At 31.2% G+C, this 72,089-nt stretch overlaps 4 protein-coding genes across 6 annotated transcripts; 1 reads left to right on the forward strand and 3 right to left on the reverse strand.

Annotated features, from left to right (window-relative positions):
• Nucleotides 1–1,136: 1,136 nt before the first annotated feature.
• Nucleotides 1,137–3,697, reverse strand: LOC25495007 (probable E3 ubiquitin-protein ligase EDA40). The gene is made up of 2 exons (XM_013598236.3): nucleotides 3,063–3,697; nucleotides 1,137–2,952 (listed from the first exon to the last, which is right to left on the reverse strand). Exons 1-2 carry the CDS (start codon nucleotides 3,432–3,434, stop codon nucleotides 1,249–1,251), a joined length of 2,076 nt encoding a protein of 691 aa, XP_013453690.1. The 5' UTR covers nucleotides 3,435–3,697; the 3' UTR covers nucleotides 1,137–1,248.
• An 18,317-nt stretch (nucleotides 3,698–22,014) lies between these two features.
• LOC11409351 (auxin-responsive protein IAA8) lies at nucleotides 22,015–27,496 on the reverse strand. Of its 2 annotated transcripts, none has more exons than XM_024783800.2 (7): nucleotides 27,336–27,496; nucleotides 26,398–26,787; nucleotides 26,122–26,306; nucleotides 25,763–25,992; nucleotides 25,508–25,649; nucleotides 23,281–23,342; nucleotides 22,015–22,409 (listed from the first exon to the last, which is right to left on the reverse strand). In XM_024783800.2, exons 2-7 carry the CDS (start codon nucleotides 26,746–26,748, stop codon nucleotides 22,372–22,374), a joined length of 1,008 nt encoding a protein of 335 aa, XP_024639568.1. In that variant the 5' UTR covers nucleotides 26,749–26,787; nucleotides 27,336–27,496; the 3' UTR covers nucleotides 22,015–22,371. The 2 variants fall into 2 exon arrangements, with proteins under 2 accessions (XP_024639568.1, XP_003612933.1); XM_003612885.4 differs by having other exon boundaries at nucleotides 26,398–26,778; nucleotides 27,336–27,493.
• A 14,770-nt stretch (nucleotides 27,497–42,266) lies between these two features.
• On the forward strand, nucleotides 42,267–44,852 carry LOC11406272 (uncharacterized). Its single transcript, XM_003612889.4, has 2 exons — nucleotides 42,267–43,030; nucleotides 43,834–44,852. Exons 1-2 carry the CDS (start codon nucleotides 42,347–42,349, stop codon nucleotides 44,578–44,580), a joined length of 1,431 nt encoding a protein of 476 aa, XP_003612937.3. The 5' UTR covers nucleotides 42,267–42,346; the 3' UTR covers nucleotides 44,581–44,852.
• A 4,454-nt stretch (nucleotides 44,853–49,306) lies between these two features.
• Nucleotides 49,307–51,591, reverse strand: LOC11409352 (transcription factor bHLH93). Of its 2 annotated transcripts, none has more exons than XM_013598237.3 (4): nucleotides 50,910–51,591; nucleotides 50,486–50,638; nucleotides 50,210–50,377; nucleotides 49,307–49,829 (listed from the first exon to the last, which is right to left on the reverse strand). In XM_013598237.3, exons 1-4 carry the CDS (start codon nucleotides 51,459–51,461, stop codon nucleotides 49,743–49,745), a joined length of 960 nt encoding a protein of 319 aa, XP_013453691.1. In that variant the 5' UTR covers nucleotides 51,462–51,591; the 3' UTR covers nucleotides 49,307–49,742. The 2 variants fall into 2 exon arrangements, with proteins under 2 accessions (XP_013453691.1, XP_003612938.1); XM_003612890.4 differs by having other exon boundaries at nucleotides 50,468–50,638; nucleotides 50,910–51,590.
• Between the last annotated feature and the right edge of the window lie 20,498 nt (nucleotides 51,592–72,089).

A 72,089-nucleotide genomic window follows, 5' to 3' on the forward strand; every position in this document is an offset into this window, starting at 1 on the left:
ATTTGTATTATGTTTCCATAAAATCGCATAAGTTCACCAACAAAAATTCGTTACCGACAAGCATAGCATTGATGATTGACGTACCATCTCACTATTTGTTTGTTATATACTTTGCTCCCTTTCTCTAAAAAAGATACATCACTTGTGCCACAAACCAACATAAATCCAAACTTCATAAACATGAAAACCGTTCTATTGAAAGTTATGTTACATGAATGAAATCTATGAAAGTTATTTTAATTCCTATCCATAAAACTCCCTAAAACATTTCCTAGACAGAAAAACAATGATTAAGAATTGCCTTGTATTTCAGCAAATGTTAACATCCTCTTTGGATTCACCATTAGTAGGGTAGTTTTTTACTTTTTAGCACTCATCATCATCTCACTATAACCTAACATTTTGGAAGTTCTTTTTGGTATAATCCTACTTTTCCAACACAACTTTGCATTTTAATAGTTTTTGTTCAGCACCATGGAAGCATAACCCCACTACATAGTGCGTTACAAATGAAGAACACTATGCTAAATCTAGACAACCTCTTCACTGACAATTGTTCTTAATCTTATGATAGGATATTGATGCAATTGCAGTGTCAGATCAGAAAGCAGAATTTCACATGCATTGTCTTTGGATAAGATTAGAAAGTAAAATTCCTAAAAACAGGATTAGACATTAACAATTGTCATTATCTTTTCTAACTAATCCAACCGTCATTTTCATTAACTAATTAATTGAGCTAACAGCTCTTACAAACACACAAAAAGTGCTGTTAATTTATACACTAATTTTTTATCCTACAATATTGATTCAGACCTTTGAACAGAAGCTAGTATTATTAATTGATATTTTGTACACAGAATCAACTTAGGATTCTCAATTTAATATATCTATACTATTCTCTGAACAGAATACTCTTTTGGATCGATGTGAATTAATTGCATGAATAAATTTTGGGTTTTTCGAAATTTATAAGAGTAAGAAGTAAAATGACAAAGCACAAAAAAACAAAACCTCATAGCCCAATCAACTTCATGTGGGTTCACTCTGCCATGACTCTGCTAACTATACAGGAAAAAAGGGTATAATCGTCTGCTAACTTTTGTCACTATTATCGCATAAGATTTTTAAGTCGGTCCATCAAAAATAAAAATTTCTATTATAATATTTTTCCCTATGCACAAAAATATATAAAATTTAAAAATAAAATTACAATTAGTGTCTTTTTTTTTTTCTTTTCTTCTAATTCTAAAATCTTGCATTCTCAAAGCCATGTAAATCACTAACTCTATTCATAGACTTTCTCATGATAGCAACTTTAGCCAATCTCTCAGCAGCTCTCCAAGCCGATGTCGGCGTAAGCGGCTCTAATTTCTCCTCGGAGCGACTATTCCTCCGCCTTTGATTTTGCCCTTGAGTTCGTTGTTGCTCTCGACGCTTTTGAAGCTCAGCTTGCTCAACTTCAAGCCAACGCAAGTATTCCTCCTCGACCGGCTTGGTAGATTGCAAAAATAGAGCTCGAGCCGAAGAAAGCAAATGATAAGCTCCAGACACATCGCTATGTTGAGCGAGCCGATTAGACTCGGCTACGGCTCGTATAGTGACATGGAAATTTCTGAGCCCTTCGATCTGAGAAGATCGAACGGTGTGGGGACGAGGAATCAACATTGCTTGCTCAAAGGGTTTCACAATCTCACGAGTTACTGTGTCACGGTAAGAAGATAAAACTGTTAAAACATGGTGGGACCCAGCTGACACAGCCGGCACTTTAAGCTCCAATAATAACTCCCTTTCTTCTTCAGCGTATAAATCACCAATTTTAATTGAACCCGGTTCAATTGGAGCGGGTTTACCCGCGAGTGAGTACACTGCCGCAATCTCAACCGGACGCGCGCGTGAAACAATCTTTAACTGAATCTTAACATCCTGAGCCACCACGGTTAATAAACTGTTTATACACTTCGAAAGAATTTCATCTGGTAGCGCGTGTGTACACTCGCTTTCTTTAGGAAAACGAACCGCGTGAATTGGAACTTCCATGTTCGAAAGGCGCGTGGATGAAACCAGTGATATTTTCTGAAACGACGCGTTCACGGCGCGTGAATCAACAATATCAGAGAGAACAACGATGCAGGCGACGGGGTTTTTTTCACGGCGATCTTCAAGAACTTTTGCTGCCTTTTTCAACGCATCATTCTTCGCTGGAACAGCGTCTCTAATTTGATCAATAGCGGCGAGTGCTTCGACAATTCGACGCGCCGATCTCTGTCCACCACCGGTCATTCTTTTCAACGGTAACAATCTTTTCGATCCACCGGAAAATGCCACAATCGATAAACGATCAGTAGCATTCAAAGAAGAAATCACAAGTCTCATCGTATTCTTCATCAAACGAAGCTTCTGACCTGACATAGCTCCACCAACATCAAGAACAATAACAACATCCACCGGAGCACGACGCAAAACCTTCACCGGCGCTGGCGCCGGAGTTTTCAACTTCAAAACAACAACATAAGTCTCATAATTCCGATTCGCAGCAACAACAGCAGTTTCCGGCAACAAACACACCTCAAGATTCTTCCTAACCACCGGCGAAGAACGATTAACATTAAAACCTTGAAACTGAACATTATCATCATCTTCATCTTCTTCAGTTTCGTTTTCCGATTCAGGAATAGGATTGAATCTCGATAACGAAGTTGGTGACATAAGAGGTTCATCATCATTGTAGACTTTGAAATTTCTTGAATCTCTGTTTTCGTTCTTTTCGTGTTGAATTGAAAGCACCGGTAGTTCCTTCCAATTCGTACCACAAACTGGACACACGTGCAAAGGTTGCTTCGTCACGTGAGTTGATATACAAGGAAAATGAAAAGTGTGAGAACATTCAGCTGTGAAAATTGCTGTTCCTTGACCACTTTTCACACTTTGCATACATATTCCACATCGATTCTGCACAAAAAATAAACAACCATGATTAATATTAAACATCAGAGTATAAACATTAAACATGATTAATTTGATTTGGGAATAAGATTAGGATGAATTTTGTTTTAACTTACTTTGGATAAGCGTAGAGTGTTTTTGAGAAATGAGAAACTTGAAGGTGATTTGGGTGAATTGGGATTAGTGAATGATTTAGGGGTTTTTGGGTTATGATTATTGCATTGGAGTTTAGGACTATTAGGAACAGAACAAGTTGTTGAAGAAATTGAGGTTTTGCAACGAAGAGTGGAGGAACCAGTTGAGGAAGGTTGAGATTGAGTTCTAGGTGTTGATGGGTTTGAGAAAAAACCAAACTTGGAAGTTATTCTAGGACTTTGATTTGTTGAGGAATTTTCACAATGTTGATGATGTTTTTTCTCTGTTGTTATTTTTGGTTCTTTGTCTCTAGGAATTGATGTGCAAAATGCTTTTCTCCAACCAGTAACCATTTTCACTCTTGTGTGATTGATTGATTTCAAATGGGTTTTGTTTTTGGGTATTGAAGGTGAAGAGTGGATGATATAATGGGTTTATGAGAAAGGAAGTGTGTTAGAGAGATATAAAGAGGATGAAGAGAAATGGATTAGATTCAAAGAGCCTTTTCATGTTTCTCTTTTTCTTCTTTCTAATTCAGTTCCTTGTTGTCTATTTATCTATGTCTTGACCTAGGTCTATTTTTCTATATTTCCGTTTTGAGACCCCCAAAAACACTACCCCAATGAAAAAAGCCTTTTAGGCCACACCATTTATTTGGATGAAATGGTAGGCCATTTTTAATTTATTGTATTGCACATATTTATATTTTTACTTTTGGTTAAGAAAAAATTACATAATTAAAGTGAACTAACCTTTAAATTTGATTTTAAGTGCTTGTTTGGTTTGGTGGTAAGGAGGGCAATATCACATCCCTAGGCACATTTTGAAGAGGGCAATATTCAAACCATTGTTAAACATTAAAATATATTAATTGGTTATGCGGTGATAATAATTAATTTTGAGTGATTGATTATATAAAATTGATTTAGGATAAAAGCGATTTGAATGTGAAAGTGGAATTAACAATGAATTTAAGATTAAAATCAATTATAGAAGTAAAAATGTACAAATTCTTATTTCATATATGATAAAATCAATTCTACCACAAAGTACATTTTTAACTCTTCAAAATTAAAACTAAACATGTGTTAAATTTAAACACCTGTCAATAATAATTTGAAAAAAATTGTTTGAACACCATATTGTGTAGTTAGCTTTTAGAATCTAATCAATTTTGTAGAATCCAACTTTCTTTTGGTTTGAATATGTTTAAAAGTAGATAATTCTGCAGTCTGATGAAAATTATTTCACCATTATTAAGAGCGTATTCCCTCCGTCCTAAATTGTATGTTGCTTTAGGAAAGAAAAATTGTTCCAAATTATATGTCGCTTTACAATATATTAATGTTATTCTTTCTATTATAACCTTAACTATTTATTAATCTTTCTTCTTTCAATTCTTTCATTTATCTTTCACATACTTCCTCCGGTCCTATTTATAAGAGAAATTTAGGTCAACAAAAGTGAATGTATTTGGACTGAATTTTTAAATAGATACATCAACTTTTGTTGACCCAAAATTCTCTTATAAATAGGACCGGAGGGAGTATTATTTATTAAGGACAATTTTGTAAATCAATTCATAATATCTCTTTTGCACACAATATTAATTGTGTTTCTTAATATGTGTGAAATGCCCAAAACGTCATGCAATTTGGGACGAATGAAGTAGTACACCAAGTTAAGTAGAAGGGTTAAGGAGCGTGTTCACATGTACTCCATATTGTGCAATGATAATCTGGTTTAGACAAAAATAATGAAGACAACTTCTCTTACTATCTTAAATGACGTACTCCCTCCGATCTTATATATAAGAAAAAATTCCTTTTTTAAATACAATGAATAATTATGTATCTAATTTACAATGAAGATTAGATACATTAATTATTAAATATATTTAAAAAAATAATATTTTTTATGTGTAAGATCGGAGGGAGTATTAATTAACAATAACAACCATTGTTAATATCTAGAAAAACACAAACTTTTTTCCATAGTTGGCAATATTATTATCTGGGTAAAGTGAAAAAAGTTGTCATTGGGATTAACATTAGTAACTGGCAAATAGAGGTCATTAACTAGAGTAAGTAAAGGTATAAGTCAACCCTTTTGTCTTGGAATTGTACATCACTATCCTATTCCCACGTTATGGTCACCACCGACCCATGCAAACAAATCTTGACCTAAAAATGTTCAAAAAAATCACATTCATTTTCTTTTGCTATGCACGATCATAGTTTACCTTACCCCATGAATCATGATTCATCCCTTTCGCCTTAATCTTCGTCAGTTTTTCTTTTTTCCACTAAACAAAAAACCATGTCAAGGATTATGATTCTGATTCTTTCCTCAATATTTTATTTAACTTAGGGTAATAAATTGATTGATGGGTACCTGCATGAATCACTGACCAAAATTGAAATTTCAATGAGCTGTATGTATGGTAAGGGTACTGTAATGTACTACTAGCATTAAGTTGTAGCTGAACTAAGTTTGATACCTATGATCTGGTTCGTTTTTAGTGGGCTCCATTTCGTTGGCAATTGTGTTATTACAATATGGTGTGGGAAATTGTGATGTTCAGAATATAGACCAGTTCTTCTCTAGGGAAGGGTGTATTAGTCATTTCATCTCTGCAGTCCATTTATTACTATGACAATAATTATTGATTTTTGTGTTATAGTCGTCGAGATATAATTGAATAAAATAACGGCCATAAGATGGGTATGATAGTTTTTAGTGTTTTTAAATAGCACATCAATCCCTAGGACACGCCCAAGCAAAACACTGTAGAAAATTGACCTTATAATCTTTGTTCACCCTAAACTACTCCAACTTATTTTAACGTCAAAATTAATTCATGATGCCATTATCAAATTGTTGAGCCCCCCTATTGCAGCACATAAGCTATTTATTGTTGAATTTTGGCACTAGGGATATTGATGACATAATAACGCAGTTGTATTCAGCGCAGCTTTTATTTAATGGGATTCATGACGTATTTACCAATGGTTCGAGGGGTGATAATAAGTTGGGGGGGCAAATACTCCGTAGTACTAGACTACTATTGTTGTGTATCAAAAACAAAGGTAGTTTTTTAGCCAAAATTATTAAACATACGATGATTCCGTGGTTTGGAATGAACGAAATCATCGGAAAATATTATAAAAGAAAATTAGGTAATCATATCGATAATTCGGATATATATAACCAAGTTTACATGGAAATTAGGGTAGCCGAATTTGCATGGAAATTAGGGTATTCTGTTTGTAAAAGTATTAAATAAGTATAGAAAATATTGTAAAAAAAAAGGCAACATGATAGAAATGAAATAAAGGCATGAAATACAAAATATTGTCAAAAAAATCCAAAAATAGAAGGCATCAAACGTGATCATTGATATGCTCATAGTTTCTAGAACAAAAAAGTATAAAATAGAAGGCATCAAACGTGATTATTGATATGCTCATAGTTTCTAAAACAAACGTGCATCATCAAATAAGTGTAGAAAATATTTTCTTTGAAAAAAAAAAGGCAAGAGGATATGAATGAAATTGGTGCGATGCATTTTTTTAGATGAAATTTGTTAGGTTAAATAAATAATTGCAAACCTAATAAAACTAATGAGCGGAAAAAAATTAGGTTAAACTGCTGCAGACCATACAAAATTAATAAATAAGAATTTTTCTAAATAAAGAATATAAATAATAATACTATAGTGATGAAATAAATAAACTAATTTAGAAAAATTCTAAAAAAAAACTTGATTTGATTTTATTAGTTAGGATAATAGTAAAACAAGAATCCAATATTTTTGGGAGCAATGGAATTTTGACCTTTCACCAGGATGGGGCTATTGAAGTCTGAATGTTTAGCTGCTGAGCACATTTTAAGGAAACGCTGACTTACTTAAAATTGCTCATAAAAACACAGTTCTATGAGGGCAGGCCTTGCCTCACTGTGTAAAGTTTGAACTCTGATTTTCCTGTAAAGTTTCCATCATCATCAAAGTTTTTCTTTTATGATTTGATTTGATTAAAATTTATATATTTGTCTTTCACCTTCTATATAATACTATAGAAAATGTCTGAGCATATGAAGTATCAGATTTATAAAAACAAATCTATATTACAATATCTGTTTTATTTTCGGATAAAAATTTATTTAGAATTAATTTATTATAAGCGTATGGTTTTTTAGATCAAAAATATATAAATATATAGATTTAGTGCATGATTTAGTGAATTGATTTTATAAAATTGATTTTATATGAAAAAGAGTTGAATATAAAATGATATATTATTTTTTGGTAATTAGATAAAACAAAAAAAGAGAAAGCAAAAGAAAACTAAACTACGGCCTTAAGAACTGCACTCTAGATATATTAACGAGAAGTAAGCTTCCAAACTCGAGAGGGGGTTCTCCAAGTAGCACCAAGAAGAATTGTGACCAGCACAATGCTTAGTTAAAAAGTCTGCACACTCACTTACCTATTGAAAGGTGTGGGTAAGATGCACATTCCAAGGAAGATTAAGGAGATCGTTAATATTTCTAATGATAATTGCATAAACACGTCAAACATTGGGAGGAGCTTGATTCAATTTCATGGCATGCAAACAACTTCAAACCATATATGATTGCAAGTAGTTCTGCATGCAAGTTGTTCGAAATAATATATAATTAAATGTATGTATGTAAAAGTGGATTTAACAAAATTTACAGTTAAATCTTATGGTTAAAAATTGTTGTAGAAGTCAAAAACTAAATATTCAGTTTCAAATAATCAATATACAGGCGAATAAATTTTTCTTTAAATCATCTAAATATAATAAAATAAAATATACAACATTTAGAATCATTATTATCTTCTAAAATCGAAACTAAACATATGCTTAAATGCATCTTTTCTCCAAATATTTTGGGTCAACTCATAGTTTTGGTTCATCATTTAAAAAAAAAAATTTAATCCATACTTCATCCGGTGATATTTATAAACAAAAAACTATTGTTTATGTTCTTTTTTTAAAGGTATTCTTTATGTTCGATGAATACCTAATGTATTTTTGTATTTAATATAAGGCTTAATTGCACTTTTGGCCCCTATCTTTTTTAGCCTCCTAACTAATTAAAATACAAAACAGCCTCTTATGTATTGGATCTTTGGCAGTTTTGGCCTCCAATGCCACTTTTGACTTAGTCTTAACTGACGTGACACTCATAATGGTCGACATGTGACACCTCTCACTTAAGGGATATGTGTGAGCAATACATGCAGTTGTTCCTCGGACGATCTTGCCACATAATACACTCTTGGAAAGAGATGAAGAACTAATGGTTCATGGTTCAAGCATTCATGACAAGATAAGTCTCATTGCGAGATAATGCATCTTTGAAACAAAAGCAAAAAATGCATCTTTTTTTTTTAACTAGTTCCACTTCCCACCGGGGATGTGTCTTTATCAAATTCTCCATCAATTATGTGCATCTTAATTTGTTCACCACTTCTTCTACTACTATATTTGGGGATTAAAAAGGGTTGGAAGTAAGAAACTTAATGTACTTCTTTTTCCCCCTCAAAACATATATTCTCTAAAGTAATTACTCCTTCTATGATATAAACACTTGTTTATTTATGGAATTGCATTCCCTAAGAGTCAAGAATGAATAAGTAAAGGTATGTGGCCAAAATCTCATAATGCTGTGAGAAGGACTTTGAGGGTAATCAACCAGCACATAGGGTCACTTATATTGAGATGTCTTCAATTATTCAAATCTATCCAAAAAATTTAGGTAAAAAATGAATGTGCCTTATAGCTATTAACTTAGCCATTTAATAATTGGTATGCTTGTGGTAGGGCCAATGCCTACTAAACAATGCAAACTATTTCCTAATTTGATAAGTGGCTTGAACCTGTCCTTGTAAAAAGAAAATCTCAATGTTCTTAAATATTAATTAATTAGTTTACTGAAATGAAGAAACACATTGAAATTTATAGAGTAGGATTTTCTTAAAATAGGAATTTTTTTGGTTACTGTCCATTATTGATCCACACAGTTTTCTTTTTTATTTTCTTCTTTTTCTGTTAATCAAATGGCAAAATTATGTTTTTTATTTTTTATTTTTATAAAGTGGTAAGATTATGTTTAAAATGCCATCTCCTTCTTTTCTTATTAACGAAAAATGCTAATAATGTATTTATTTGGCAAGTGTTTCATTTATACTTCCAAATGCAATTTTGTCTTATTAACTTTTAACCAATGTCTCTCTATGACAAACGTTAAAATTACTTTTTCTTATTAAAAAAGTGATGATCTCATGTCAATATTTATTTATTTTTTAAAAAATGTCAATATTTATTTGAATTTTTTTAACATTATACTTTATTCAATAACACTCATTTTATGGAACAAATCTTCGTAGAAGGTCATGAAAGAGAATTAAAACACCAAAGGGCGATGATTATAAAAGCTTAATTAGTCTTCATTAAACAATTTTAATGTCAGGTTCCTAATGGAATTAGAGGTACCTGACGTGGGAATAAGCTTGTAAATTATGGTCACTCTGATAAGGAGTCAATTTGATTGAAGATTTTACTACTATTTTTTAGGGAGGATTTCTTTAGGGACCAGCTTAGTCAGTATGTCTATGATGTTTGTCTTTTCTCTTAGTTCACGAAAAAACAATTTTGATGTCATTCCCAGAAGGTGGTCATTGGTGTGGCCTGTGTATCGGATGCCATGAGTGATATTATTGTCTAGAGGGCATTGCAAGCAATGTCTCTTTTAGTTAGACACATCCTATTTTGCATCAAAGTAGGTGGTATCAAATAAGCTTTTTTTTTTTTAAATTCAGTATCCGATCCAAGAATCGACTAATTCGAGGGGATCAATCCCACCGCCCACTTGCGGGGGCCCCGTTTAAAGGCAGACTTGCTCTGTATGAACTTAGCCCATCAAAATTGGCACCAGAGGGAATCGAACCTGAGATCTCTGGAGGAGCAAACTCCAAGATCCCAAGCCAACCACTAGGCCAACCCCAAATGGGTTACACTTGATTAAATGAGTGTGGTTAGTAGCTCTTTTTAGAATCGGCTATAATTAGGCGTAGATTGTATATGGTTTGTATTTGATCTCTGGCTAACCTCTTAGTTAGTTCTTATCCATAAACTTCTAATTATAGGAAAAAGAAAACACTCATTTTAACTTTGCTAATTATGTAACAAATCATATTACGCACCCAACGATTAATACTATGCATATATAGTGACAACTTGTTGTTTGCAGTGATTTTTGGTTTGATATTAAATCTATCTAATCCAACAACAAATATGAGTGAACTTCAATGCATTTGTGTTAATCTTATTGATAAAAGAATGACTAATTAGAAGAAGAAAAAAAATCAACGCCACTTAAAACATTGATGTATTGTGTCAAAGTTACAATCCATTATCATTAATAACCTTACTAAAATTTGATCAAAAAGTATTAACCTTACAATTTACAATAGCGATCTTGTGCACAATTTACAGTATTTCATACAACTGCAATGTCAAGTTTAAAAAAAATTCAAGTGTAGTAAAGTTTCACATACATAAATTTGAATGAATGAATGATATGTTTGTTTATATAATTAGGGTTACACAAGGTGGAAAAAAAAAATATCAGAATCATTCCACGCGTAAGTTACGAAACTGCTTCTTCAACAATGACCAATATGAGATATTTGCCTTTCAAGTTTCTCTTAAAGTTTTTTGGTTGATTACATGCCATGGACATTCACAATAATGTTTTTATCCCAAAACACGTGAATTGTATTTCCAACTCTAAAATCTAGTTCATCTCATTTGTGGTTCCCTACCTTGATTGAGATAAATAACATCTTCTTCTTCTTTTCTCCTGTATAAAGAGTATATTTCACTTGAAGATAAACCACTACAATGATTTCTCAAACTCTCATTTGAAGTTAAACCACTCCAAAAATTTCTACATGTCGAAAAGCAGACTAAAAATTATGATGAAACTTCCGTGTTGATTTTCTTTAAAAGCCCGTTTGGTGCGCAGGATAAAGAGACAAAATATGATTAGTATATCCTATCCTGTCTTAATCCATTGTTTGGTGCGCCCATAGAAAATGATAAGTTTAACATATTTCTAATCATATCCTATCCACCCTTTGTTATTTTTATCCTTAGTTTTTGGTGGGTTAGAATTTTCATATCATGATTAGCATTAAAATCCTTATTTTACCCTTTCTCCCCATCCATCGACCTCAACCTCTTCCTCCATAACTCTTCAAGACCATCTCTTCTATTTATCACAGATCTAACCCCAATTCGAACCTACAATCACTTTTTTTTTCCATCTGCTTAATTTTTTGTTTGTTTCTTTATTGATTATCAATTTTCTATTCGTGTCAATTTTGAAAAGAAATGAAACAGGCTGGAGTTACACAGGTTGGAGTTATACAAGAAGGAAGAAGATTGTAAACGATTTATTTTTTTTAATTCAAGAAGCCGTGATTTTTTGTTTTAATTCAAGAAGCCATGATTTTTTTTAATTGAATTATGTAATTGAAGAAGAAGACGGCACCCCTAAGAAAAAGGAAGATGATGCCATTTTTTTTTAAGAGACAATTTTTTTTTTATAAGATCGTATAATTAATAATAGCTTGATTACATTTAATTAAAAAAGTTAGAACATATAATTAATTACAATGATAATTTTGTCATTTAATTGTGATGTATATGATATTATGTTTGTTATCATGTGTGCATCAAACATATGATAGGATAAATGTTTATCTTGTCTATATCCTTTTATATCCTTATTCAGTTTTTATCATATTTTATCTCTATCCTATCTTATGCACCAAACGAACCGTAAAAATTCTTCGGACCGTAACATTGAGTTTGATGAAGCGTTATCTTCACCTTTCAATATTCCTTCATCAAGAATAATTTTTCAGTCAACTTCATCATTGTTCAAAGTTTCTTTCTCATATATCTAAACAAGTTTGATATGCCCATAAAAATATGAAAGCCGCATCTCTGACCAAAAATTTGAAGGCATAAAATATGAGTTATTTTTTTATTCATCCAACATTTAAATTAATCATATTTAATGTCCATTCACACTTAAATCCTTCTTTTTAATAATGATGATGAAAGAAGTCCTTCAACTAAGATTAAGAAAATAAAACATCCTCACATGGGTATGACTGACTGACCCTTTGAAATATTTTTAGATGACCAAGATTTTTTTTCTTTAAAGAATTCAAAATTGCATTGAAATTTAGCAAGATTTGAAGAAACTCTTCTGCTATAAGACTGAGTGGCATAGCATTCACATAGGGTCAAGCACATTACCACTCCTTATGGACTTCCATCGTTAAATTTTATTTTAAGGGACAATTAGGAACCTAAAAATGTACATTAACTCAACAAAATCTCCATATATTTTTTAATACATATAGGAGAAAATGTCAAATTTTGTTTAATTTACATGCAGTGTCATCTTGTTTCAAGTTGCATGTTGAAAGCATTTTGGCAGTATTATAGGAGTGAATATCGAAAGAATCCATCAATCCAATCATTCAAAATATGGTTGTACCGTCCGATATATACCTCCAAAAACGACAGACACCAATGATAGGACCAAACAAATTGCTTGACCATGACATTTCTAACTAATTAACATGCGAGAGAAATATATTCTATGATAATACTATTGTTCTTCCCTTGACCTTTTTTTTTTGTTTCCATTAGGGCGCACATGATTTACGGTTAGTGTTGTTAATAAAAATTATTATTATTATTCTCATAAACTGTCAGTGGAGTACTACTAATTTAAATTCGTAAGAAAAAATAAACAAATTATTTAGAACTTCTATTTAATTCATGATCGGAATTCTCAAATAATTATTTAGTCAAACTTTATTTACATTAAAATCGATCTCTCAATTACTAAAGTTTTCTTTCCTGTCCTATACATTTCCCAACTTTAGTTCATGCTATTATTCTTCCCTTGACCCTTTTATTTTAGCATTGTTGCTATTTTAATTTGTTTTTATGTTTAAACTTTGAGGCAAAATTCATTATAAGATAAACGAATATAATTACTCGTATCTTTATAAGATGGTCATTTCTTGGATTAACTACCGCAATTTCGAGTACTACTTCTTTAATGTTACGCGTTAAGTTTACTTTGAGAAAAGAAAATCGAAGGGTTAAAACTAACAAATAAGAACAAACATAATCATCTAGGTTCCACCTAATATCTTGAGGCCAAAAAACATTTAATTAATGTTTGCACAATGAAAGATTTTTTTTTTTCAAAGGATGATGATTGGTTGCGTGACCAACATTATTGGGGTACATGCCATGACTCATAAATGCTAGAATCCTTGCCAACCGATTATAATTAATATTAATCTCACATTGCATATAATTGACCATTCAAAATACTGTACTACTCATTCAGCATATGGGCATGCATGGCAGCTTGAATTATTACCTCACAAGTATATCCCCGTTAAAAAGCCAAAACAAAACGCGTTTAACTCATATTACACAAGGTCTCTTAGGTTAAATAATTGATTTTGGATTTTAATTTAAATTTAAAAAATACTGAAACTGTTTGAAAATCAAGTGTGAGTAATAATGTCTCACATTGATTAGAATTGGAGCAAAAATTAGATATATAAGTGAGGAGACCCAAAAACCCATCGTCTTAGAGTTTTTGGTAAGAGTGTGATGTCTCTCTCTTAGCGGGTCCTAGACGTTTAACCCATTGTCGCTCCAAGCGCTCCCCAACCTCCCCAACAAACTGATATTTGAGTCTGGTTAGGCTTGTTGGGGGAGTGGGAGTGGAATCATATTGTGGGCCTTCCTAGTGATGTGGATGAGTCACACTTGAGAGGGGGTTGTTGGAAATCAAGTGTGAGTGATAATATCCCACATCGACTAGAAATAGAGCAAACATTAGATATATAAGAGAGGAGACCCATAAACCCATTGTCTTAAGGTTTTGGATAAGAGTGTGGTGTCTTTCTCTTAGCGTGTCCTAGATGTGGGTGAGTCACACTTGAGGGGGGGACTGTTGGAAATCAAGTGTGAGTGATTATGTGCCACATCAACTAGAAATGGAGCAAACATTAGATATATAAGAGAGAAGACCTATTGCCTTAAGGTTTTGGGTAAGAATGTGGTGTCTCTCTCTTAGCGGGTCCTAGACATTTAGCCCATTGTCGCTTCCAGCGCTCCCCAGACTCCCCCAACAAACTGGTATCAGAGCCTTCTTAGGCTTGCTGGGGAAGTGAGAGCGGGATCCCAGTTGGATCTTCTTAGTGATATGAGTGAGTCACACTTGAGGGGGAGATTGTTGGAAATCAAGAGTGAGTGATAATCTCCCACATCGACTAGAAATAGAGCAAACATTGGATATATAAGAGAGGAGACCCATAAACCCATCATCTTAGGATTTTGGGTAAGAGATTGGTGTCTCTCTCTTAGCAGGTCCTAGACATTTAGCCCATTGCTGCTCCAAGCGCTCCCCGGACTTCTCAACAAAAACGTTAAAACTCTTTAACGAAAAATTTACGATTTATATAACCCTATTCAAGAATAATTGTCTGTTTGATAACGCATCCCAACTTTATTTATTGTGTCTCAATGTATTTTGACCGTGATTTTTCTTAAGCTACTAATACTAGTTTCTAAGTTTCATGCATTTGAATGATGTTCCACCGTGAAAACAAACAAAGGCGAAGTCTTTGCCTAACCGATATACTATGGTATAAAAACTGAATTTCACAGTTCTTTTCAACCAATCCTTTTTTATGTAAAAATCATGTCCTATATATTTTGATAGAGATAGTATAAATACTATGTACTAGAATGATAAACAATAAAAACGGTTGTTCCTCCAATTATATGACATTGATTCAATCCATTGAATTTGATCAACCACACCAAAATGTCATATAATATTGTGTGTATTTAATTTCTGATAGTGGCACAAGTGACATGTGCCTCACATACATGACATTCCAAACGGAGTGGTAGTTGAGGAGACGCGTACAATCATTATTATTGAAGAAGAAGATCACGAAATTAATTGAACAAGATATTTGCTACCCTAGCTTAATTAACGGTCGATGCATCATGTTCGTGTGTGCAATGTAGCAGTCTAGGCCATAAGAATGTAACATACCACGATGTTGATATGTGTCTAAGTGCTCTAGATAATGATCTAATCTTCATGCATCCTAAATACAAGATCTTCTTGAGAAATTTTCTTAACGGTTTTAATAAGATTCCTTTCAGATTTTCAATTTCATTAATTATTTCTCTATCACAACACTGTAAATTACTTTACCTCATTTTCTATATTTAAAAGTATGGGTGGGTCTTTGCCGTTCGGTTTGATTTTGAGTTTAAAATTCATCTGATCAACATGATGAAAAACATGCGGTTTAATTTGATTTAATTGATTTTTTTTTTTAAATCGATCCAAACCAAACTAATGCCGTTTGATTTAGTTTAGCTAGTTTGATTTTTTGCAAGACAACATATAATTTAAATAATCTGTCAATAATTTTGATTATATTAGTTACAACAATTAACTAGTTTGCAACGATTAACAATTATTTACTTTATTTTATATAAATTTGAAATTAGTTCGTAATCATTTACTTAAATTAATTGATTAATGAAAACGCCCAATTTATCAAGGTAGATGATTAATACATTCATTAATGAAAACGCTCTATTGAGATAGAGGAATAATTAGTATTTACTTATTTTAATTTAAATTGGAAAAAAAGATGTTTTCGTAAACTTATCTCAGTTGGTAGGAATAATGCATAATATATGCAAGGTTTTGGTTCAAATCCTAGACACCAAAAAAAATAAAAATTGGAAAAAAGGATTTGCTCAAAAAAATTGGGGTATAGGTGTAAACACGCAATTAACAAAACAATAGAAAAGCTTGTTAAAAAAAACAATAGAAAAGTTAAAAAAGAAAATGATAAAAGAAAAAGACTCAATTAATTAATATGTTGGTTTGGTCATTCGACCTAGCTGTGTACCCTAACAGAGTATTTTTTAGTGAGTTTGCGATGAGTAACATGTGTTGAGTTAAGTTAGTTTTTTTTTTTTAAGTATGTGATTTTGTTCGGTTTGATTCAGGTGGTAAAATAAAATCCGCAAACCAAATCGTTTAGTTGAGTAAAAATTTGTTCCAAATCGAAACCTTTTTTTTTTTTACTGTTTTTGATTTGGATTGGTTCTGTTTTCGATTTTAATTTGTTTCTTCTTCATATTTTGTCTCAAATTTCTCATATTTTTTCCCACACTCTCCTTTCTCTATTGCTGCCATCCAATTTCTACAAAGGGTGAACACATCATCTTAAATCATACATAAGCATTGCCGCATTTTTGTTACTCTCCACACCTACATCATTTTCGTGCTTCAACAAGTTCATAAAAAAAATTGACCTATAAGATAGTGTCTTTTATGGTTATTAAGTTTGGGAAAATTTGAAGATTTAGATTACTATAATGATAGATGCTGTGACTCTTAGGCTCTCAAACAATTTTGATTTTCTTTTTGTGTGTGGAGATTTTTAGTCAAATTCTAATGTTAATATTGTGATGTCTCTATGATGAATACTTAATGTATTTGCGTCTTATATTTCTATTTTTATTTTTATTTGAAGTTTTAATATCGTTCTCTATTTTTCTTCAAGTTTGAGGGTTTTAAGTTTTTGTCAACCTTTAATCTTTTAAAATAAATTGTAGTTTCTAAAATAATTTTAAAAAATATGTTTATTTAAATAATATTTTTTTCGCTGGTAGTGCTACTCGCAAAAATCATTGAAGTACATTGACAAGTTGTCAAATGAAAATGTGTTTTTTTTAGAGGAGCTTGCTCCTTGCAAATTTCACTGGGGCATGCTCCTCACAAATTTCTCAATATCAAACCTCTCGTAGAAAATTGCCATGGGTTGTTTTGTGGGCGCATTGCACTCCGTGGAAAATAGGTACTTTCAAGTTTTTTTTTTTTTTTTTTTTTTTTAATGAATTTTGCGGGGATTTTGTCCTTGTGCAAATGTCGATTTTCTTGCAGTCGGTATCATATCACTTATGCACTAAATTTTTATGTAAAGAATATCATTGCTTTGATAATGAGTTTTCTATCTCGGAGTACACTACTTTGGAACTAAGCTTCCATTATTAACTTAATGGTGGTTACTAAATTTTAGTAAAGGTTAAATTGATCTTAAATACCTAAATTCAATCTCTTTTTTTATAAACAAAAGTTTTTAAATGATAGTACAATGGTGACTCAACTCATTACAAAAGAGTTGTTGCATTACACGTTGTTAAGACAAGATAAAGAGCAATTTAATCAATCAAAATATATATAATATTTGCTTCTACCGTAACGAAAAACTACTTAAGATAGCATGTAAATGGTATCAATCACCTCATTCGAGTTAGCCATTTTTCTATTGAAGAGAATGTTGTTACTTTCCAACCAAATACATCAACAAATAGTTAATCATAAAAGATGAGATATGTTATGCTTCTTTTGTCCCCTTTACAAGGGAGTTAAATGACATAAAGTTTTTCACCTCCTCCTTGCCCCACGACGCTAGATTCCACCCAACCCAATTAAAAATGGCATCCTAATTAATTTCTTTCGCGATCTAACATGAGAAACAAAATAAATTATGGTGAGTTTCAATTTCGTTGAAACAAAGCACACAACATTCTTAATGGATGTTTTTTTTATTACTCCTCATCGCCATAAATTCACACGCGTTGGTAACCTTCCTTGAAGCAAACGCCACCCGAAAACGAAACAGAATTTCCCACAACCGTCACAAGCCGTCGTGATCGGAACCATTCATAATTTACAAGTGCCACACTTACCATAAGTCATAATTTAATCCATTGCATGATTTCATGATATATATGATGATTTTGTTTTCCAACATTTGCATAAGGCCGTCGCTTTCCAATTGGTACCATGTGCCGCTATTAAATTATGGTGCTTTAGAATAAATGTAAGGAAACAAGATCTTGTGTAATTAATTGAAGTCCACCTTATTAACTTTTCAAATTAAAATAAGAATATGAACACATTGCCACTGAATTGCTCACTTTGTATGGATCTCATCAAGTATATATCTTCAAAGTTCAAACACCTATCAGTAAGTGAATTGCATATAAAATGTGGAAAATAATGATATGTACTTTTCTTAGTTGAATTTCATCCCATATCATTGACAAAATTCAAATTTCTTCATAAAGTATAATTACATTACATGGTTATACATTATTATCACTCACATATTGAAGTTTGCTTCCGCACTCTCTTATCACATCAAGGTTAATAAAAAAAGGGTCATGTTAACCGATGTTTCTGGGGACACCGGTTAATATTATCCATAAAAAAATAGGATTATTGTATCTCTTATTACGTAGGGTTGCTCATAATGATGTCCATGTGGATTTTGATTAGTGCTTTTCATTTTGTTTGGTCTTAAACTCTTGCTATAATTAACATTGGTGTTTAAGACATAACAACATTTAATTTGTGTTGATTTCAATGGCAGTTAACTTGTGCTCATCACACATACCAAAATAAATATACACACCGAAGAGAAAAAAATGGTGATCTAAATTCAAATTCAAGATTCCACATAAAATATCTCAAAATCAAACCATTTAAAATAGATTAAATAATCATATATTAATGGTTGAGAATATTCCAAAGCAAGTTATATACCAAGAACATTGTAATTTTGTAACATAATTAATGATTAAGAATATTCCAAGCAAGTTATATTAAAGTCCAACTTCAATGAATCAATTATACAATTGACACACAACCTCCCCAAAATACAGCTTTTCTCCACTATATTAGCTAATGATTACAATTAAACCAACCAACGCTACTACTTTCATTTTAAGATTCTGGATTTTATCTCTTACTTTTCTTCTAAGATTCTAGATTTCGATTATTATATATCTCTTAGACTGTACTACTACTCCAAAGTCTTAAACGCACCCTTCTCTATCCAAATAAATAATTAAAATAAAACCATGATCATTGTGAAAAAGAGTTTTAACCAAATTAAGCTTTGAAGAGAGGTATAATACTAAAAACAAGTCTTGTAAATGGTTTGTCTAATGAGCATAAACAAATTAACCCTTCACCATACATAAGTTTGTTTTCTATCATTAGATTAATACCTCATGTCATATCACATTTGATCAAATAGTAAAACTTGTTAATCAATGGTGAAAAAATGATTGAATATGGTGCAAGATTTTTTTTTATTTTTATTTTAAAAGAATATGGTGCAAGACTTGTTAATCAAATAGTAAATGTTTAGCTTAAATATCAAAGAAATAACAAACTCTAATGCGAAATAACAAACTGAAAACAAAACAGATAAATAATAAAAATTCAGTTTTGGACATCATATCCCTTTTCGAAAAGATATATTTTTAAATCAATCGAAAACCGGATGTCAAATATTCTCATTGAGCCTTTCTTACACGCCACTTCATCTTTCAACACTCGTAGCCAATCTGCCTACATCACTATGTTTGATTTATAACTCAAAATTTGGGGAATGAGACTCAAAATTAAAACATGAAATATTTATAATTTTCCATCCATCAAATCAAATCCTCATAAATTCTGATAATCTCATATATGGCTCCCATATGCAACTATCATCAAGCACACTTACCCCACTCACTCCTTTCCATTTATGTATTATAATCATGTACTACCATTTTCTACACGATTCTACCTAAGAAAAGCATATGCCCACTAATGTCAAAAACTTTTCTCATGTAAATGTTGTGTTTCCCTTAGAGGGAACGCCATCATATTTCCATGTAGGCGCAACAACATTAATTATAGTCCATAGTATCCAGAAGAAATGACAAACAATAATCGGTGTACTTATATTATTATTTAGTGCTTTTGGCCAATAATTAATCCTATGCACTATAACCTGGGAATAATTCAAACCCATTATGCATCACTAACAATGTTAAACTAATAGTATTGGCAACCATAAAGTTCGACAATAATGAGAAGTCAAAAGTAGAGAACGACAACAATGCAAAGTTTAAATTATAATAACTTAGAATAAGATGCATATTAACAAGGCAAATTCTATGGTACATCTAATATATTTAAGTGTACCGGTACACTCACTCTTTAAATTAATAGTTAAATAAGTTATTTTTTGAAGAAAAATATTATTTTTTATCATTTATAATTATAATAACTAAATCTTATTCATCAAAAATGTCAACAAAATAAAATTATTATTTTTTGAATTTTTATCACTCATAATCGACAACATTCATTATTTTTATGATAATATGTAAAAAAATTACTATAATTCTTATAAACAATGAAATGATGTTTTTTCTTATGAAATAATGTTCTATAAAATATAAATATTGAAAAATAGCTATTTATTATATAAAAATGATCGTTAATTTATAAAATTATGAAGCAGGAGTACCGGTACACCTCACTTTGTAAGTGTACCGTAGAAGTTTCCTATTAATAATTGCTATCAATTCTGATTATAAAGTGATGTTCGTTCACGACAAGTAGATAAAGGTTGCTTATAGTTTTGTGGGAGCTTCTATATCTTATTTTACCCTTCACACATTTTATTCTCCTCCTTTGTATTTGGGGTCAGTCATTCACTAGTTATAGTATTAGTATGTAATTGTAGATAACATTTTGAAATGCATTTTTCCATATCTTACTTAGTGAGCATCTGTCAAAAAAAGTTATCTTATAAGTGACCAAAGTGAGAAGGAAAACATAACTCTTAAGCCAATGCACTCACATATGCTAAGCTAATTGAGTTCTCTATATGAACAAACCGTTCGAAGATCTAAGTTAAGCAATTTATCAACACTACAACAAATATGATCTAATAAAAAAAGGGAGTTGATGTTGAGGAATTTAGAACAAGCTTTCAACAAAGTATAATTTAAACTTAAATAAAATAATAAAAGATTGGGAGGACAAAAAGAATCGAGGAAGGAGAAGTTGAAATAAGTTTTAATGAATTCCACTCATTCAAATCACCCCATCCCCACTGCAATTGAAGTAGATACCTTTGAACTATATAAACACTATCATAGCATTTCTTTTGGTCGAGGTGGAACAATTTTTAGTGCCCCTTTTCTTGCTTTTTAAGTTTCAGTTCAGATGGAACGTACATCGAAACCATATGCTATATCTTGATTTAAAAGACAAAATTGATCAACCATATCACTGCATGGTTGGAACCGAAACTGGAGTACACTACTTGTAATTAATTCTTGTATTTATAGTTTATATTGTGTTTGTTACTTATTCCTGAATTGAGTCATTGACATCCATGTGTTTTTCATATTTTGATACTAAATTATTCATGTGAAATTTAAGTCATAAGGACATACACATGTGTGCTTACAAATAGAAAAACAATAATGGTATGGACTCATAGGAAAGACGTCCCATTATAATTATTATGTCAATAAATAAAACCTGCTAATATAACCTAGAAAGATGGTTGACCATGTTCCATATAATATTGTACAGATAAATTGAAGTCATGAGAGAAATCAATAAAAAAAAAAAAAGCAGCATCAACATTGGCTAATGGCTAATAATACGATAATAACTCATCGACTTTCCTGACATAATGTATCACACAAATAACTGTCATATTGAGCTTGATACTAAAATCATCAGTGCCTCCCGTTATACAGTTTTTTAATATAAAACTGAAGTAATTCGGATTAAAAAATATATGAAATCTCTCCTCTCGTGCAACTAAAGCAACTCTTCTTACTCACTATAAACAGCCATAACATACCTGCTGCGGGAACTCTATTCAAAAAGTGGACATGATGAACCAATGTTGTTCAATGTTCACAATTAAGAGGAAAGAAAGATTGGGAAAACACGAAATATGTTAGAACCATAAGAGAGATTCAATTCATCCAAACAAACAGGTTTTCCTATAGTGATTACAGACTACACAAAAACTAATATTAGAAGGTAACTTCACAAGATATTATAGTGCTAACAAATATAACAAACTTTTTAGGGACGTAACAATAAATGACACCGGAAATCTGTTTAACTACCAATGCCAGGGAGTTGGTCATAATCCTTTACTTTTTACAGTCCTTGGATCCAGCATTAAAACTTGGTTGGACAAAGGCAGTCATCAGTTCCGGACACCCTCTAACTCCTGCTTTTGGACTTCTCCATGGCCCTGGGAGCTGTGGAGGAAAGAAAATACACTTGAGCAAACAGAGGCAGATAAATTGGAGTTATGGGAAATTACATCGTGTTAATGTTGATTAAACTTAAATTGACTTTGGTTTATGCTATGGGAACTTAGAATCAAGGTTATAATGTTATGTAGGATTTGCTAAAACAAGATAAGTTCCCACATGTTACAAATAGCAAATGATGATCCAACTAAAATACACTTCTTTTGCTGGATACACCCATAGCTGAAATCTCCAAATAAAATTCCTCAAAAACTACAAAGATAAATCCAGTATATATTTTGCAACTCGGTATTTACTTGCAGTATTCAGTTTTGCTTATTGATTGACCCAAATCAAAGGCAGGAAACAATCTAGTCTAGAAGAAAATTAATATTGCAATTCAAAGAGCATAAGGATATTATTTTATTTTTTTCTTCCATAGCCTTGCATTATTATACCCTACTAAAGTTTGAAGTACTCCATGACATAAGGATATACTTTTATATGGACATAATGTTTATCTGGATATATACTACAGTGATCTCATTTGACATATCAGGATCATAATCCATCAATACATGTCAGTGTTACCCAAAGAAAATAAAGGAGACAAATACAGAAGCATGAACATTCCAAATACACTTAAATAACTCGCATGTTAAAAATTATTGGCTTGTTTACAAATACACTAGTACATGGATATTTACTGATACATAAATACCACATATGTTGCTTGAAAATATAGATGCATGCATAGGAAAAATCTTATGAACCTTCAAATTTAATTCATTGCTCCATTTTAATTAATTACTCCACATTTTCCACATTTCATACTGATTGTAGCGACAGCCAAATGACCATCACTGAGAACACATACCTAACCCAATGGCGTCAGAACCCTTCATGATTTTCAGCCTTCTGCAAGTATCAATGAACATCCTGCACATACATAAGGAATTGCAATTTAGTGAGTGGGATGCAAACCCTTTGTCATTCATTCAGTCCATTTTCTTGGTTTTAAAAGAGACTAGAATTTGCATGAACACTTAATGCCTAAATAGACAAGCCCGTAAATTATAGACCAATAATCCTAGAGGAGTGCTAGCAACACACTCACACTTTTCAACATACTCTCTTTGATTGGGTAAAATTCACATGTGTCCCACCATATTACGTGGGTCCCATATTATTTTGGTTGGCCGCATGCAAATTTTAATCAATCAAAGATTGTGTTGAAAAGTGTGTTGCTAGCATGAAAAGTGTGTTGCTAGCATTATTAATAATCCTATTCAGCAACACAATCCTGGTCATGATCAAATTCTTCAGTCTGGATACGAATGAACAAGTCATAGCATACACGACACTTCGATTGGAACTTGAATTTCTTCAAAAAAAAATGAGTTGAAGTTTCTTAGAGGGGCATGCACATGCGCCCTCCATGCCAAAGCCCCATATCCTAACTATTCCTCCTCACATTTTCATCAAGTACCCCTACTGAATTCCCCGCACCCCGTTCATACTAATTTACCAATGCCATATAGCCATTGTGTTATGAAGCAGATAATATCTACAATATTCCACTTTTTGTCCAAACTCAAATGCATTAGTTTAGTAACATCCCAGCAACATTATGCACCACTTCAGTACCAGATGTATCATTACAAAACAGAATATAAGATCACAAAATAGACAAAAATAACATCATTCAAACATCAAAATACACTTCAACACATTGAATTGATTCACACTTTTAAATATATTGAATTAGCCAGAAAATTCTGTAGCAGAATTGAAAAGACAGGAAGAAACCTAAGGACAGTGCATGCTGAACTGTGATTTCTGAATAAATTTGCTTACTAAAAAGGGAAAACTTTCTTGATACTTTTTCATGCAAGTGGCAAGTTACTTAGATGAGCAATTTCATGCAATATCCATTATACTTGGTATCACATCAGTCAAAAATATAATTCGCATTTATAATATGTTATGCGCCCATTAGTTGTTTTCGGTAGCCATGAGCCCCCTAATTTTCCATTAAAATACAAGTTCAATCATTTGCAGTATTAACTTTCTCGATTCACTATATCAATCTCTTAATTTGACGAATAATCTTTTATCATAATATTTTGAATCGAACTGACTAATATTAGTGCTTACCCATGTTGAGCAAATTTCAGGAATCGCTAATAAAACAAGAGCCCTTGAATTTTAGGTAGTATTTGAAAAATAAAAGTGATATCATACCACCTCTGTTTGGCATGAAAAAACATATGATTGAACACTAGACCTAGCACTCAAGGAACAGACACAAGCAATTAATTAATCTTCAAAACCATAAATGTGCCTAAGTATACATGGAAATTGGATTAACCAGAAAACCTGATAGACTCAACCCAACAATATTTGTATATATGATATAGTCTCAATTTGCAAATTGATTTAGGTAGAAACTAGAAGAAAATAAGTCAACCCAGAAATATGGATCAATTGGTCTTTCGGGACTTCCAAGGGGGCATACAAGTAGGACTCGCTCTATATGCATTATCACAATCTCCAATTCCTGAGTTTCACAATGAGGTCTCTTTACCGGAAAAAAATTGTTTCGAAATGAATGTCATGTTCACTTTTCAATGGAAACTTTTCCAATTATGCCCTCAAATGAATGTTATGTACACTACTTCGAAAGTAATATATTCTACTTTTGTGGGAAACACACCAATAGTTATTAGGGATAGTTTAGGAAAAGGGTCATGTCTTTTGACAACTTTTTTGTATTTCTTAATTTGTAAGCGGAAACCTTAAACGACACTCATTTAGAAACGGAAGGAGTACATACATGTCTAGATTCTGGACTCTCTGATGACTAAAACTACTGATCATTATGGCCTACAATTACTTAGTAGTTACAAAATTAATCATCTATTGGCAAATGGAAATATATTAAATGTTTTACTGATCAATTATGATTACTTACTTTTTTAGACTATATATTTGCAAAGCATTTACTCCATTGGCTCAGAAGCAAAATAGTGACTACTATTACGTGAAAAAATATATAGCAAGAAAACAAAGATGTAAAAAACAGAGTTTAAAAAACATCTTACTCCCATGGTACGTCCCCTACAAGCATCCAGTCTCCATCTTTATCTTCATAAGTGAGAACATATTCTGAACCATGCAAAAGGTCCCTCAGCTTGCTCTCACTCATCATTTCTTTTCCTGGAGCACCATGGGAACCACACTGGCCTGCCATTACACAATCACCAAATATTTCAGAACAAATATAAAGCAACAACCAAATTAATCGTCAGCAAAAACAAATTTTATTTTTAAAGTAAATCAAAATAACAACGGCTCACCTAGGGTAAAACAGCTGAACATCTTCTCAAGGGCAGAAGATAGTTGCTGATATGTTGCATAAGTTCTTAGATCGACCTTCCTAAGATAGGGAGCACCATCCATGCTGACCTTCACAAAGAGTGCAGCGGGACCTGGTTTTCCATCCACTTCATCATTGTTGTTCTTGGAAGCGGTGGCCATTGAGTTTTTTCTAAATGATCTTATAGGAGGCCAACCAACAACTTGTGCCCTGTCACATACGAAAATTTACCATATCAGGATTAGGATATTTAAAACCACAGAAAAACAAATCATACATGTTTGTTCAGCTACTAGTCTTGTGTAAATTAAGATCCTTGAGTTGATAGATTTTACTTACTTTGATGCCGGTGCACAACCAGCGACAGAAGCAGCACCTGCATGATTATGACCAGCAGTTCCTCTAGCTGCACAAGGCCTTTCCTGCAAAACCTTACTCGGCATTTCTTTCACTGTGCTCGCCTGAGCTCCAGCAGGTCTAGGCGATAGCATCACGTTAATCCCCGTATTACCATTAAACTTACCCTGCATAACAAATATTGTAAACAATCAATCTAACCATCAAAACAAAATATGCACCTCCCATCACATAAACCAACTTCATCAAACTAATCACCTGAGAAAACCCATCAACGGTATCAGCAAATCCTCTCTTATTCCCCGAAACCACATTCTTCTGCAAACCATCTTTTGCAGGAAGTAAAGGGAACAATGGTTTCTCATCAAGCTTTGTTAAGTAAAAATCCGAATCCATTTCCCTCTCGGGTGATTGAGATCCAGGAAGACCCAACCTCAACTCAGTAGCCTTCAAATTCAAGTTCACTTTTTTCTCATCACACAAACTTGGGAGAGTTGAATCACAACTGTCCACCGATGAACAATCAGACAATCCCAAGTAATTCCGTTCCATCGTCGACGACAGTTTGCGCCGCCCTTCGTCCTCCGTAACCACAGCCGTCGGAGACATTTCGCTAACCAACTTCAAAACCACAGTTCACTTCACAATCTTCCACCAAAATACAAAAAAAATGAAAATCAACATTAAACCAATACCAAAATCAACACAAAACTAACCAAATAGTAATAATTAACAACAATAATTAGATTGTAAAAAAAAAAAACTAATTTGCAAGATCAAAAAGGCATGAAATCATAAAATCACACCATTAATAAGCAATTTAAACAACAAGGAATCACTAAATAGTGCCATGGAATTAAATTAAAAAAAAGATATGCATGCTTTAAATTAACTAGAGTTAAAAAGCAAACATAAATGATTATTTCATAAACACATTCATAAAGAAAAAACATATGCATGTCTTAAATTAACTAGAGTTAAACACAAAAACATAAACATAATTATCACATAAACAGATCATTAAACACATAATGAACTTTTTAAGCACTTAAATAACAAATTAACTTCACACAAAATCATATCATCCTAATAACATAACATGCATCACAACTCAATTTTTTTCTTCAAAAATAGCTTAATAGATCCATAAACACGCACAGAAACAAAAGCCTTACTAAAAAAAAAAAAATACTCACACTATCAACAACAACAAGAAGATTTTGAAGAGCTGAAGAGAATGAAAAGCAGAGAATCAATAGCACGTTTGTAAGAAAATCGATTATTGAGTTAAGCAGAGAAAGAAAGAGAAAGAAAGAAAAGGTTTTAGAAAGAAGCTAAAAACGCAATGAATGGGAAGTGTTAAGACGGAAAAACCAAAAGTTATTTGGAACGAGTAAGGGTAAAATGGGAAATAATATGGAAAGTAGTGTCGTTTAGTTAGTTTGATATTGATTAAGTGGGACAAGGTTTGAGTGGAGTTTGACGGTTGTGATTGTTTCTGACGGAGAAATCGGGGCCGTTAGTTTAATATTGGTCTGAGGAGACAGGGAAATTAAATAAGTTGTCGCTGTTAACAGGTGCTATGAATGATAATCATAATGAGTCTGAAAACTACTGTTTATGCTTTTGAGTTAATCTCTCATTTGGCCACACTAGTTACAATTGAACTAATGATGCGTAAAAATTGATTTTAAAAGAGTTGGTTTTTATAATTTGATTTTGATGAAAGGTGAGTTGAAGGTAAATTGATTTATATTTAACTATATTAATATAAAAAGTGATTTAACTTTAAATTTGTGTATAAAAATCAAATTATATGATAAAAACTATAAATCTTAACTTGAAGTAGAAGTAATTCTTGAGTCAAAAACTCAAAATCATTTCGACTTAAAAACAATCAAACATGTCATAAATAATTAATATTATATATCTAGAATCAATTTTGACACCCATAAAAAGTACGACGTAATTTTCAACGATGTGCTTTAGATACCGTCTAATCTTACTTCTAGATATTGATAGAAATAATGAAATATTTTTGAACTGTATTTCAAATTCTTTAAAAATGAAAATTTGTATTTTAAAGTGAATCATCTTGTTAAAAAGGTAAAAGGAAAAAGTCTGGATAAAAATATATCTAAGTATACAAACTTTTTTGAATTTTTGTCGATATATCCCCTAAAAAAATCGATATAACCTTTTTTTCATTTTTGTCCATACATATTTGATTAAAAACTGTACGAAAATGAGATAATTATGTGTGATTCCACTCTTTGATAGTAGGCCACCCCACTTTTATAAGGTATTTGTCTTGGCAAATTCTATGGTACATCTAATATATTTAAGTGTACCGGTATACTTACTCTTTAAATTAATGGTTAAATGAGTTGCTTTTTGAAGAAAAATATTATTTTCTATCATTTATATTTATAATAACTAAATCTTATTCATCAAAAGTGTTAACGAAATAAAATTAATTTTTTTTGAATTTTTAGCACTCATAATTGAGAATATCGATTATATTTTATGATAATATGTAAAAAAAATTATTATGATTCTTATAAACAATGAACCGATGTTTTTTCTTATGAAATGATGTTCTATAAAATATAAATATTGATAAATAGTTATTTATTTCATAAAAAATTATCGTTAATTTATAAAATTATGAAGAAAGAGTACCGGTACACCTCATTTTGTGAATGTACCGTAGAAGTTCCCATTTTTCTTTAGACCTAAGTCATTTACGATTTTGGTTTGTATAAAAAGCTTTGTATTTGTTTATGACTATGAATGTTGTTTGTAAACTACATTTCACCTTGATTTTTAAAGAATATAGAACATTTAAGTTTACCCCTAGTTGAGATGAAAATTGTTAGTATTATTTGTAAGTTACTCTTAATCTCGATTCATAAAAATATGAGATACTCCATTTTAAAAGTAATGTTAACAACATTCATTTTATATACAAAAGAACGAAAGTTGTGGATCTATGCTACTATTATATGCATCGTTGTGTACGTATTAAATTCAAATGTTCATTATGAACCTCACAAACACACATCATAGTAGTTTCATTTCATGAATGATTAAGTTATTTCAAATCATAGAGTGATATTCTTGCAAAGATTAAGTTATTTCAAATCATGTAAATGTATGTATGTTTAAATTTGAATCAATAGGAATAGCACTAGATGACTTGAGGACAACGCATGACAAATTGTTAGCTGACATGAATGATTATTACAGGGCAGGGGTGATCATAGCACAATCCTCTGCGTTACATACAATATCAGAACTTTAGCTGCAGGAGGAAGTCAACCGTAACATTATACTACTTCTTGTTTATCCGTAACATTATAGTATTATACTATTAATATTCTTGTTTTACATACAAGAAAGAAGGATGATTAGAAGAGATTAATCATGATACAGCCTGGTATATTAGTTGAGCTTACCAGGTCATGATTAGAAAGAGTCAAATATTATTAAAGAGAATAAATGACTAAATGGAGGCTTGAGATAGAAAAGCAACAAGTGGAGCTATAAGAAATAATTAACTTTTTATGTTTATTGAATAATTAATATATCTCGTTATAAATATAGACTAGATGCATCACTTACACAAAAAATCTAAAAAATCAGTTATTTTATATAATAAAAATTAGAGGAAATTCTTATTATTGGTTTTTTTAACAAGTGTCTTAGAGACGATGACTTAAATAAAATAATAAAAAGGGATTAGAGAAAGATAAGGAGGGGACATACTTAATCAGGATATGAGGGGAGACAAGAATGCGGCAATGAAAATATGTCTGCCGGGTCGTGAGTAGGACATGTTGTTACCTCCCCTCTCATCACTATCTTTTTCCATCATTACAAATTTCTTTCTCTTTGATGGATTTTCTTTGTTTGCCAATTAGACTCCTTTCTTTAAAATAAAATTTTCCACTATATTGAAAAAATTGAATTATTTTATTGAAAGTAAATTTGTTTAAAAAAAGTTCAAGAAAGACTAGTTTTAGTAGTTGGTAGCTAACTTTAAGTTCCATTTATATTATTGTATAGGTCATTATTTTATTATTTAATTTTTCTATATTTGGTGGACTGTATTCATTTTATTATATATGTAAACTATAATTTTGTTGTCAGAGTGAACATATAATACACTGTTACTATTTCTATGTGTTAGTAGTATTCTTTTATGTTATTAAAATATGATGAAAGAATAATCAAGAGGGTAATGTAATTAAAAGATCTTTTTTCGGTTTAACCAAATGTCTTTTGTTCAAATTTAGTTTTAGGAATGCAACGATGTTAAATTTTTAAAGAAAGAAGGAGAGTATTATCATTTATCATAGTCTCTTCATATTTTATGGATTAATCTTTGCAGTTACGCGTAAATGATATCTAATTCACATAAAAAAAAAGGGTATGAACTACACATATTTTAAAGATACACATGAATATTATATATATGCGCACGCGCACACATATACAGTCTTGCTAACGAATGCCCTAAAGACATTCTTTAAGGATTCCTAATTAAGAAAATGTTTATAGAAAAAGTTAAAACAACTCAATTTTGAGTACATCAATTTCTCTAAAAGCTTACTGTCTAAAGGTTGTTGAAAGGTGCCCTTATTACACTCGTTAGCATATATATATATATATATATATAATTGTTAGATATTTGACAGAAGGATATTTATGCAAATATGAAACGGACATGAATAATATTTTTATGTAACAAAGAGTGTAACAAATTACCATTCCCTTCATATTCTTTTTTGGTGTTAGCCTTTCGGTTTTTAGGGGAAATGAATCCTAGTAATTCGGAGTTCAGTTGTGAGCCGGCCCGGCTCTGGGAATAGGTTTGGGGTGTGACTGTGTAGGGTCCATGGCTGTAGTCGGCAAAAAAAATTATATAGGGGGTGTATATATTAATATATGCTTTATAAGGGGATATGTATAGCAAATGCACCAAAAGGGTTCAAAGTCAGCAGCACCAAAGCTTCGTTCGGCCCAGTAACATTTAAATTGTTTGAAATTTGCTTTTGACACATCATCATTGGCTGAAAAACAAACGTAAATGACCAAAATACTTACGTGTCGAGGATTCCATCAGCAGTTAAGTGTCGATGTTCTGTTATAAGAACATAACAGAACCTAGGAGTTTCCAAAACTCCATTGTTGCGGATTGAAGTTCAAGAGGTGCAAAATTTCCCAATTGTTGCGGATTCAACGCCAATTGCGATCAAAAAATCAAGTAAGTTGTTATCATCCTATTGCATTGCTGTTTTGTGATTGAATTGTTAGTTTTTTTTTGGTTAAATTGTCACATAATTAGATTTTGTTGATTTTATGATTTGATGTTAGATTAGAGTTGAATATAATATTGTAGAATTGTTAGAAAATTGTGGTAGAATTTTTAGGATTGGTTTAGGTTTTGATGAATTGTTGTAGAATTTTTAGGATTAGTTTAGGTTTTTTATGAATTGTTGTTATGAATTTGTGATAGAATTGTTAGGATTAGTTTAGGTTTTGATCACCGATTTCCTTGTTGTAGATATGTCTCAGAATCAGGGTGATGTGCAGTTGAACAAAAATGAGGGTGATGAGAAGAAGAAAGCAAAATCCCGTGTGACATGGCACAAAATCGAATGTGATGGTTTCGTGAAAAAAAGGATTTGAGATAAGCGACGAGGGACTGTCGAGGACATGTTATTTTTGTCCTCAACCAAAAGCAGGTGTGCCAGGGACTGTCGAGGACAACACAATTGAGATAAGCGACGAGGGAGATGATTAAATAATGTAATGGATTGTAGTAATCTTGAATATGCCGCACATTTTGAAACATTTTGTTATTGAATAATCTTGAATAAACTTGCATTTTGAATAAATTTGAAGCGAAATTGCGTATTTATTCAAATTTAAAATCATCTACGATACATTACATTCTCCCTAAATATATGTAGCATCATCATGATGCTGGATTTAAATTAAATTCTTGAAAGTTTACTGAAAATATTGTGTCTTACAAGAATGAAGAGAACACAACACATGTATTCTACAAAATCAACTATATATGCTATCACATCAAATTTCCTCATATAAGACGAGTCATCACATAAAGAATGAGGTGCATTCTGTGACACTAATCTTATATGAAGGAATTTGATATCATAACTTATATAGTTGATTCTGCATAATACATGTTGTGTTGTCTTTAATACCAACATCTTCAGCAAACTAACAAGAATTTAATTTAAACTCCAACAAAATAAAGACATTACCTAATTTTTGAAAGGAACAATAAAACTTCAAGGTGAATGCTTGAGAGTCGTTGTTTAACAAGTTTGACCTTATTCAGAGGTAAGACAATTGTTGTAGTTGGAAGGTGCATTCTCTAGCTAATCACGATCTTCTAGCAAAATCAAAATGTTGAGAATATCTTCAGTTGATCTCTGCAACGTGACAAACATATCGATAAACAGAACCATGATGTGCTACCAAAAAATTGAGAACATGCTCCTCACGTCGTCGTTCTTTAATTCTAACCGACTGAACGTTATTCTCTAGTCGTCCAATGTTGGACGTTCATACCAAATGTATTTCATTCTCCTTGTGTCTCCGGGGTTGAGTCCTTGATTGATTTCATCTCGTTGATCCTTGAGACCTTTTAACGTGACATTAATGTACCGAACCTTGAACATTTGAGGATTTCCACCGTTGAAACGTATGCAAACACTGAACAAATCAGTCATTGTTTCAAATCTACACCATAAAAAATTAAACAATCAATGAAAAACTCATTCAAATATTTCTTCAAACACTTGGAGTGCAAATTATACATAAAAACTAAAAATCATAACTATACCATAAAATTGCAAAAAAAATTACAAAATTAATCAACTTATATCTACTCTTAAAATGAATCATAAACTTTTACTTGTAAATCTACTCAAAAACTAAAACTAAAAAAAAATAGAAAACACCAAAATTTAAAATAACCCTAAAATTCAAAACTATAACATAAATACCATGCAAACATTTTAACAAAATTAATCAACTTACATCTACTCTAAAAATGAACTATAACATGTAAATCTACTCAAAAACTAAAATAAACTAAATGTATCTACTCAAAAACTAAAAAAGATAAACATTTATAACAACTAAAATGTAAATTAATAGCACCATTATTACTTATTTGTGATTTTATTGAATAAATTTGGTTGAAATTTTTAGAGAGATTTGAGAAATTTTGAGAGATTAAATAATAATGGATGAGAGAGCTTCTGTTTGGATTTGTAATCATTACACATATTAATTGGGTGGAAAGTTTAAACATGTCGATACCCCTAATCTCATAAAAGTCTGGATCAAGTCAGCAGGCGCAGCACTCAGAAAAAAAAGAGGTCTTGATGAAGTTTAAATATATTATCTGATTGCAGGTATAAAAATACAATTGAACCATAAAAAACTGGATTTATAAAAAGCACGTTGAATATTAAACAAGCGACAAATATATATATATATTAGTGAAAGGGATTAATTGAATGTAGTGGAAGTATCGTATACTGCTTTGATTCTATGGCATGAAAATTATCTAGCCACTGGATATGGTCCCAATTATTGAAAGATACATAATATAGTAAGGGACCAAGACTTATCACAAAACCATTTGCTTGCTTGTTCATTGCGAGACAGCACAAATTTATCACATAGATGCTCAAGTACAGATTTTACATTGACCTATGAATTTTACAAGTTGTACACGAATGTCCTCTACTTCACTTTGTGCTCAATGGTCCCCAATGCTACATGCTGTGATAAACATGTATATATATATATATATATATATATATATATATATATATATATATATATATATATATATATATATATATATATATATATATCCAATCATACTAGCTAGTTAATAATCAATGTTTGAACGATTATGAGAGGTGAGTGTTTATTTGATTCATGAGTGTCTAATTTGTCTTTCCAAAATGTGCAAGTTTAGAATATAAAGGATTTAATTTCTTAAGCCATTGAGCACCCAATTAAGGTAAGTCTTTGAACTTCACACGACATGTCCATTTGAGAGGTGACTGCTTTCTTATAAGTTCATACTTTTCAGCTGGAGCTACTTGTCTTAGTAGCAACAAGTTGGATACTAGGAAAGTATTGCCCATCTTGTTGTATGGTTATCCAGTTTTTGTTTTTCACTTTAAAAAACTTTTGTTAGTGCGAAAGAAAATATTCCTTTTGAAATAAAAATTACATTTTTTGAATATATTTTCTAACTCAAAGGTCCCATATTAGTACAAACATTATTTTTATCTTTTTCTTTTTTATTGTAATAATTACTTTAATGGAAAATATAGTATTTCTTTAACTTCATGATTCATATATCTCTAAATTTCACGTTCCAATAAGTGGATGTTTCGTCACCTCCATTGCAAAGCCAAAGATCAGTGAGCCCACTAACCTACCGTACCATTTTCCGGACATGACATTCTGGTGCAATATTTTCTTGACAACTGAAAAAAGAAAGATATTTTCTTCAAAGAAAAATACGCATTAGAATATATGATGCTAGCACTCCCCAAAATCGAAAGAAACTAGTAATCATAAAATTGAAATAATTAGCCGAGAAGTTTAGTAGTAGGGTCGACAATGCGACACTTTTGGGTTGTTTTGCTTCTTTCTTGGATATCATTTAATTTTTTCTACTCACACTAAGTTCTCGATGTCTTTGCTAGTTATTGAGATCTAGTCTCATAAAAAGAATTAGAAGAACCTTTGGTTCAAGTCTGATTCTAAGCTCATGGTGCATTCTCTAATAATGATCTTGTTCCTTGGAATCTCAAAATTATCTTTAGTTTCTCATATATTTATTTATATAGAAGGTAATTCTTGTACATATAGTCCTGCCTATTTTAGTATTGTTTCTCGTTGCTATACTTGCTGAGATAATGTTCCCTATGACCGTAATGAATGTGGTTTTGTATGCTTTGAGGTGTAAGTAACATTGTTTTAATGAGTTTTGGTTCTTGTCCCTCATGACACCTCTTTATTTTTCATCGTTTTTTAATAAAAAAAATTTGGTGGTCGTTGTTGTCTTCTTGATTGATGGTGTCAACCTAGTTAGAATTGTCCTCTTTCATTTTGACGACTCTTTGATTCAGTTGAAAATACTAGCTTATTTTACAAGTCCAATCTAATATTAGTATATAAAATATGTAAAGTTAATTAACAAAATCAGCTTACTTCAGAGTTGAGACTCATAACTTTGGAAATATTTCAAAAACACACATGAAAGTTTCTTTACTTTCTTCAACTTGCACCTTTTCTCTAGTTGATACACTCTCTAAAGTGTTTAAATAATATCCCACGCCTACTTTCCTTTCCTTTCCTTTCTATTTCACTTCATTCTATCTATTCATATGAATCATATCCCATAAGTTATAGTTTATCCTTCCTTAATTTCCTCAACTACACACACATACATATTTGAGTAGTAGTATTTTAAGAAGAACACCACCACCAGCATCATCAGAACAAGCAAAGTTATAAGAGCTTATCAAAGGTATATATGATGATGATGGAGAGCCCAGATCTTTCCCCACCTCAAATAGACACATCTCGACCGTCCCTCGGTTTCCCACTAGGTACTGCTCTCCTCTTGCTCATCATCTTCAGCTTAAGTGGTATCTTCTCATGTTGCTACCACTGGGAAAAGTTTCGTTCACTTCATCAATCTCTCTCTCATCTTGAGGCTGCACAAGCACATACCCAATCCCCACCTTCCAAGTCTAAACCTCACTCCACGGTAACAATTCTTCTCTGGCTTCATCTATGCTTAATTTGAAATTATAAAATTGGTACACGATTATATAAATATTTTGTCTCACCAAAGAGCTGTAGTTCTTATTTTTTCTTAAAAAAATAATAAAATAGAAAAAACTATAATTAATTTTCAAGATTCTAACGACCATTTTACAGTTGTATGATACTTTTTCCTCTTACAACGTCAAGGTCAAGCTTTTAGTACTAAACTGGCGCTTTGTGACTATTGTTGTAACTAATTTGAATTTACTTTTTTGTTTCTTCGTGGATAGGAAACGGAGGGGGAAAAGAAGGGGCAAAGTTTAACGGTGTTGATGCCTGGGGATGAGGTACCAAAGTTTATAGCCATGCCTTGCCCGTGTCAGCATTCGCGGCTAGAAGAGATTATTGTCAACATCGAGAAGCCATCGTCCAAACCACCATGACCACCACCGTAGCATGTTAATTAACTTGCCGTGTGCATATGCATTTTGCCATCAATTGTTTGTATTCATACATGTCTTGTATCACAATGTGTTTGTCATAAACTTGGTAGTAAGTTACCATATTTTTACAAAAAAATTACTGCAAATTACGGTGATTCAACGTGATTATGACAAACACATATTGTCCCGACAAAAACAATAGATTATCAAAAGACTAAGGGATTATGCAGGGGGCAGGGCAAGACAATGTATCTGCAGTTCTAAGGGATTATCAAAAGACACGTATTGATTCAATGTTTGTTTTCTTAGCAAACGTGTCTCTTCCTGTTGTCTCTTGTGTGGGCATTATGCAATTTATGTATGTAATTATTGATTTAAAGGAATCAAATTGTTTTTAATCGATTGAACTTTTCAATTTGGTTTTCCCTTGGCTCGCAAGTTGCAGGCTTCCAGCTACAAAGGAACAAAAAAATAGAATTTTCCCCCCTAAAGTAGCCAAAAAAAACTAATTAAAATATATGACTAGACTTGCATAAGGAGTGCAAGAAAAACTACAAAGACAAATAAAAAGTTCACCTTCAATTTGTGATACTACTTGCTTCAATTACAAGCACAAAACAATAAAAGTATATGTATCCGGCTAAGCAACAATTTCGAATTAAGTTCCTCTCGATTTATAAATACAAAAATATTACTCCCTCTATCTTATAATAACTGAGTAATTTGAAGAAAAAAAAGTGTCAAAAAATAATCGAGTCATTTCACTTTTCAATACAATATTAAATATTTTTTTCCCTTTATAACTTTAATTACTACTACTTTCATCACTCCTAATTCAATATATTCCACTTTGCATTTATGATAGTGGAGAATGCACCACAAAAACACTTAAAACCATTTCTCTCTCCTTCATTTATACAGTTTTCTTAATACGTGTGAAATGAACAAATGACTCTGTTAATTTGGGACGGAGTGAGTATATATCACGACAAGCTTTATCCGAGAGTGTATTTACACTTTCTCTCTTGTGTTGACATTTATTTGTCCTCTATGCATTGTGCAAAATCGAGTATTTTAATTGGTCAATCTATTATCCGCATCACTTTTGAAAGTTTTGGGAAGTAGATTGTCGCTGGGGAAGCATATTTCTTGTAAATATATTTATTTTTTCAATTTAAAGAGATAAAAACACAAAGAAATAAAAATAAAATTAATGACGGTGAAATCTACTTAATTATAGAAACTAATATCTATTTTTTATCCGTCTCTATGTAGACGACATCCTCCATTTATTTTTAAAAATTAGATATGATTCTTACTCAAATCAATTGAGTCATTAAAAAAAATCTTTGCATTCAACTAAATTTTTTAAAAACATTAAAAAATAAAGAGAATATCATTCATAACAATTCAAACATACGTTTTATCTATGGGTCACGCCCCGGTTGAAACTTGAACTGATTATATAATATTTTGTTTAGACAATTGAAATGATTCTTTCCTAGAAAAAGAAAAGAAATTGAAATGATTCAAAACAAATCCTAATAGTGCTAGTACATAATAATTGAACCTTACGGTAAATAAAAGTACATAATAATTGAGCCTTGGTGTCGTTCACCCTTTGAGAGACTTATAACATAGTGGGGCATATATATACAATTCAGGCAAAATATATATCCCCTATTAAATTGATGGCTGAGATTATATTACTGTGTAAAACTGTGATTAAATCTGGACCGACGGATCTCATATCTACGGTTGAGATGTGCTACCGCGTGTAACTGCGTGTAATATTTACAGCAGCAAATCCTAATTCTGAAATGAGCACACTCATTATATATTGGAAATCCTTGCACAATATTAGGTTACATTACATATCATAGAGCACAGCTATCATGCAATATTGCACAATATCTCAGCACCATATTCCTTCCTTTTCATTATTTTGTTTTCTAAGCTATATTATCATGTTCCCTTCTTAATTCCTTTCATCATCATCATCGAATATTGTCTTCTTCTAAAAAGTATGAAAAAATCTTCAAAGACGGCGATTTGTTATAAATCATGCCTTTATAATCACATATAAAATCCTAATTAAATTCTTAGGAAGGGATAGGGATTAGTGGTCTCAACTCAAGTTGCAATTACACATCCATTTTAAAGTTTAATTAGAAATCTAGAGTTCAAATCTTGAAATGTATAGATGCTAAAACTTTTAAAAAGGAGCTTTGTCATCCATACATGGTATTATTGGATTTTTATATTGTCTAACTTATTTTTATAAAATCGGTTTATAATAAGGTAAAATATATCTCTCTTTATAAACTTATTTCAACTTTTGTCTTTATTTTACGTGGGACTTAAGTTATTTGGAATGACTTGAGGATAGTGATAGCCAATTTTATACTAAAATAGGAAAGTGATTAAAGTACAATTTTGTTGTTAATCCATTTGGATTGGTTTAAGGAGAAAGTGGGAGGCAAGGAAAGAATAGAATTAGGTTAGATGAGTGTCGTTGCAGTGTCATATGCGTGTTGTATATTAGTGTTATGGGTGGTCAAGCACATTAGATAAATTGCATGAATGGAATTATGACATCAGCTTTTTATATTTATAAACATGTCATTGATCAACAAAAAAAAAAGGTCATTTAATTTGCTTATATTAATCATACTTTGAAAAACATTAATCTAATGTCTCCATCATAGGTTGATTACTTGTTTCAAATCCGAGATTACTTGTTTCTCAAGCAACCATTCCTACTCAATGTCAAGAAGATAGGTTGATTTGGAAACACATCACTTCACGTGAATTATCTTTGAAAGAAGCCTATGATTTCAAAAAACATCATTATCCAAAAGTTTGATGGGTCAAAACTATTTGGAGATTAATGTTAGGCAAACTTCCAAGTGGTGAAAACCTTTCTGCTATCTATGTGCTCTCTATGCTTCAATCATGAAGAATCATTTTTCCATCAATTTTTTGAATGCATTTATGCAGTAAACCTTTGGTGTTGGTTTGCATCTATGCTATATGTAACTCTTCATTTCCAATTCTTACAAGATATGTGGTCCATCCTCAATGCAAAGTTGTGATTACTGCAACTATGATCAACATCATCAACTCAGTTTGGTTTGCAAGAAATCAAATGAGATTTAGAAACAAGAAAATTCATTGAAAAAGTTCTCTTGCCACATTGATATCTAATACAACTCTTTAGGGAAGAATTGTATGCACATTGTATCATCAGTGTACTTTCTGGCTACCCATGTGTTTAGGGAATTAGGAAACAGTTGTGCTGACACTTTAGCTAACTTAGGCTTATCCCTTAATCATCTTATGGTCTGGTTAAGTGCTCCTAATTGTATTAAAGCATCCTTATAGCTAAAAATAAATCAAGAATGTGTGAGTTTGTTTGTTAAATTCTAAGGAGGTTTTGGCTTTATCTCCCCCTCCTTTGTTTTGCTTTCTCTTCTTTAAAATATTTTGGTAGCCTAGCTCTTTGCTAGCTACTTTTCGGTTAAAGAAAATACATGTCATTAAAGAATTATTAAAACTCCGAGTTTTTCTTAAAATTTTTACATTGGAAATTATGTAATTATGACTTTTATATGTGTTTGACTTGTATTTTCAAGATAAATTTTTTATTTATGGGTTCCTTAAAAATGATCTTAGAACACTTGTTCGAAGAAGGAAAAAAATGCTAGCAAGTTGGAACTTAATCAAATCTCTCCTAATTGATAGCATTGATCGCCGACAATATTAAGTCAGATTTTAATCCTTATTGTGCATCAATGAAACTATGATCAAATAACACAAATGTTTTCTAAAATCATTTTACACAGTTTTATTTTTGTTGTTAGAACTAGACAACTTTTTTTGTCACAAAATACATCTTTCATTGGCATGAACATGATGTATTAAACATTGAGGTCATCATGTATTCTTTTAAACGTATATGATCATTCTATCAATCATTTTTTAATTGTATTAATTAATAAAACTTTCAGTCTCAACCTCCTTAATTGAGGCCTTTTTTGTTTATTAAAACTAATGTCAATTTTTTTTATCGGTGACCTAATAAAAGTAGAGCTTTAGCAGATTTTATTGAGGTCCTTATCATTGTCAACTTTGCCTCATAATAATATGCTACATATACTTTCATTAAATTTGAGAAATAAAATGTTATATGCTTATCTTATAATCATTTCCTTTCTCTCAAAGGTCCAGGATCTCCATAAACTGCAAAATTATCCTCTTCAAAGTCTCTGATAACTCGCCCTCTTCTCTTTTGCCTTTGAACTGTCGATTTGATTCTTATTAGTATCTACGAATTTTAATTCATTAGTTATTACTAATCCAAAAAAACTCTCGAGAGTAATAACTAATGAATTGAATTTCGGCACATGTGTAAACACAGTTATTGAGAAAGCCTATTCTTAGTTTTAATTTCTATATTTAGTTGTTAGTTAAGGAAACTCATTTTCTCCTCTCAATTCAATAACATTTTGAAAATCCGTTGATAAGTTTTGATGAAATGTCAACAGTTTTTATAAACGACCGCACATAATTCAAATCCATAAAATATTTAACACCATAATTAAACTTAGAGAGAAATAAAGACTAAGGGCATGAGTCTTTGATCCGGAAGTATGTGAATGCAGTCTCTGAAAAGTCAGAAATTATTGAAAGCATAAACCGTAAGTTATCTGATTAATATTGATTAAAGTGAAAAGTGATTAAAAACAATGCTAGATTCAATGGTGTAAGATTCAGTAACACAAGATGGTTTCATAATAAGATTTAATATTAATAAATTGATGAATCGTTGTTATTAATTTATTGATATGTCGGATGAACTTAGTGTTACACAAGATGGTTTCATAAAGAATCCTTTAGAGGCAATCATAATGAGGAGTGCAAGTAATACCCCCATTTTTCAGTTGAGCCGCTTTCCCTCATTCCACTCGTCCAGCCTCTTCGCGAACTTGTACAATCGATGCCACAAAGATAGTCAACTCAATTATCGAAGAAATAAGGAAACATGCGACGATTTGGCATCAGATATCCGGAGGTGTGGAAAGAGCAGCGGTGAGAAGCGGAAAAACCATCAAAAAACAACGATTGTTCGTGAAGGTTTCCACAGAAAGACCCCTTGGTTCTGGCAAACAGATCACAATTACAATCATGGCCAAAACACTCATTCCCATGATTTCTTTCGAAAAATGCCTTGAGTCATAAGCACATCTATTTGCTACACCATGCATGAGCTGCCAAAATTTCTACCAAATGAAAAAAAATCCCTCCTTAAATCAAATTATTCGCTTATCTCCTTCCCGAACTTTGAGTAAATGCTTTCGTCAAAATGCCCATATTTATCGTCCATCTAAAAATCTACAAATAGAGCAAACAACTATCAAATCAAGTACATATTCTCATTTTGAAAAAAACATTAAAACACATTGAGGTCTCAGTAGCTTGGAAATTGAAGTATCTTTGTACGAACACCACTCTGCACTAGTGAAGAACCACCGTCAACCACCACATCAATTTCATAGCACCCGCTCCAACTGTCTCTTATGATCATGATCATGTTCAAGATCACTATCAATATTTTAGATAACTGAATTTTTAAAGGAAATTATGAAGAAAAAATAATTCTAAAAAAATTGAAATTCAAAATTGGATAAATATAAAATATTTAAAAAATGATTAAGGATTCTTTAAAAAAAATAAAATGATTAAGGATAAAATTAGATTTTCACCATACCTTTAGTTGTAAGGTAAGGTGTACTAAGTAAGTGAGGGGGTACAAAGTAAAACTTGATAGTCTGTGTTCATTCCCATTCCTACAATCACAAGTTTCTTCCATCTCCCCAAAACCCTACAATTGGTACGAGCCCTTTCATTTTACCTCTTGTATGCTTTTGTCTTCGTTGATTATTTCTCAAAATCAAGTTTCACGAAACCAATTTCTTGCATTCCTCAAAAACAACAAAGCTATTTTCTTTGCTTCAGCAGAATCAATCGTCCCCACCCACCAACTGTTTGTGAAAATGGGAAACAGAAAACCCACCGTCGTGTACCCACCTGGCACCCCACGAAGATCATCGAGACTCCTTCTCCTCCATGAAAACAGCAACCCTACCACCCCAAAACCCAAATCTTCTACCCAATCAAGATCCAAAACCGTTAGGTTGCTTAGACGATCTCCTAGATTCTTGAAGAAAAATGATGTTAAAGTGAGTGAATTTGGTTCTTGTGATTCGACCAGAAAAACGAGTCCCGAAGGAAAATGGAAGAAATGTAGTGGGGTTATTGATAAGGGAGTTGTAGGTGAAGGTGGTAGAAAAAGGAGAAGAAAGCGCGGTGGCGATGGAATTGATGAAGGGGGGAAGAAGGAAGAGATTGAAGGTGGAGTAGAAGGCGGTGAAATAGTGGAAGAGTTGATGAAGGAAGAAATTGAAGGTGGTGTGAAAAGGAAGAGAAAACGCGTTGGTGGTGTAGTTGCGGAAGGGTGGAGTAAGGAACAAGAGTTGGCTTTGAGCACAGCTTATTTTACTGCAAAACCTAGTCCTCATTTCTGGAAGAATGTTTCGAAACTGGTATGGCCTATTTTTCTCTTTTTTATGTAAATTGCACTTTTAGAAGAATAAATGATTTTAACTAAGTAAAAGAAAATTTAATTATTCATGTATGAATATTTGTATAGAATTATGTGTCAGAACGAGGAAGAGTTAGAAAAACTATATGGGAAACTATTAAGGAAGACCTAGAGATTAATGTGTACTATAGAGATGTGATATATGCCAGAACATTGTGAATTCGTTCGTTCCATGTAGTTAATTCTACTTAATAGGATAAGGCTTGATTGTTGTTGTTGTTGTGTCCAAATGACTTCGGTAAGCTAAATTTGTTTGGTATACTATGAAATTCGTCAAGTATCAGCAAGGTTCAACACAATTGGTAAATAGCTGGATCATGTGTCCTAGATTTGAACTAGTTAGTGGTGTGTTTGTATAGAAAGGTCTTGTCAAGAGAGTCAAAACACAGGCGATGCCTTAATCTCAGAGCGGATTTGTCTAGTCTGGAATTGTGAGATTTGAAATTTCTGGGTGATTAACCATTTGTCCCACAATAATCACTCAAAGATGACGACTTTGGTTTATCATGGCCTTATCTTATGTCTTGCAATTGCATGAGGCGACATGTTAGATATAAAACCATTCACACCTCTTTATGAAATCACTGAATCACTTTTACTTTTCGGATAACTGGTTAATCATTGTTATTTGTAACCATCGCAAAAAAAATGTAATAAAATTATAATTTGTTGATGGTTAATTGATTGCCAGATAAGTGCTTATTTGTTCTGATCATTGAAATTGTTGTTCAAAATCTGTTGCAGGTACCTGGGAAGTCTAAACAAGATTGCTTCGATAGAGTTCACCACGACTTCCACACACCACCTCAATGTCAGCCTCGATCAAGGGCAAAGGCAATCAACTCATCACCCCTTCATCAATTCTCAATATCTGCAAGTAAACTGCTCATACCTACTGGAAAGAAGGCTGGCAAATCAAATATTCTCAAACCAAAGAGCATCGTTACTCAGAAGTCTATTGAGAATCTGTTACAGCGCCATCTTAAAGTTGATCAAAATCATAAAGGGGACATATTTTCTGTTCTTGAACCCAACATTGATTTTTCTACTAATGCTATTCTACCTGGTCAAGAACTGTGTACTCCAAAGCAACAAAAGGAAAATCAAGGGTTCCTACAATCATCTTCAATTCATAAGCATAAGAAGTCTCTTTCTAGATTTAGCGGCTCATCAGATGTTAAAGATCTTGCTAGTCCACCTGTGCTAAAGCAAGTAAAGAACAAGGTGCAGCATGAAAAATATGTGAATCAATTAAGATTTAGGGACCTTAGGAGAAGAGCAGCATCTACACGGGCAAAAAAATCTGTAGGTGGAGAAGGAAAAGGCATTCAGAAAACAGATGTTGTTAAAGCAGCAAAAGTTGCATTGCTTTCTGAAGCTAGAGATGCTATCAAAAATTTTCAGCAATCTCAAATCAATTTCATGGGAAACACTTGCAGTTCTGATGAGGACAATGACGATGACATTGGAGTTGAAGATGAAAGTCCATAGGCTCTTCTCAAGCTAATTGATTGAAACTTGTTGAATAATTGCATGTATAGTTTCTTTTAAAGTTTTAGTCATTGTAGGTTAGTCAAAATCTAGTTTTTAAAAAATCCCAAGTTTTGTAGATGTAGCATTTACTTGTAGTAGTTAATAAATAGAAGCAATTCACTTTTTTCTTGCTCCAAACTTCTATTGTAATATGGGCAATGAGAATTTTTCAGATGTAATGCATTTAGGTTGGGCTATAGAGCAATGATAATTCATAATTGTTTTGTATCCATCTTGGTACTTGCTTGAAATATACAAAGATCACAGTAGGTAATATTTACTCACTGCTAGTTTTGGAACATATTTTGGAGGTTCATCTAAATAGAATGCCATTTTTTGTAGAGGTATCCTAGTCACTTTGGCTTGTGTGCAATCTACTTAATTTTTTTTACTTCATGTTTACATGTATTCCTTTAAAGGCATACAATCAAACTTTAAATCTTTTGTCTTAAAGAAAACAAAGTTTGAGTTTGTTAATAAGTCTTGTGGAATTTCACCACCCAAAAAAAAAATTGGAATTTATTATTTTTGTACATTGTAGATCAAATGTTTGTTCACCGAACAACATATTTGATCAGTACAACACATAAAATGATATTTTTTGTTTAGTATTGAATACTTAGGTCATTACCTAATATCCTTCAATATAACAGAAGATTGAATTTCACTAAACAGCTCCAGTACTGGCAGATGCAAGCATTCAGTCCCAGATGATCATACTTGAATTGAATGAATGATTCAAGAATATCAAATGGTATTTTCCAAGATGAGGGTGCCATCCTCCTTCATGATTAGGAGCTATCATATGTAGTTAAAAGTAGTTAATCAAAATTGTCATATTACTTTCTGATTATATATATTATATTTGGCAATTGTCCTAGTGATCACACATTGAAATTAATATACACACCTGGAGGGGAAGATGTAGTAGTGACTTGGATTAAAAGTTATTACATTGGAACGTTGGATTAATGGCTCTCAATTTGCCCAATTCTAGAGGTTAGTCCGGTTGGTTTCCGACAACTATGATACATAGCATGGGTGTTGGGTAACCTATGACATAAGAACGTGATTGGCTGAATGAATATAACAAAGCATACGTATGCCCTTTTTTTACCATACATCATAATAATTGTTCTTTAGGCTAAGTGTTGCCCTGAAACCCCTCCTTTTTCACTTCTTTCTTTGAAGATGCCTACAAGAAGTTATTTTTCAACATATTATTTTGTCACTTGGAGCTTAAAGAGCAACCATCGTACATCATCGTTTTGGTTTCTCAATAGACACCTTCATTTTGTTTTCGATCAGGTCATAACTTCGGATCGTTTTTTCTCTCCAACAAATGAACAATTTTGAGATGTTTATTAAACGACCATCCATCATTGCCCATTATTTCAAGTTTGGGGCCGGCCCACATTTGCCATAACTTGTGGGCCGGCCCACAACATTGACTGACCCGAGCTTCTAGCCCGTTTCACAATGGCTTGGTATTTTTCGCTACTGTTCCCTGCCTGCTTGTCCTTTGTTATCAAGTATCAATCCCCCACATGATAAATAATACTCTGATTCAAGGTTAACGAGTTTGTGTTAAAATGAATCTTGTAAGATAATTTGAATTCAAATTCCAGTTGAAACAGTTCTGAATCAGATTTACTTACCTCTCCACGAAATATTCATTACAATTTTTTATAGAACTTATTATTATTTATTACAATTTTTATAGAACTTACTACCTCCGGTCCTATTTACAAGAGACAATTTACTTTTTAGATACATTAAATAATTTATGTATTTGGTTTAGGTTCTTGACTAGATACATACATTATTCAATGTATCTAAAAAATCAACTGTCTCTTGTAAATAGGACCGGAGGGAGTATTATTGAGAGAAAAGTATAAAAAAATGAAATGAAATAAAAATGATTATGAAAGAATTGTTACATAGTATATTAAGAGTTATATGGTCAATTACACCAATAAAATCTTAACTAATCTAACTAGAATTTTTCTATTTACACCCCATGTTTTTCTGGTTACACCCAAGTTTTCTTAATTTTTTTTTTTATAATATCAAAATTGCTCTTTTATATAAATTTTCCTAAAGCCCTAATTTTATTCATTGTCAGTGAGTTTCACCCTCTTTCACCCCACAAAGCGATCGATCAAACAATTTGATGTTCAATATCAATCTCCATGAAAATTAAAGAGTGAATCAAAATATTTTTCATCCATACTCAATTGGATATAAGTAAGTGAATTTCTTCTTCTATTTGCTAGTTTCAATTTTTTTCCTTCAACTGCAATGATGCACTGTGGTTTTAATTTACATTGGCAAGGTTAACTTAAACTCAGTTTAAGTAGGTTCATGTAAACTAAGTTTACATGAACCTACTTAAACTGAGTTTACATGAACCTACTTAAATTGAGTTAACATGAACCTACTTAAACTGAGTTTACATGAACCTACTTAAACTGATTTTACAAAATCGCAGAACTGTGAATCGCAGAACAAGGAAAACACAAAATCAGAACTGAGAACCCATAACAAGAAAACACAATCGATTGAAGAACAACACTTGCTAACATGATTTGCTTCGAATTTTCTTTGAAATCATGAATGGACGTGAGAAAGTATGGTTTTGAAAATCTTTGCAGAACACAATCGATCGATTTGAGAATTATGGTTTTGGAAGAAGGGTTTTGGGGTGTAATCAAAAAAGAAGGAAAAGGTTTTTTGAAAATCAAATTTTATGAAAGGGTAATCTTGTCATTTTGGGGTGCAACCATGATTAACTAGGGTGCAAGTAGAAAAACTCATCTAACTAATATGTACGAACTTTTACATCTTTGATAACTTCAAAATATAAAAACTCATTCTTCAAGAAATCGAAAGGTTATGAAAAATAAAATCACAATTAGGGCTCGTTTGTTATAGCTTTTTTTAAAATAAATTTTGGTAGTGTAATGTGATTTTTGTTATAATTTTTTTAACAAAGAAATTTTCAAAGAAAGCTTCAAATAAAAAATCCGTTTGAATAGTTTATCTTAAAATGTCATTCTAAATATTTCATCATTTGCTTATAATTTTTTTTTATACTAAAACTTTGAAAAAATCTCTAAAAAGAAAAGCTATTTCAAATAGCTTCTCATAAAAATCATTTTGGAAAAAATATGTGATTTTTACCATGTAAAATCCCGAACAATGAATATTTAAGTTAGTGAATGTCAAAATCTCTTTTTTTAATATTTTTGAATAAATTTAAAAAAAAAATCCATTTTTAAAAATACAAAGGAAAATCCATTTTTTAATAACTTGAACTTTTTGCATAATTGATTTATAAGATATAAAAGTATAAAACAATCCATGTACTTTTATTTAATCTCTTGCTATCTAATAAATCAATTATGCCAAAAGTTCAAGTTATTAAATAAAAGAACAGGAATTGTTTTATACTTTTATACTCCCTCCGTCCTAAAATATAAGCAAAAAAATCTCATATTCTTTGTATCAAAATATAAACAAAAAAGACCAACTTTTATGCTATTATTATGTTTTTTCAAACAAATCATCTTTTCCAATGTAAAATTAAATGTAAATTGCATTCAATTTGTTCTCATTTTTGTTTTCTCCATAATTTTTAACCAATGAGAATTATTTTTACATCTTTCCATAAAACTTATTCCAAAGAGAACACAAAAAATTATACCTCAAATCACTAAGTGTTAGTTTTCATAATAAGTATGAATTAGTATTTTTTGCTTATAAATTAGAACGGATGGAGTATCACCTAAAGTTCTAAAAATATTCCTTACGTTCTTCTATCTTATAAACTATCTTTAACTAGTGGGGACCTGTAACCATTTCATGTCTTTTACCTTGTCCATATTGTACATGCATATCTTGAATATCCCGTTTAATACATGCAGTCATTGATGTGAGCAAAAACCTTGATATATTAACATTTGTTAACAGCATATCTTGAAGTATGTACTAAAACGGTTTGATTTTCAGTTTTTTAATTTCGACCTTGGACATTATTTTTAGTCATCTAGAATATGTCAAGTTTATTCCGTAAAAATCAATCATATTCTAGAATACACATTCATGTCAAAATTAATTAGATGATTTTAGAATCACTTTTGCCACTGCCAAAATTGAATTCAAATACACAGTGTCTTTGATTTGATGTTTATTACAACCACTCTTAACAAATTGTTGCTTCTGTGTAATTTATGCTATAAGATTCACAGACATAACCTAGGATTATTAATGAGTGCGTTGTACATACCTTAAAATTATGTGAGTCAACTCATGTAAATGTGCTCTACATAGTTGGTTGATAATTGGTGTTCACATTGCGAAGTTACTGGTTGTAGCTTTTGCCTCAACATGAGCTTTAGTCGCGGAATCTTATATTCCGGTGATCAAAGAAATCACGACAACAAGCCACGTTAAGTGTGTGAAGCTACAATTACCAGCTTCACAATTTCTCCGTTAAAAGAACATTAAACGTGCGGCAGCGGTGACCCATTGGATTATCAAACATAAGCTAAATCTTTAGAATCAGTTTTGGATTTTCCTAAAAGTGAATCCAAACATGCAACTAACATTCTAAATGATATTTCAAAGGGACTACCTCATCTTGCAATTATTGAAAAACCATAGAGGAACAAGTAGAGTTACATTTTATGCAATTTTTTCACCAACCTTTTAAAATTGTGTCATTCACTCTTTGTAGCCACTGCAACTTGATACAAAGGACACATAATCATATGTTTAATGTCCCAAAAAAGAAATTTTAATGCATGTGCATATTCAGGAATCTATTAAAATCACTTTGAATCCACATGGATTTTTGGCAACAACTTTCCATTATCAATGTACTACTAAAAAGGTGGAATTTTATCACAATGGGAAAGTGAAGCTAGCTCTAAAATACCCTATGTATGTTAAATACAGGGTAAAGCACTAAAAGTGATTGCATAAACCAAAGCTAACTTATTTGGAATCTCATTACAACTTTTTAACATGCTAATTCCTTGAATTATTGATATTGAAGAGGAAAACTTTGCCTCTTTTTCATCATCTGCAAATTGTTATGTCAGCTTTCCATCATTTTCCTAGAGACATCTCCCACCATAACCTGCATTCCTGAATAGTGATTGCTTTATCTCTTCAGGGTTCATACAATTTCTCTGACCAGCTACCTAAACACATGGGAATAATATGTTAAAAGAAGTAAGAACATGTTTTATTTTAACCATGCAAACAATTATTGAGGCAAATAGTCTTTTTTTTTTGTTTTGTTCTGCAGTCACAAAAATTGATTCTAGAAAATTGTTACGGACTAAAATTGAATTGAATGTGATAAATTCCAGACGAAAAATCAATTGTAGAGAAAAAAGCCCTAAATTCTAACTTCAATTTAGAATCGATTTTGAAGACAAAAACAATTCTTCTCGCAAACATCCAAACATATACTTAAAGCTCAAAAGCGTAGTTTTTAGTAAAATGATGGTGACACAATGTAATTCTGCCAAATTCGCTATCAATCCGAACATGCAGTAATATAATATAATTTACTAACCTCTGAGCAAGATGCTTGCAATGAAAAATCATTGAAACTGCTTATAACACACTGATGAATCTCAAGGCCTAATGCTTCTAATGTGTTCACTGTTGACAGTAACAATCCTGGCTTTGTGGCACAGCAGATACTGATTCTTGTGTCCTGGTCTCTCCTCTCAACATCAAACTGAAAAAGAAAAGAACATTACATTAATTACATTTATTCATGAACTTGGTCTATGATTATGCATTACTTGTTCAAGGAACTAAACCATACCTTAGGGGAATTTCTTACCATTACTTCATTTGGCTTTAACTCCTTAGAAATTCCTAAAAGGTTTATCTGATTTGTTCCTTCTTTCTCTATTTCTTCTTGTAACTTACTAATCCTTTCTAGAAGCTCTTTCATGTAATCAATTGTATCTCCAAGAATTGATGTCCTGTCCATCTTACAAAATTTACATTTTCTTGTTAGTTCAAATCAATTTATATCAAAATCAAACACCAAATACAAGTGCTAGTCAATGATAATAATAAAAAACGCAAACATTTGTACCAAAATTAAAACACACACTATGAGCACTTACATTAACACTAATACTCGACATCGATAATAATTTGACAAAAAAGAATAAGTGAACATATCTTCAATCTGAAGTGTCGGAGGAGCTGGACAACATAAACATACACACATACATACATTATATATATTGAATCACCTTGCTGATCTTAGGGACAATTGACCTAAGCATGGAAAGCCTGTCATTCAAACGCTTTCTTCTCCTTCTTTCAGCCATAAGATTCTTTGAAGGCTGTCCTTCAACCCTTTTGGATTTGGCTTTTTTCTCACCACACAAACCCATGTTAAAAACTGGTGTCTCACTAACTTGTTCCTCAACTTTGCAGCTGATTTTACTCTCTTCAAACCTCTTGTTCTCACTTCCAACAAATCCAAACTCTTCAATACTTTCTTGTTGTGGTAAAACTGGTGCTGAATCATCAAACTCTGGAACTGAGAATCCATCAAGATAAGGGTATGATAATGATGATGCATCAGTTCCATAAGGACATTCAAATCTATGGTCTAATGGTGTTGAGAATGAAGCAAATGAAGGGTTTAAAGATGGATTGATGAGAAGATTTTCATCAAATGAGTCAAAGGTCCAACCATTAGGGAGTAGTAACTCATTCAAACCAGTGGATAAAGTATTCCATGTGTCTTTTCTTGGAGCTAGTAGCTCCTCAAGAAAACCAAGTTGAGAAAGTTCCATTTTTCTTTCTCTTTTCCCACTTTTGTGAACTATGAATAAACTAAAGAAAAACCAAACAGAAAAGTCTTAACAATGGAATGAAGTTGAACAAAATGGGAGGAGTTTCAAGTTTGGTTAAATAATGCTATGATAAGTTACTATATGTACTAAATATATATTGTGTACCAATGCTCACTCTAACATCTACTTTCTAACACTATCTCTCTTACTCGATGAAATATATGTGGGTACCACTTTTTTTGTATCGAAGTCCCTTGTCGTTAATTATTTCCGCAATCACATAGTCGAAACATTGATTGATGGTTAGTCTATCAAGATCGGACAATCCAATTTCAAACTTGATATTTTAAACTTCAAAATAAAAATTACAAACTACATTTCTTTAGATTGTTCGATCTTAGTCGAATGATCATCGATATTTTTTAATTCCACTATTATATACTATATGACTCATTCTTAAAAAGGGAGAATCTGCATAAAAAAAAAAAATTTGGTACCATGATGAATCTACATAAATTTATTCCAATAAAAAGAAATTAGTGAAAAGAAAGCATCAAAGTGAATATTGATATCTATTCTCAAAGTGAAAAGATAGGAAATTTTTAGGGTAAGAAAGTGTCACATAGTTTAGGGTAGACCAGTGCTTAATCGCATAAAACTCTACCAACCAATAATATCATTATCTAGAAGTAGAAAATCATGGTTTTACTTGTCCTTAGGATAGAAATGGTTTTACATCATTCTCACAGTTGATGTCCTATGTAAGAAGAAACTCTACCAACTCAATATTACATTAAAATTGTAATATTGATTATGCATTTGAAACTAGGTGAATAATATTAAATATGTAGTTTTTTTTGTTGGGTTTGAAACATAGACTCTGCATATATTATGCATTGTTTCTACCAACTGAATTAAGATTACGATAACATATTAAGTATGTAGTTAAGAATATATTGAGATAGATGGACAAATTTGATTAACATTTTGTAATTTTTTAGATATTTTAGAATATTGATAAATATGAAGTACTTATACAATCTTACAATTTCAATAATCAACTTACTAGTATACTAAGTATTACCTCAATGATTAATTTTCATTCTCTACTTTATCAATCATTTAATACTAATAATACTAATAAAGTCTATTTCATCATCAAAACATCTATGATTATATTATTGCAGAATGTATTACAGTGAAAAGTCTAGTGAAGTAGCACCTAGAGAGGTAGCCTCAGATTAAAATGGAATCTCTTTCTCTCTCACATAATTTCAATTTCTTACCTTTTTTTTCTCTCTCACTCTCAAGGTGAATTAATGTCCTTTTCACCAAAATAATCATCCAGACAGAATTTTTATTTAATTCCAATTCCTTGAAAACTTTGACCCACAATTCTGTCTTTAACGAAATTGGGTGGAATTAGCATCATAGACAGTCAGGTACTTCTTCCATTTTTTAATGAAAACCCTTCCCACTCTTTCAACTTCACAAAGAAATAATGCATCATGATGGTTTTTGTTTATACTCTATAGTCTATACACAATTGTCTATAGTTGTTTAATGTATAGAATTTTTTAAGAAACTTTTAAAAAATAATTATGTACATAGAAACATGACAATTTGGAAAACTGTTTGATTTTATTTAACAACCATTTCATGTCCTTTTTAATTTCTTGATGTTAATTAGTTTAATTTCATGCCAGCTGTTGTATCTTCAATCACAAACTATTGTCTATAGTTAGTTTGAAAATGGACTCCAATAAAAAGTGGTACAATTTTCAGCAATGGAGGCTTTTTAAGGTAACCAATTTATTTACCGTAAAAAAAAAAAAGGTAACCAATTTATATTTTAAGCCCATGTTTTGTTTTGCTATCGTTTGTTTCATATATTTTATGCATGATTAATTAGGAAAGAAGTTTAATAAAATAAATGAGTTGTCTTTTATTTTATTCTACATTTAGTACTTTCTTTAATGAGCTAAAATTCATCCTTGTATATAGTTTTGTTACATGTATCAGAAGTATATCAACAACCAGTCAAGATTTCCAAGGTTGACCATTTGCGGTTGGTACAAATGTTTAGACATTTCACTCATATTAGTTCATGATTCTGCAATCAGTCAGTAGTTTATACATAAATTTTACTATGAATCTTCAAATGAAGTAAGGTGTTGATTATCGTAAATTTTGTTACAATAAAGGTGCATCAAAATTAATCTATTTTTTAAAACCCTCTATGTTCATACATAATTTCAATCACTCATTGTTATATCATTGCATCCTAAAAGCTAATTTCAGCTGAAATATAGTCTTTTGAAGGGTATATGTCCAACAAAAATGTCACTTTATAACATCATCACATGCATATAATTTTCATCTTATGTAAAAAAATAATGTATATAATTTTCACATCACTCCCTAGGCAGAGATGAAGTGTATGATCACGTTAGTTGATAGAAAAAGTACTGCTACATACAACAAGCTAGACGACAATTTATACACATAATCTGCGTGCATGGGTCTGGATTTTGTGAAATCACTATATACAGTTCAGTGTTGGAACATGGCAATGAGCAAAACCATGTTCACAAAATGATGAACTTTATAATAAAATTATTCATCTGTCCTTGAATAGTATAGTTTGAACTCAGTATAATGTGCCAAACATAGAGTTCTATAGTGACCAAAATTGATTTATTAATTATTAACTAATTATAATTAATTTGTTTATTAGTACTTTGCACGTTCATTTCTAGATTAGGTGACCAAATTGCATTTTCAATTAGCTAAAATTACACTAATTTTTCACCACATCTCTGTATTTTGGGTCCATACTAACTTATATAGATTGTGTCATATATAAAGTTAAAATCGTTCATGTGTCTATATCAACTATGGTGCCAGAATTGCTAATAGGCCCACCAGTTCAGTGATTTGTATATGGTGGAAATTTATTATTTTTTTAATTTAGGGTGTAACACATGTTTGGAAAAACTAAACAATGGTGGAAATTAGAGTGAGTTTGTGATTATCATTGACGAGCATTTAATGTGGTCAGTGATTATAGAACTCTCTGCATGGTTGCTTGAAAGTCATTGATCACACTGAAAGGCATTCATCAGTTCTGAATTTCTGATCACATTATGGACTGATGAGGACAATATTATTAATGTATGTAGGTTCTGTTTCCATTGAGTCAAGATGTGAAGGCTATAATACACTTAAATTTATTCTTTTTGTTATTCGAATGCATTCATTAGTTAATAAAAAAAAATATATGAATATTATGTAGCTATTTTATTTACTTATAACTTGTGCTTTATTATTATGTTTTTCATATTGGGGGTACACCTCTGCTCAGTTTTTTTTGGATTTAATGCACATATATTGACTATGACAAACAATCATACCATGTAAATTGTTTAAACATTTAAATTAGAGGACAAAAGTAGTGTTTTTGACTAAATTTAGGGTACAAAAATGCACCACACGTATGTGGGACTTAGCCTTGAGCATTTGTAATTTGTTTTTTTTCTTTCTTTAGCTTAATATATATTTACCCCCTTAATATTAGCGATTTCCGGTTTACATCTCTGTAAAAAAATTTGTTTAGATTCCAACCTTGTAATTTGAAGATTTCTTTATTTTGGACCTTCATAGCATCAAAATACAAAATTTACGGTACTTTCGTCCCTTGTAATTTGAGAGAATTTCGGTTTACCCCCTGCCATATAATTGATTTTGTACAGTCAAAATTCATGAAGGTCCAAAACCAAAAATCTTCAACTTATTGGATTGAAATCTAAAAAACTTTTTTTTACAGGAGTAAACAATCCCTAATATTACATGGGTAAACATATATTAACCCTTTTCTTTACTAATTGGTTTCTTATTTCTTTTTCTCTAAAATTTGCAAAAAACTATTCATATCTCTACTTGAAGATGTAATAATATTTTCTCTCTAATTAACTAATATGAAGATTTATTCATTGAGAAGTTGAATCATAAGTAACTCAATTATCCTTAAAAAAAAGTAACTCAATTATCCTTAAAAAAAAGTAACTCAATTATGTTTCTGAAAAAGACAATCATCCTTAATAGAAACATTTTTATTGTTGGTAGTCCATCTATAGGTAGATTTCATCTCTAATGTTTCATTTTTTAAAATAGCTTGTATATTTGTGTAAATAAAATCGATTGTATATTTTTTTATCCCTACCAAAATTTAAGCAATCCTATGAGTCTAAAATATCATTTAACTTAGATTTCCAAATATATAAATTTTATACTTTTGATAGACCTAGAAGCGAGTTGACTAGACTGTTCAATGAGGAGGAGATAACTACATGAGACTGTGATTGCCTCAAAAGCCCCGACTCTAATGGAATTGATATTGGGTTCATTAAGGATTTTTGCGGAGACACTAAATTTGATATTATGATGTTTATTTTAGAGTTTCAATTTTTATTTTTTTTATATAGAAATATTTTAGAGTTTCATAGGAATAATAAATTAGCGAAAGGAATGAACATGAACTATACATATATTAGCTATAATTTTGAAAGTTGAGAACCATCTGGCTTGTCGTATTTTTCGACCCATTTCTCTTATCGAGTGCATGTATCGAGTGCTAAATTGACACCGATGAAAATCGAATCTGAGACCTTTAGAAGAAGCATACTCTCAGATCCCAAGTCAATACTACTAGACTAACCCAAATGAGTTGGATTGAATGTTATGTTAAATTTAATTGTTGAGGATGGTTTATATTATTTGTTATAAAATTAGTCAGGCAAAAGTGATATGAATCTCTCACATAGAATATGCTATTGACACTCTTATTCAAGGAGAGAAAAGTTGGGCAGACACCGGAGTTGTAAAATCCAATCTCATTCTCTCAGGTAATTTTGTGGTTCAAGGTGGATTTTGTGTTTTGGTTGCATTCTTTTTTTGTATCTTGATATGTTGATAGATGGCGATCCTCGCTAGTTAATATTTTCGTATATGTTGGGTCAGCGTATAAAACAAAAGTCATTTGGATGAAGAAGCATGAATCTGTCTTTTGGTGGTCGCTTAGTTCTTTTGAAATATGTTATGTCCTCGTTACTAATATACTTTCTTTCCTTTTTCAAAGCTCTAACATATATCATCTTTTCTATTTAGTCTATTTTGAAATTTATTTTGTGTGTGTAGGTGTTAGAAAAACTTCTTGGATTAAATGAGACACTATTTATTTGAATAAAGAGAAACGAGGGATGAGGGTTCGAAGGATTAGGTAGTTTCATATGGTTATGGTTATGTTAGGTAAATGTGTTGACTTATGCATGTGGAGCAGAGGACCCTTTGGTTTAAGGTTTTAGCAGCCCGATATGGGGAGGAAACTGGTCATGTGAAGAAGGGAGGGTGGGGGCCAAGTTAACAGAAATAAATAGTGGTTATTCATATAGATGTTGGGCTCGGGGTTGACAATTGGTTCGATGATTATTTGATGAGGGTTGTGGGGCAAAAATGTTTTTTTTATCAATGATTGGAAGGTAGTACTATACGAGATAAATTCAGACGTCTTTATGATTTGTTTGGTAATCCTTTGTTGTCACTGATTGAGATGTGTTATTTAAGGTGGGGTTATTAGGGAAGAAGCCTGGAAATGTCAAAGGATGATATTATTTTGGGAGGAGGAGCAAGTGGGGGAGTGTTATCAATTGTTGCATAGCATTTTTTTTACAAGATGGTGTGGACAAAATGAGACTAGAATCTTAATCCAGGTAAATGATACGTTTGAAGTGTCTCATATATTTTTTTTAATGTGGAGCAGATTGATCGATTTGATACATTTGATATCGTTTAGGACAAAGATGTCTATTTGAAGGTTTCTTTACTGGTTTGACATTTGTTACGCAATCACATATCAACGAAGGATAATCTGATTTGACGTGAAATTATTCCGACTAACTTTAATGTGTGTTCGAGTGGTTGTGGGTTGGTGGAACGCGTCGATCATCTGTTTTTGGGATGTGACTTGTATGGTAGCATTTGATCTTTCATTTGGCAATGGTTGGGTATTCATTGTCCACGTATATTTTTTATCATGTCATTCAATTCAAAAGTTTAAGAGGTGATCCTAGAAAAATTAGGTCTTCTGTTCAATTAATTTGGTTGTCTTGTGTTTGAGTTATTTAGAAGGAAATGAATAGTCACATTTTTTAACAAAAAGAGTTGTCTCTACATCAAAGTGAAGCTTCTATGGCTCTGTTTGGTAAAAATAGCGGATAGCTGATAAGCTAGCTGATAGCTTTTAGCTGATAAGCTAACTGAAGTGTTTGGTAAAAATAGCGGTTCAACTAGCTGATAAATGTAAAATGACATAAAGGATATTCTTAATTCATAATAAAAATTATATCATTAATTTAAGTATTTGTAATTTTGTAAACTAATTTTTCTTTAAAAAAATACTTTAAATTTATTAATTTAATATATCCTATGTATTATAAATTAAATTAAATTTTATTCACTAAAATTTTATCTTATATTTATTATCATTTAAGTGTTTCCACTTTATAAAGAAAATAACATTTACCTCAAAAACAAAAAAAAAAAAGGTAGCACTAATAGAGTAATACTAATAACAGAGAATAAAAAAAATAACACTTACCTCAAAAAAAAAAAAAAGTAACACTAATAGAATAATGGTATTTTGTTTCGTAAAAAAAAAAACGAAGGTATATATTTTTTCATAAAAAAAAAAAAAAAAAGTCAGCTGATATATATACAAAAATTGGAATAAAGGGATAGTAGTCTTTATTACGTAGCTTATTATAAAAATTATAATGGATAAAAATACAATTTAAATGAAATAATAAGGGTAAAATTGGAAGAAAAAGTGAGAAGCTATAAGCTCAAAAGCTACTTGGAATAGCTTCTGAAAAATAGCTTATAAACTCGTGAAATAAGCTATAAGTTAATGGTGAAAAAGTGTTACCAAACAGAGCTTTTTTTGTCAAACAAACTTATAAGCTATAAGGTAAAAGCTAAAAGCTCTTTTTTGGGGTTTTTCAAACAGACCCATATTTTTTGTGGTCAAACGCTAAAAACGAGATTTTAGCTTTTGATTTCCAATGTACTAATCCTCTTGAGTATTTAGGTTATGTCACTAGCTAGTGATTTTGTTTTATTTCCTAGCTAATGTTTGAGTTGCTTTCGTTTTTGTTGGTGATTGGTTTGTAATTCTGATTGCAGCTATTATTGGTTTAATACAATTTATTTTGCCTTTTTTATTATATTATATATAGGTCTTGCTAATATACACATAAATTTAAAGGTGTGTATTAGCAACATACATCCTCCGGTCATTAATATAAGCAAAAATCCACTTTTTAGATATATTCAATTAATGATGTATATGGTCTTTATTATATATCACATACATCATTAATTGAATGTTTTAAAAAGTGAATTTTTGCTTATATTAGTGACCAAGGGTGTACACCTTTTTAGCAACCCAATTTTATTTTGTGACAAAAGTCAACAAAAGGGCATTATTGTAATTTAAATTAATTATCAAAATAAAATTCTAATTTTCCTTGTTCTTTGCCGCTGCTTTGTCGCCAACTATTCATCTACCACCATTGATCAAACCCTTTTCTTTCTCTTGCTACCATCTTCTTCCACCCAGCTCTCTCTTGTTGAACTTGTTCATTACTCACTTCAACATTTCATGGGAACAATCCCAGGTTAGTGTTTCATCATTTCTTTTTTAATTTTTTTTTATAATTAAAATGCATGTAGGGACATTTGCTTGCTACAGAAAGATTGTTCGTCATCTCTGTCAACATATAAGCATGAAATTGTTATTACTTGATGGGGACCTTTTGTTTTTCAAATGATAGGGACATTTGAGTTTTTATTTTGATGGGTATTTGTTTTCTGTATACAAGAAAATAAGGTATATGTATTTTGAGTTCATAACTTACTTTTTTTTTTTTTTTTGGTGAAGTCACATACAAGTTTCTTGTCATCCTCCTTTAATCTACCCGCAAGCATGCGTCCTTTTAAATTTGACTCCATTTCATGGTTGTGAACTCCATTAAGAATGTTCAATCTCCAATCATTTGTTTGCTTATTAAGATATCCACGAACCCACATTTTTTTGAGCCCGTTGTCTCATGATTCGATCTTTTTTCGGCACTTTATGATCGCCACTCCTTTCATATACTAATTGTAACATTGAATTGATCAAATTGGATCTATGTATAACAATTGTAAATCCCACCCTACTTGCTTAACGACGTACTCAATTAAGAAAATCATCCCTATCTTTCCATTTAACTTCTTCGAAAAAACAATGAGCCGTGTCAACTTCGTTGGCATCAAGTGGAACGACACCAGAGTCAACATATGATGAAGCTTCAACATTGACGGAAACTCCATCAATATTTGGTTTAGCTTCAACTTTAGGCGGTTTGACATCTCCGAAATTTTCGACAAAAAATAGTTTTGTCTCTCCTGGATCATCATCCGCGTTCTCAACCATAACTATGAATAAACAACACATAACTATGAATAAACAACTAAAAAATGCATAAACATCAATTGCATAATGAATTAACAAAAACAAAAAAAAAAACCAAAAAAATAGGCAGTAGCATGCATTTCTTGAGCCACCGCATCGGTAGTTAACTATCGAATTCCCTCGACAGTTAACTGCCAATGCCCCCATAATTCGGCAGTTAAGTGTCGATACGTGCATGTGTGTTTTAGTGAACTGACAACAAAATAGACAAAAATAAACGGATTAAAATGAGAAATACCTAATTTTTTTTAAGTCAAAAGTGTATTGAAACCTCCTAGGAATGATGCTTCAATGATTTTGAAGCAAAATTCTGGAAAAAAAAAATTGGATTTGGGGTATAGATTGAAGCGGTAGGAAAAGGTGATGATGAAATAGTGAGTAGGGGAGTAGCTTGCTGTTACCAGCTGATTTGACATCGTATCGGCAGTTAAGTGCTGAGGATTTCGAAATCGACTGTAGTTAATGAATAGAACATCGGCAACAGTTAACTGCCGAAGGACATTTAGGTCATTTTGTGACGTTCTTTTTAGCCTTCTAGCAAGTATGAACAGCAATTTTCTTGAAATTTTGTCATGCCTCTGCTGCTGTGTACCAGATGAAAGAACTTTGTACTCGAATAACTCTCATTGCTATTGGCACCAACCCAGTTTTCGTCCTTGTACATATTTCAGTTCACTCTGCTCTCATTTTGTCATTTAAAATCTATTAACTTAATTATTTTACGTGTTGCTTTCACTTAATTTATTCTCTTTGTAACATAACTTGAACTACCTCCTCTTTTATTTCATTTGCTCAAAATTTCGTAAATTACAATCATTGAGGTATGCACGGTTTGATAGATTTCTAGATGCAAGATTATTTTGACAAAAATAAAATATATATATTTGTAGTTTTCGAAAAAAATATTAGTTTTTAAAAAATATTATTTCTTGAGTTTAATCTTTCTAAAAGTTCTATTCCTTTTTTTCTTTGTAAAAAAAGTTATATTCCTTTTTAATTTTTATATTGTACGAAAACATGCTACATCTAGTTTTTTTTTTTTTTTTTGGTTACATGCTACTTCTAGTTGCTGCAGAGAGAAAGTATCATACCTTTATAAAAAAGAGTAAAGATTTGAAATTGAAAAGTATAAGAAAGTTTTAGTACTTAAACCTGAAACTCATTCAACCCTTTATTTGTATGAATTTATTATTATTAAGGCAAGTGATGGCTTTTAAGCTACAACTTGATGCGATCTTTTTATTTTTTAATACATGCATGTTTTAAGTTTTTCCAACAAATCTTTAAAAAATGAAGTTAATTAATTAAATCATACAATAAAAACTAATAATTATATAGATGGTAAGATTGCTTTCACAATTTGTAAGCGTGTGAGAACTCAATTATGGAGATTTTTATGTCTGATAAACATAGCTTATATTATTACTAGATCTCAATGATAAAGTTAGACAAATGAAATTTTATTGAAGGTTGAGGACGATGGCTAAAAGAAGATGATGGTGATATAAGGGAAGAAAAAATGTATGTATATATAACAAGTCACGTAATAAGGACTCAAAATCAGGGGGCAGTGCCCACAATATTGAGTTTCATATCGCATTCGAAACCGCTATCTTATTTGTCGATTTCCTATGATTTATGGTCCCACTTTTGTTTATGTCACATTAGTTTTTAGACACGTCCTCTACTTTTAGCATGCAAGACGTTCCCATTAATATTTATTTAGGGGGCTCATATATGGTACTTGCTCTAAGTGAAAAGTTTTTATACAGTTAATAATAATAGGATTGGAAATATTTAATGATATGTTGATCTTTAGGGCATGTTTTGTGCACATAAGATAGCTAAATAGTGGGTAAGTGTTAGGGTTTGATTCAATTTTGACAAGGATTATGTAACACATGCGTATAATTCATGATTATTATTTGAAATATTTATAAAAATAGGTTTATTTTTTCATAGACCTCATTTGCATTTATTTTTTCCAATAAGAAAATTCTTTTGATAAAAACTACTATTTAATTATCAATTTTAAAGTAATATTGAATTTTAAATTATATAGTTTGAGCTAATAATTTGGAACGAGTTATTTACGGTAAACATAAATCGAGTCGAGTTCCGAGTAAAAAGAGTTTCGAAACAATTTGTCATTTCAACTTTACTTGCCCAACCTAATATTAATAATGCTGACATTTGTTTTAAAAAATAGTAAGTAAAAATATTAACATGTTAGAATATAGAGATGAGAGGAGATGATACCATGTAATCATGTATGATGAAGAGAAGAGTGCAGTGTTGCCTTTTATGATGAAGCCTGACATAAACGTAAAAACGCCGTACAAATCTTGTTGTATTGTATCTTACTATCTTAGCAATTTACTCATGGGGTCATATCTATCTATCTATCTTTCTGTGGATCACAAAAGAGCATTGAGACCTCCAAATTATGAGGGAAAAAAGTTTCATAAAAAGATGATAATTCTAACTAACATTGCAGTAGCCAGTAGGAGGGACAGACCTATTGCTTCAGGGTGTTCACGTTCAACATTTTTGGTGGTGAGAAATTGCACTTTCCATTTCCAAATCACCATTCATCATCACTAGGTATTCTACTATTTTCGGTTCTAGAACTGGTTTAATTATTAATTTACTTATTTATTTATTTTAGCATTCATATAGGATAAAATATATATTTTTATCTCTATAAATATTTAAGTTCTTCGTTTTATTCCCTTAAAAACTTTATTCAACTTAACTACAAAATAATTTAAAACTTTTCTCTCATTCTCTTTTTCTCCTTCGTAGACGCTAGTAGTTGTCATCACTTTTCTTCTTCTCGATTTATTGAAAATGGGTGATTTAAGTCAACTTTGATCTAAAATCACCTATCCAAATTGTTTTTTTTTCTTTTTTAGTTAAGTAAGTGATTTTCACATATTTTAAATCTTATTTCGTTAGTTTTTATGATTTTGTCGTGTTTGCACGACTTTGTTTGTTTTGATTTCTCGTCGAGTAAGTGCAGATTCAATTAATGATTTTGTCATTGTCAACGTAGCAGACCCGGAGACATGAGTATTCGTAGACTTAAATATAGTCATATTTGTAGGCTTAGATATTCTACCGTTTTATGCTATTAACATGAATGTTGTAAGTTTGTTAGCAGATTCATGCTTTTTGTTTTAAATGACTTTGAATTTGTATTGTATTGATGTACTCTATCAATTTTAGTGAATGAAAATCATTTATTTTTGTTCAAAAAAATATTTCTTTGACATTTTATCCTTCAAAAGTTTTTCATCACAACTTTTGATCAACTCATGTATATCATTCAAAAATTTGAATTTTGTTTGCAATCATGCTTAGTATATTATAGAATTATCTCTTGCAAAAGTTTAATTTTTTTTAACTAGGGGTGAATTAAATGAGTTTTTATGTTTTCGCCGTTTAAAAATTTATATTTAATTTATGCTTTGTTAAAAAAATTATAATTTTTTTTTTGGAAGAGATTCTTATAATATTCTAAATATTCATGCAAAAACTTATTCATTTTTTTTTTTGAATGATACACATGAGCTTACTTAAAAGTATGAGTCACAAGTGGGGTTTCAAAACTTTTAAAGGACTAAAAATCGAAGAAATTTTTTAGAGGTACAAAAAAGAAAAGTTAAAATTTTATGGAAAACAAAAATATATTTAACACTTCATTTTATGATTATTGTCATTTTGGTTTGATTTACTTTACAACAATAATTCAAATATTTGTACTTTTTCTTTTGGAAGAATACGAATTCCCTTTTATCTATAAATATATTGAAAGAAAATGTTAGTGAGAGGTCGTGACTTGTTTTACTTCAAAAATAAAAAACAAAAGTTGTGGCTTGTTTATTTTTCTAACGGTTTTTTTTTTTTTTTTTACAGTAAATCTGTTTTTTTTGTCCCTATAAATATAATAGTTTTTTATTTTAACCTCTCTAAAATTTTCTTTCAACTTGTAGTCCCTATAAAATGTTCAATCACTACTTTTGGTTCTTATTTTCAAGTTAATTTTTATATTTTTTAATGAAATTGTGAAGAAATGCTTAAAATATTGTAAAAATCTCTCTCATTTTTTTTAACAAAACATAAATTAAATATGAATTTTTAACTGGAAAAAAATATAAAAATTCATATTTAATTCATGTTTCGTTAAAGAAATATAATATTTCTTAGGAGAGATTCTTATAATATTATAAATTTTTCAGCAAAATTTCATTCAAAAATATGAATTCTACATGAGTTTACTTTAAAGGAGGGATCAAAACTGAAGATGGAAAACTTTTGAGGACTAAAAATTGAAGAAATCTTTTAGAGAGATCAAAACGAAAAGTTGTCATATTTATAGGGACCGAAAACAAATTTAATCTTATTATTTATAGATATATCATATATTCATATCTTAAACAAATAATAGACATGTGATTTGATCTTTTCTCGTACACAAGATAAAATGGTTTAAATAGGTAAATCGTCCTTGTATTTTTTTTTCTTCTAAAGCAAATCCTGTAAGTTATAAACGTTTTGGTTTTGGTATCTGCCGGCATGTTCTATTAGAAATGTGTATGTGATGAACGATGACGTTGCAAAACCAAAACAAAAAAACAAAATTTATAGAGGGACCAAAACCAAAAAACTAATTTCGTAGAGTGACTAAATCCAAAAAACTAGAAGACAAAAGTTCTAAGTTCAAAATTTTTGATTCTTCCATCTTCTTCTTGTCATTCTTCCACCATTTTTAATGGAGATGTGTAAAGAAAAGGAGTATATGCTTACATTGGTTCCTGAGGCATTTATTAAGGATAAATTGTGGAATGCATGATATTGAGTGTGTGGTTGAGTTGTAGCAATTGATGGTGTTGGAAGTCTTTATGTTTCCCGTCTCAATCCTTTGAGCCATTAGGATCATCACTCTTGTTTGCAGATATCATGTGAATTTTAAAGTTTTATGATCTATATGTGAATTTTTAGCAAATATGGAGGATATAGGTAGAAAAATTGTGAAGGTGTGCGGTTAAGTTGAAAATGAAGGAAGAAAGACACGATAAGTGAAAGAACTAAGATTTTTAAATTTGAATTTTTTGTCTTCTTGTTTTTTGTTCTGGTCCCTCAACAAATTTTGTTTTTTGGTTTTCGTCCCTCTAACTTTGCGACTCATTATCTGGAACGACACATCAACATCGTCTGCCATGTCACATGCCACCACATCATCCTCTGTGTGTCATATATATATTTTTGTAACAGACGATGATGACAAAGTTCAAAACCAAAACATTTATAACTAATGGAGTTTGTTTTAGAACAAAACAAAAAAAAAAGATGCCATACGAAAATAAAAAACACGTGAACTTACAAAGACGATTCACCTATTTATGTCCAAAAAAATTATGCCGTCGTGCTTTATTGGATTACCTTCATCCACTCATGTGGAGCTCAATCTATCCCTTATCTAGTATGTGGTTCAACACAAAAAATACTAGTGTGTGGTTATTAGTTATAATTGAATGCAAACTAAAAAAGTAGGAGTATAGAGATCAACACAAACAAAATATTTTGGTTCATCTAATATGGGGTAGTCCTCACACAACTGTGAGATTTTCAATATAACGTTTACAGAACCTTATCTAATCTTCACTCTTTCTTAAGATCACTGTTGATCTTACAACTTGACTTCTCTTAATCTCAACAAGCTTACGACGAACCTCAACACAATTACAAACTGCATTTTCTTAGCTTCACATGGCTTACATAAATGATCACTCAATCTAACTTTGAATATGATGGTGTTTGGGATCTAAATAATAACTCAACCAAAAAGAGAGAGATTGGTTGATATAGAACACATTATAAAGTTTGATCAACATATAATTATAGAGTTGTAGTGTGTTTGAAGAGATTGATAAATGATAAACACTTGAAAAGTGGACTGTAATTTAAACATAATATCTTGTTTCAACTCAATTCATATGATATTGATAAATGATAAATACTCTTTTTTTTTTTATAAATAAAAATATGGTTTTTTGAATTATGAGAATCGAGCTAATGAACCTATTGATCCGTTCGTGAATTTTAAACATGCCGAGCTCGAACTAAGAAAAGGGTCCGTGCCGAATTCGAGTCAAGTTTCAAGTCGACTAATTCTTATCGAGTTGAGTCCAGCTCAGGAAAATTCGATTCGACTCGACTCATTTCTAGCCCTATAAATAATACATAAAACTTATTTATTTGTATAAGATGTTTTATATAAGCTCTAAAATAAGCTAATCCAAACGGATCCCTAGTTAATAATGGTGCTAATGATTTATATTATATGTATTTTTACTTTGTAAGTATTTTTCAACAATTATGAATTTTTCAAGGACGCACTAGCCTTTAAAATTTACTTTCTATGTATTTTTCAACAATAATGAATCATTAATTTCCCATAACACACACTCAAAACAAAAAGCAAGCGTATGTTGACAGCAAAGAGAAGGCGCAACACACTCAAACACACCCCCTAGAACCAAAACTAACCCTAATTTTTTTTTTTGTTGAGAAAACTAACCCTAAAATTTGAATAATCCTTTATAACACACAGCACATTACATGCTAGGGCAAAAGAAAAGTAAAAAATCATATAAACAACTTGCTTATCAAGTTTTATTTTAGATGAGATCACATGTTAAAATTATACTAAATCAAAATAAAAAATTTAAAATCAAACAGTTAGAAATATTTTGATGATAGATTTTAACTCTCATCAAAATATTCCTAACTTTGATCTCAATTCTTTTATTATGGTTTAATACTTTTCAAACTATGTTCTCTTCTAGTAAAGTTCAATTGGTAAACAAGTTTTACGTATAATTTTTAAATATTTGTTTAACCAACATAGATTTAGGGTTTGAATTTTTTCAAATTTTCACAATGTATAATTTTATCAAATAAAAAAATCAACACAACGCTTGCAAAAAAACGTAAAAAGAAATAATCAAATTTTTTCAAATTTAGGATTTGAACATAAAAACTACGGAGATTTGAGACTCTCATCCGATCTTGACTAATTGAGTTAGGTAATATTATATATTTGTAACTAAATTGAATTTTTTAGAATCAATTATAATGAAATGCTAATGAGGCTATCAGAGAATATTATATAAAAAGTCATACCTAGCTAGCTAGCTAATTATATGGATAAATGATCAAAAATTCTATATAGAAGATCATCGAGTTGAGAAACCCACAAGTCAGTTGAAGTCAAGGGCTAAACATGCGAATATACACTTGAATGCTTGATGTAAACTTTATAAAACTAAATTATCATTTTTGTAAAAAAAATCCTTTTTCCATTTTTTGTATTTCCATTTTATATGGAAATGATCCAAATAGCTTTATAACTAACTATTATAACCACTTGAAAATGCTCCTAAAACAGGGTAGTGAATGATTATGTCTAGCTAAAGATCGAACACCATCTTGCTTGGATTTAGTTATGACTTTAAAATTCTTATTCGAAATGGCATCTAAAATCTCAATGATAAACCAATTGACACATAACTTTGCTTATAAAAGTCCCAACATAGATTTTGTATTAGCTATCATTTTCATTTGCTTTCTTTCCCATGTTGATATCACAATATCGGTACTATATCTACTATCATTGTGATTATCGAATAAAACTCATGGTTTTGAGCTTTATAGGCTTCTAGCTATTAATTAAAACATATGTAGCTCCATGTGGAGATATATATCGCTCCAAGTTTTCAACTTTGTTTGTTATCATATTATTAATAGAGTTTTCATCATCGTTTAACAATGATTAAATCTTCGTTAAAAAGTTTGTCATACACAATATGAATTCTCTCTTTCAAATCAAATTTTATTCATACACATAAGTCGGGTATATATAGCTCCAAATTTTCAACTATTTGTTTGTTATCATATTATTGATATAGAGTCACTATGATTCCACTATTTCTGATTGATGAGGTGTGCTCTGTTTGTTGTAAGGCGTGTCTGGATACTTTCGGGGAGCATGTCGTTCATTGTAAGGAGCTTTGTAGCTTTAAATACAAGCATGACTTTGTAAGGGATGTACTTTTTGATATATTCAGGCGGGCGGAAGTATCAGTGAAGAAGGAAGCGCCTGTGAACTTTCTGACTGACCCACTAGATAGAAGATCGACACTTAAGCATGCGGATGTTATGGTCTACGGATGGGTTGGAGGAAAACATGCATGTGTGGACTTGACTGGGTTTCACCACTTGTGGATTTTATGGGTTAGGGCTTTTACGGTGGGACAGACAACCCTAAAATCTGCGTCAAGCAAAGTGGCTAAACATGAGAAAGCGTGTTCTGACAATCAACATGCTTTTATACCATTTGCTTTTGACACTTTCGGCTTCCTAGCATCAGAGACTGTTGACCTTCTACATAGAGTCCAAAGGGTTATGCATAGCAATGGTATGTCTCCTAGGTCCATGAATGTTGGGTTTACGATGATTGATTCTGTTATCCAAAAAGATCTAGCGGCGCAGCTTGTTGCCCACTTGCCTCCTATTCATGTGTAATTAATATTGAAAGTAAGAGTAAATTAGAATTAAAATTAATAATGTAATTAAAATTTTATAGAGAGTTTTCATCATCATTTAATAATGATTAATCTTCTTTATAGAATTTATCAGACACAATGTGGATTCTCTTTTTCAAATCGAATTTTATTCATACACATCTAACCACTTATTTGATTAAACAACCCAAATAACCAATGGATCGGTATGTTTTCAACTATTTACAATGCTCAATCACATCCAATTGAAACGATTTTTTTTTTGGTACATAAAATTAAAACTTCTATCAATGTCTTTCTTTACTTGTTTGATTTAAATTTCTCTAAGTTACCATATCAAATCTTAGGCATTATTTAGTTTTGTCAAAACTCACGTGCTAGTTTCAATGGAATATGTGGAAAATAGGATGGTCCATTAACTAAATTCCAAAAATGAGATCATGAATATTTTTATATTCTCGCAGTAACTTGTATTTGCATCCAAGAAAATAATATTATATATGTGCAGCTGTAAGTTCTGTTTACATTAGTGAATTAACTTAGGCATGAGCTGGATTAGGGCATAGGTTTAATATAATTTCAACCTTCTAAATGGCCCTCGTTATAAAAAAAAAATAAAAAAAAAAAACTTCTAATGTGAACCCAAGAAACTCTTTCGATCAATTCTTCTAAATAAACAAGTAAATGTCTATCTTCCTCTTCCCCATTAAAAAATAATGAATGTATGATGTGAAGTGGCTATTAAAAAAATCATTACGACCACTCACAGTCACAATAAACATATCTCTTTTAGGGACACTTATCAATAATCTATATCGTAAATTACTTCTAAGTTTATTCCATGTTTTGAGAACATAAATGTATAATTTAGTAGATTCTCAAGGTTGTTTATCAATGAAATTGGGTCACCAAAATATAAAATGTTCATTTTTATATACTACTAAGCAACATCACAAATATTTGATGTCCTGAAAAAAGGGACCTTAGGCTATCCCATGGATTATTCTTGCAAATGGTTGCTATTCCAAATATAAATTTCTCACACACTCACAAAATATTTATTCTACCTTTTATTTGTTTAATTATTTAAAAAAATTAATTTATACATTTTGCTATTTGTTTTTTCATTAGTATGTCTAAGACAATATTATATGTATGTGACCAAGAAAGACTCGTTTATCATCCATCTCAACCATGCTCACCTATCCTCAAATGCAATAGAAAATCATCTTAGATTGTGGACGAAGTTAACTTTTACTGTGCTGGTCATCTTAGATTGTGGACGAAGTTAACTTTTACTGTGCTGGTTGTCACTTGTCACTCACTTCACTGTCATCCGGCATACACGTGCAACATACATTCATATAGAGATTACATATAGGAAGAGAAATGATATTTGAAAAATCATTTTTTACAACTTTTATGAGATACTCATATTATTTTTTTACTTTTTCTTTCTATTACTTTGGTTTTTGTGCCACTATCTCATTTCCTTTGTAAAATTTTGATTGTCACAAAAGTTGTCACATATATGAATGTTGAAATAACACAACTTATATAGGAATCACAATGGATGGCAAATATAATGAAAATTACTTGGTGATTTTGTTTTTGTGACTTTGATAACTTTATTGTATTTTGATGAGAGAATTGATTAGAGCATCATTATCGATTGAATATTGTCGTGTCTTAATATCTCCACATATGTATTACTTAATTGATTGGTAGCTGAAATATTTGTTTCTTCTACCCGAAGATGCCTATTACGCTAATCATTTCGTGTTTGTGATAGATTTTATACGTGGATACTTGCATGGACGAATACACATCTTTGAACTACACATTTTTTCTTTACCAAATCAAACACTAATTAGTTTTAGATAAAAAAAAAAAATCAATATTAAGTTACACCTTAAAGTATCTTTATGAATGGATCTTCTCAATTATTTCTTTCTCATGCTTCTCCATCTCTACCTTAAATCTTTTTCTCCATTTATTTTATTGTAAACCATATTTCTCTCTTATTTTCAATGGATGGTGATCCAAATTGGATCTAGATCGATGACCTAAGAAACAGTTGAGTGGTTGAAGACAAGCACCGTACCACAAATGGAGTTGTGTATTTGCAAATGTTCGGACGATCAAGTCGGTCAAAGATTGCAAGTGCGAGTGTTTGGGGTTTATAAATTGTGTACCTCGACTTGGGTCATTAATTATCATTTATAAGAGGAGGATTAGAGTTTTTAGGATGAAAATCCTACTTGAACATCCGTCTTAGATGACAATTGTGAACCGACTATAATATGATCTTTATCACACGATCATGAGACCTTCTTAGATGTGCGGTATGCCTCTAAGATATTTCCATGGCATGTCCATGTTGGGTTGATACATTAGAGGAACGACCCGTTTCGGTGTTGGATTTGGCTTTGGTCGAGTCCAAAATAGAATGTGAGGATTTTAATGGTCTTTCACGTCGCATGAGCGATCCTTTCTTATACCTTTATAAATAGACTCTTTCTTCTCCCACTTTGTTGATTTCTCGCGCATCATATGCAGTTCGAGTTATATAATCCGAACGACATCAACACTCCATAAAAACCTCCAAAATACGTCAAAATATTTTAGATTTTTGAATCTGAATAGAGCGCACGAGAAACTCAGAGTGGAAAAAGTAATGATTTGACATATGTTAACCTCATCTTTCTCTAGAGTTTGAAAAGTATACGACTCTTGACAACGTCAGATTAATTTTATTATCTTCTTGGTTAAATTACATCATGAGTGCTTTAAGTTTGAGATTTATAATAGATTGATCAATTAAGTTATTTTAATCATACATAAGTCTTTTTAAGTTTGAGGTTTGTAATAAATTGGTCTTTAAGTTATTTTGGTCATAAATCCTTTAAATTTGTAAACACTTTCTTTTACGCCAAAATTGCCAAATAATCAAAACATAGGGGGCTGTTTTGTATTTAAATTAGTTAGGGGTCCATAACCGCAACTTTTAGAAAGATAAGGGTCCAAAAGTGCAATTAAGCCTTTAATTTATTAGTACATGATGTGGCTCAATCCTAATTTGCTATTATGGTTTCTTGAAGAATCTGTTACGAGATTACCCATCAAATAATTAAAAACATATGATTTGTTTCTTCGAACTATTGGTCAGATTGGGTCAAGATTCTCCTTATTATGGCATCAATCAAATGACATACTATGAAATATTCCAAGACAAATGCTAAATAGAGCCTTACTCGAAAGAGAGAGGGCCCACCCAAACTAAACAAAACTTTATTCAAAGTTTTAACGATGAATTAGAATTAATTTGGATAAAATAAGATATTGAGGACTAGACTAATGTGGAATATGATTTTCGTCGGTTGAGGTTAGGGAATCTAACTCATTCCTGCCAAGAAAGGGGTTTCTTTGTTCTTTTCGAATAATGTGAGGAGAATATATTCCCTAGTT

This window comes from Medicago truncatula, chromosome 5 (assembly GCF_003473485.1).
Source record: "Medicago truncatula cultivar Jemalong A17 chromosome 5, MtrunA17r5.0-ANR, whole genome shotgun sequence".
Taxonomy (NCBI): Eukaryota; Viridiplantae; Streptophyta; class Magnoliopsida; order Fabales; family Fabaceae; genus Medicago; species Medicago truncatula.

What these genes read in the sequence shown, in the direction of transcription:
- LOC11406272 (XM_003612889.4), top strand. Translation starts at nt 42,347, where the DNA reads ATGCTTTTGTCTTCGTTGATTATTTCTCAAAATCAAGTTTCACGAAAC. An exon ending in GGAAGAATGTTTCGAAACTG is followed by an intron (nt 43,031 to 43,833) that starts GTATGGCCTATT and finishes AATCTGTTGCAG; the next exon opens with GTACCTGGGAAGTCTAAACA.
- LOC25495007 (XM_013598236.3), bottom strand. Translation starts at nt 3,434, where the DNA reads ATGGTTACTGGTTGGAGAAAAGCATTTTGCACATCAATTCCTAGAGAC. An exon ending in ACACTCTACGCTTATCCAAA is followed by an intron (nt 2,953 to 3,062) that starts GTAAGTTAAAAC and finishes TTTTTTGTGCAG; the next exon opens with AATCGATGTGGAATATGTAT.
- LOC11409351 (XM_024783800.2), bottom strand. Translation starts at nt 26,748, where the DNA reads ATGTCTCCGACGGCTGTGGTTACGGAGGACGAAGGGCGGCGCAAACTG. An exon ending in GGTTGTGCACCGGCATCAAA is followed by an intron (nt 25,993 to 26,121) that starts GTAAGTAAAATC and finishes CGTATGTGACAG; the next exon opens with GGCACAAGTTGTTGGTTGGC. An exon ending in GTTCAGCTGTTTTACCCTAG is followed by an intron (nt 25,650 to 25,762) that starts GTGAGCCGTTGT and finishes GTGTAATGGCAG; the next exon opens with GCCAGTGTGGTTCCCATGGT.
- LOC11409352 (XM_003612890.4), bottom strand. Translation starts at nt 51,461, where the DNA reads ATGGAACTTTCTCAACTTGGTTTTCTTGAGGAGCTACTAGCTCCAAGA. An exon ending in TTGTCCCTAAGATCAGCAAG is followed by an intron (nt 50,639 to 50,909) that starts GTGATTCAATAT and finishes AAATTTTGTAAG; the next exon opens with ATGGACAGGACATCAATTCT. An exon ending in TGGTAAGAAATTCCCCTAAG is followed by an intron (nt 50,378 to 50,467) that starts GTATGGTTTAGT and finishes TTTCTTTTTCAG; the next exon opens with TTTGATGTTGAGAGGAGAGA.